Source organism: Lutra lutra, chromosome 4, assembly GCF_902655055.1.
Source record: "Lutra lutra chromosome 4, mLutLut1.2, whole genome shotgun sequence".
In the NCBI taxonomy this organism is placed as follows: Eukaryota; Metazoa; Chordata; class Mammalia; order Carnivora; family Mustelidae; genus Lutra; species Lutra lutra.
In genome coordinates, this window is record NC_062281.1 from 124,270,818 (window position 1) to 124,342,906 (window position 72,089).

General features: G+C 36.0%; 2 protein-coding genes across 2 annotated transcripts in view; both read right to left on the minus strand.

The window, feature by feature from the left end:
* Positions 1 to 18,455: 18,455 nt before the first annotated feature.
* On the minus strand, positions 18,456 to 39,244 carry LOC125099175 (calcium-activated chloride channel regulator 1-like). Its single transcript, XM_047728561.1, has 14 exons — positions 39,086 to 39,244; positions 37,584 to 37,724; positions 37,242 to 37,389; positions 36,759 to 36,867; positions 34,522 to 34,702; positions 30,351 to 30,578; positions 28,499 to 28,723; positions 25,506 to 25,683; positions 24,113 to 24,213; positions 23,529 to 23,753; positions 22,327 to 22,597; positions 21,604 to 21,774; positions 20,416 to 20,655; positions 18,456 to 18,796 (listed from the first exon to the last, which is right to left on the minus strand). The coding sequence occupies exons 1-14, from the start codon at positions 39,242 to 39,244 to the stop codon at positions 18,456 to 18,458; spliced, it is 2,718 nt and encodes a 905-aa protein (XP_047584517.1).
* An 18,943-nt stretch (positions 39,245 to 58,187) lies between these two features.
* CLCA4 (chloride channel accessory 4) overlaps positions 58,188 to 72,089 on the minus strand; it is a 23,541-nt gene continuing 9,639 nt past the window's right edge. The window contains 8 exon segments of the mRNA XM_053447845.1: positions 58,188 to 58,817; positions 59,176 to 59,409; positions 60,381 to 60,551; positions 62,374 to 62,641; positions 63,236 to 63,451; positions 65,967 to 66,073; positions 67,357 to 67,534; positions 70,076 to 70,303. Coding sequence (XP_053303820.1) covers positions 58,402 to 58,817; positions 59,176 to 59,409; positions 60,381 to 60,551; positions 62,374 to 62,641; positions 63,236 to 63,451; positions 65,967 to 66,073; positions 67,357 to 67,534; positions 70,076 to 70,303 — 1,818 coding nt within the window. The 3' untranslated portion in view covers positions 58,188 to 58,401.

Here is a 72,089-nt window from a genome sequence, read left to right on the forward strand (position 1 = left end):
AGATCATTGGTATCTCAGTGTTGTTTTGATTTGGATTTCCCTGATGGCTAATGGTGATGAACATTTTTTCATGTGTCTGTTAGCTATTTGTATGTCTTCTTTTGAGCCGTGTCTGTTCATCAACATGTAAATCTTTAAAAGATAATCACTCTTTTTTTTTTTTTGGTAAAACATAACCATAAAACCATTATTCCATTATTGTACCTAAAACAAAGCTAACTGTAATTCCTTAATATTAACAAATACCCAATGAGCAACTTTCCAAGTATCTTATAAATATCATAAAATTTTCTATTTTTTAAATTTCAGGTTCTAATCAAGCTTTTGTCTTGATTGCAAATCTTTAATGGTTTCTTAATATTCTCAGAATAAAGAAGAAAATCTGTAACCTGTCCTATAGATTCTGCATGATTTTTTTTTCCTGGCTTATCTATTCAGCCAAATCAATAAGGTCAAATCTGGAAATCTAAAATGTTGTTTCATATCCAGTATCTTTTTTTTTTAAAGATTTTATTTATTAGAGTGAGAGAGAACACAAGCAGCAGAGGGAGAGGGAGAAACAGGCTCCCCACTGAGCAGGGAGCCTGATGAGGGACTCCATCCCAAGACCCTGGGATCATGACCTGAGCCAAAAGGCGGACGCTTAACGACTGAGCCACCCAGGCTCCCTTCACATCCAGTATCTTGAGTTGACATACAGCTAATGATATTAAGCCGAAAAGGGAACTGAAACCCTATTGGTGAAATTTGCATCTTTTGAAGTTTGTTTTGACCAAAAGGAGGGAGTTGAGAAATACTGATGGGGGAGGTGATGCAGGTCTAGCTCATCTAAAGCAAGGGGAAGGGCCTTAGCAGACATTGCCCTCTAACAGCCTGCCACTTGTGCTCCACAGCAAACTCCCAGCGTTTGGGGAAAATCTAACACAACTGGAACTCTTTTCTGTGTTATGCTTGGACAATCTTCACAAGCACAGACTGCCTAGACAGATTTCTTGCTGCTAGCTAATTAGTTTACCTCTAAAGATGTGCAGACAAAACTTGGTCTTCCTAAACTGTCTGCGTTTTTCCCCCCTCATAAGTATGGTTCTTTGTGTTTTCCTTGACAACAATAAAATGACTGTTTCCCTCTATGTCAAAAATTTTGTTTGTAGATAAATAAATGTCCCTAAGTTATTCTTTGGTAATAAAGGATTGGTCTTACTCTCAAATCTGTTCTTTCTTTGCTGTTTCTCTCCTCAATAGTTCCAGGTGGAAATATGGAGTATTTTTAAGTGACTTCTTGTCCCTCACCCCTGGCTCCTATCCAATTGCCAATTTGTCACCCAGATCTGAATCTACTTTTATTTATTTTTATTTATTTTTTTTGAATCTACTTTTAAAATACATCTTGATAGCAACCACTGTAGACTGAGCCCAAACCATCTGTCATTTGGACTATTGAAATTCTCTCCCAGTTGGTTCTAATTGTTCTTCCTACATTCATATTCATCTCCTTCCATTTCACTTCCCCATTGGAGCCAGAATGTGTTTTATTTTTAAGATTTTATTTATTTATTTATTTATTTCGAGAGAGAGCAAGAGAGAGAGAGAGAGCACAAGGGAGAGAGGGAGGAGATGGGGGAGAGGGAGAAGCATACTCTGCTGAGGAGGGAGCTCCATGCAGGGCTTGATGCAGGGCTCGATCCCGGGATCCTGCAATCTTGACCTGAACTGAAGGTGGACGCTTAATTGTCAGAGCACCCAGGCATCCCGGCAGTGTTTTTTTAAAACCTCCTTTCTCATCACATATTTCTCCCTTTTTAAATACTTCAGATGGCTTCCATTATATATGATAAAATGATAAATCATGAATCCTTAACTCAGCCTACTCTTTCGCAAGGCCTGCTTGCTTTGGCCCCATAGACCTTTCTAAGTTGATCTGATACTGTGTTTTTCCCTTACAACTAAAGTCACACTGCCCTTCTTTCTCATTTGGCAGCATATCTTCTCCTACCTCAGAACCTTGACACATGATATTCTTTCTGTCTCAAATGCCCATTGCTACCTTAGAAGTTGGCTTACATATCACTTCCTCAAAGAGGACTTTCCTGAAGTTCCTACTAAGTTAAGGATTTTTTTCTGAAGTCTGTCATAGCTCTAAACACAATTTATGATTTTAATGCTTTATATAATGATTTGTTTAATATCTTATTCCTTACTAGCCTATGGATTCCTAAAGGACAAGGATCATATCAATTTTTTAAAAATTCTGTATAATAAATGCCTAGAATGTAGCAGGCACTAAATACTTGTTTTGAACAAATGAATGAGATAAGATATCAGACAGCATTTAGTAATAGTGTCTGGCAATAAGGCAATGCTCAAGTTGATTTTCCTTTTTTATTTGAACTATTTACATCACATATTGGTATATGTACATACATATATATATATATACATACATACATACACACACACCACTTCTTTTTTTTTAATTTTTAAAATTTTTTAAACATATAATGTAATATTAGCCCCAGGGGTACAGGTCTGTGAATCGACAGGTTTACACACTTCACAGCACTCACCATAGCACACACCCTCCCCAGTGTCCATAACCCAACCACCTTCTCCCTATCCCCTTGCCCCAAGCAACCCTCAGTTTGTTTTGTGAAATTAAGAGTCTCTATGGTTTCTCTCCCTCCCGATCTCATCTTGTTTCATTTTTTTCCTTTCCTACCCTCAACCCCCTTGACATTGCTTCTCAACTTCCTCATATCAGGGAGATCATATGATAATTGTCTTTCTCTGATTGACTTATTTCACTAAGCATAATACTCTCTAGTTCCATCCACATCATTGCAAATGGCAGGATTTCATTTTTTTTTTGATGGCTGCACAGTATTCCATTGTATATATATATATATATATATATACCACTTCTTCTTTATCCATTCATCTGTTGATGGACATCTATGTTCTTTCCATAGTTTGGCTATTGTGGACATTGCAGCTATAAACATATAAACATTCGGGTGCATGTGCTCCTTTGGATCACTACATTTGTATCTTTAGGGTAATTACCCAGTAGTGCTATTGCCGGGTTGTAGGGTAGCTCTATTTTCAAATTTTGAGGAACCTCCATACTGTTTTCCAGAGTGGTGCACCAGCTTGCCTTCCCACCAACAGTGTAGGAGGGTTCCCCTTTCTCCACATCCTTGCCAGCATCTGTTGCTTCCTGACTTGCTAATTTTAGCCATTCAGACTAGTGTGAGGTGGTATCTCACTGTGTGTGTGTGTGTGTTTTTTTAAGATTTTATTTATTTATTTGACAGACAGAGATCACAAGTAGGCAGAAAGGCAGGCAGAGAGAGAGAAAGGAAGGGAAGCAGGCTCCCTGCTTAGCAGAGAGCCCAATGTGGGGCTTGATCCCAGGACCCTGGGATCATGACCTGAGCCAAATGCAGAGGCTTTAACCCACTGAGCCACCCCGGTGTCCCTCACTGTGGTTTTGATTTGTATTTCCCTGATGCTGAGTGATGTGGAGCACTTTTCCATATGTCTTTTGGCCATTTGGATGTCTTTGCAGAAATGTCTGTTCATGTCTTCTGCCCGTTTCTTGATTGGATTCTTTGTTCTTTGGGTGTTGAATTTGATAAGTTCTTTATAGATCTTGTATACTACCCCTTTATCTGATATGTCTTATGCAAATATCTTCTCCCATTCTGTCAGTTGTCTTTTGGTTTTGTTGATTCTTTCCTTTGCCGTCCAAAAGCTTTTGATCTTGTTGAAGTCCCAATAGTTCATTTTTGCCCTTGTTTCCCTTGCCTTTGGCGATGTTTCTAGGAAGAAGCAGCTGTGGCTGAGGTCTAAGAGGTTGCTGCCTCTGTTCTCCTCAAAGATTTTGATGGATTCCTATATCACATTGAGGTCTTTCATCCACTATGAGTCTGTTTTTGTGTGTGGTGTAAGGAAATGGTCCAGTTTCATTCCTCTGCATGTGGCTGTCCAATTTTCCCAACACCATTTATTGAAGAGACTGTCTTTTTGCCATTGGACATTCTTTCCTGCTTTGTCAAAGATTAGTTGACCAAAGATTCAAGGTCCATTCCTGGACTCTCTATTCTGTTCCATTGATCTATGTGTCTGGTTTTGTGCAAGTGTCATACTGTCTTGATGATTACAGCTTGAAATTGTGATGCCACCAACTTTGGTTTTCTTTTTCAACATTCCTCTGGCTATTTGGGGTCTTTTCTGGTTCCCTATACATTTTAGATTATTTTTCCATATTTTGAAAGAAGTTAATGGTATTTTGATAGGGATTGCATTAAATGTGTAGATTGCTCTAGGTAGCATAGACATTTTCATGGTATTTGTTCTTCCAATCCATGAGCATGGAACGTTTTTCCATTTCTTTGTGTCTTCCTCAATTTCTTTCATGACTACTGTATAGTTTTCTGAGTATAGATTCTTTGCCTCTTTGGTTAGGTTTATTCCTAGGTATCTTATGGTTTTGGGTGCAATTGTAAGTGGGATTGACTCCTTAATTTCTCTTTCTTCTGTCTTGTTGTTGGTTTATAGAAATGCAACTGATTTCTGTGCATTGATTTTATATCCTGATACTTTACTGAATTCCTATATAAGTCCTAGCAGTTCTGGAGTGAAGTCTTTTGGGTTTTCCACATAAAGTATCATATCATCTACAAAGAGTGAGAGTTTGACTTCTTCTTTGCTGATTCTGATGCCTTTTATTTCTTTTTGTTTTCTGATTACTGAGGTTAGGACTTCAAGTACTATGTTGAATAGCAGTGGTGATAGTGGACAACCCTGCCATGACCCTGGCTATGGGGAAAAGCTGAGAGCTTTTCCCTATTGAGAATGATATTTGCTGTGGGTTTTTCATAGATGGCTTTGATGATATTGAGGTATGTACCCTCTATCCCTACACTGTGAAGAGTTTTGATCAAGAAAGGATGCTGTACTTTGACAAATGCTTTTTCAGCATCTATTGAGAGTATTGTATGGTTCTTGTTCTTTCTTTTATTAATGTATTGTATCCCATTGATTGATTTGCAGAGGTTGAACCAACCATGCAGCCCAGGAATAGATCCCACTTGGTCGTGGTGAATAATCCTTTTAATGTATTGTTGGATCCTATTGGCAAGTATTTTGGTGAGAATTTTTGCATTCGTGTTCATCAAGGATGTTGGGCTGTAATTCTCCTTTTTGATGGGGTCTTTGTCTGGTTTTGGGATCAGTGTAATGATGGCCTTATAAAATGAGTCCTATTTGCTTAGAGGACTCCTTGCAATATTCCCTGTAGGGTTGGTTTGGTATTTGCAAATTCTTTTAGTTTTTGTTTGTCCTGGAAGCTTTTTATTTCTGTTTCTATTTTCAATGACAACCTAGCTGGATATAGTATTCTTGGCTGCATTCTTGGTCTGTGAATCGCCAGGTTTACACACTTCACAGCACTCACCATAGCACATACCCTCCCCAATGTCCATAATCCCACCCCCCCCAACCTCCCTCCCCCCATCAACCCTCAGTTTGTTTTGTGAGATTAAGAGTCACTTATGGTTTGTCTCCCTCCCAATTCCATCTTGTTTCATTTACTCTTCTCCTACCCCCTTAACCCCCCATGTTGCATCTCCTCTCCCTCATATCAGGGAGATCATATGATAGTTGTCTTTCTCCGATTGACTTATTTCGCTAAGCATGATACCCTCTAGTTCCATCCACATTGTCGCAAATGGCAAGATTTCATTTCTTTTGATGGCTGCATAGTATGCCATTGTGTATATATACCACATCTTCTTTATCCATTCATCTGTTGATGGACATCTAGGTTCTTTCCATAGTTTGGCTATTGTAGACATTGCTGCTATAAACATTCGGGTGCACGTGCCCCTTCGGATCACTACGTTTGTATCTTTAGGGTAAATACCCAGCAGTGCAATTGCTGGGTCATAGGGTAGTTCTATTTTCAACATTTTGAGGAACCTCCATGCTGTTTTCCAGAGTGGTTGCACCAGCTTGCATTCCCACCAACAGTGTAGGAGGGTTCCCCTTTCTCCACATCCTCACCAGCATCTGTCATTTCCCGACTTGTTAATTTTAGCCATTCTGACTGGTGTGAGGTGATATCTCATTGTGGTTTTGATTTGTATTTCCCTGATGCCGAGTGATGGGGAGCACTTTTTCATGTGTCTGTTAAAGCCGTGAATTCTATGTGCTGTATTCCTCTAGAACTGGTGTTTTGCAGTCTCATTGATCAGTAAACTTGGTCTTGGCTGGATGCTCTGGCTAATCTTCTGGGGGAGGGGTCTGTTGCAGTGAATCTCAAATATCTTTGCCTGAGGCAGAATTGCACTGCCCTTGCCCAGGGCCAGGCTAAGTAATCTGCTTGGGTTTACTCTTGGTAGCTTTTGTTCCCTGAAAGCTTTCCATATAGCTTTGGAGGATGAGAATGAAGATGGCAGCCTCCCAGTCTCCCTCCTTGGAGGAGCCCAGAGCTCTGGGGCCCCCCTTTTCAGTGAGCCCTCAGTGAAAAGCAGTCAATCATTCTTGTCTCCCTGGTCTCTGGCCACTGTCCGAGCTCACCCAGCCTGTGACCAAGCATTTCTATCTCTGGCACAGGCTCTTTTTGGAGTCTCCACACCCAGCAGATTCCTATAGCATGCTCCCATGTCATTCCTCTCAGTAGAGGAAGTGGGGGGAGGGGTCTTCTGGATCTGCCACTTGTGGGATCAGTGCTGAAAGTGTAGTGGCCTGACTTTGCCTCAGATCACTGTTTATGGCAACCCTGGGCTGAGAGTGCACTCTTCAGTTCCATCTTTTCAGCTGGTTTCCCTGCTCTGATACCTGAGAGCTCTGCCACACTTAGGCACCCGGTCTTTCTGTGACCCCTGAGGGTCCTGAGATTACACTGACCCAGCAATGATTCCACCCCCACTTAGCCTCTGGAGCAGTGTCCCTCAGTGGCGTAGACTTCTAAAAGTTCTGATTTTGTGCTCCGCTGCTCTACCACTTTCCGGGAGCCAGCCCCTCTCCCCACCGTCTATCTTCTTGTATATCGCCTCAGATTCACTTCCCTGCACATCCTACCTTCCAGAAAGTGGTCATTTTTCTGTTCCTAGAATTGCTTCTATTCTTCTGTTCGATCTCCTGTTGAGTTTGTAGGTGTTTGGAATAGTTTGATAACAATCTAGTTGAATTCCTGGGACCAGATGAAATTTATGTCTCCTACTCCTCCACCATCTTGCTCCTCCTCTGACTTTGGGTTCTTTATCAAAGGATTGAACTCTATCAGTAATAAAGTATTTATGAAACATAACAATAAGATAATAGTAGCTGATAGTATTTATTTAGCACTAACTACATGCCAGATACTTTACTAAATACGTGCTTTATCTCATTTAATCTCAATTAACAAATTAGGTCAGTAACTAAAAGTATTTCAGTTAAAAAAACCGATCCTGTGATATAAAAAGTATTATCAATGCCATTTCAAGAACTTGCGTTTGAATAGGTTAAGTAGCTGTTCTTAAAAACTCTAAGAGATAGCATAATAGATCACCATTACTTGTTTATAAAAATAAAGATATGTTAACAATGGGTACCTGCCAACAATCATTGCCACTTGGAACTCAAGATTTAGTTTATGTGACAGATAAATAAATGTTGTTTAGTGGAAGAGATTAGGATTAGGAAGAGATTACATAGTGGACAGAGCATAGATTTGAAATTAGACACACCTTGGTTTGCAACTCAGTATCAAACTTCCCTGGACTTAAAAGGTAAAAGACAAGACCCTAATCTTGGGAAGGTCATTTCATATCTTTGAACCTTACTTCCCCTATCAGTTATTTGGGGATATAATATAATGCCTGCTTTACATTGCTGAAGTAAAGGGTAAATAGGAAAATATATGAAAGTGTCTACTATTTGTCATGTAATAAATTATAGTTCAATAAATTATAATTTTGATTACTTTTGTTATAAATGTTTCAATCTGAGAACTATAGATATTAATTTTGTGGATTTTTAAAAAGATTTTATTTATTTATTTATTTGACAGAGAGAGAGAGAGAGATCACAAGTAGACAGAGAGGCAGACAGAGAGAGAGGGGGAAGCAGGCTCCCTGCTGAGCAGAGAGCCCAATGTGGGGCTCGATTCCAGGACCCTGAGATCATGACCTGAACCAAAGGCAGAGGCTTAACCCACTGAGCCACCCAGGTGCCCCCAATTTTGTGAATATTATGGGTAAAAATAATCCCTCATATTTTGGTAAAAGTAGATGAATATAGCAATGTCTAGTAAAATAGCAATATCAAAGTAATACCTAAATGACTTAAAATTTATTAATAATTTGCATGCAAAGATTATTTAACTTTCAAAATTATTAAGAATAATTTCCATTGAGGAGTAAGAATTAAGATTGTATATCTTGTAGGGCTGGTGGGTGGCTCAGTTGGTTAACCAGCCAATTCTTGATTTCAGCTCAGATCGTGATCTCAGGGTCATGAGATCAAGCCCTGTATTTTGCTCCATGCTTAATGGGGAGTCTTTCTCTCCCTCTCCCTTGTTTCCTATCCCTCTTGTGTGCATGCTCTCTTTCTCAAATATATGAATATTTTTTTTTTTAAATGTGTATCTTGTAGTTAGTCAACATTTTTAAAGTACATTTAGTGGCTAATGTGATAATAAAAGAAGTAGAGGGAGAAATGAGATTCACTATTTTCTTTCCATGTTTATTACTACTTACCATTTATTAATACTAATTTATTACTGCTTGCTTAGGTTTCTCATTAATAGCCTTCTAAATCATCTTTCCATTTCACCTCGTTTACATAAGTTTGAAAGATGAATACTCCTAAAAGTACAGTTCAAACCATATTATAACTTACTCAAGCATCTGCAGTTTCCATTTTCTTTTTTTTTTTAAGATTTTATTTATTTATTTATTTGTCAGAGAGAGAGAGAGAGAGAGAATGAGCGAGCGCATGCGCACTAGCGGGCAGAGTGACCGGCAGAGAGAGAAGCAGGCTCTCTGCCGAGCAAGGAGCCCGATATGGGATTTGATCCCAGGACCCTGGGATCATGACCTGAGCTGAAGGCAGTGGCTTAACCGACTGAGCCACCCAGGCATCCCTGCAGTTTCCATTTTCTACCAAAGAAAGTATATACTTATCTTGGTTAGAGTCATGTTGTAGACTGTTTCCCTCATTTTTACTCAATGGTATGTTCTCATACCCAGAGCTGGATCAAGGTGTGTCATCACACAGACTCCTGTCCTTAATTCAACTTTGTATTTTAAAAATATTCATAAATTTATTTAATGGGGGTGGATTGAAATAGATTTTTCTTTTACACTTTAAAAAAATTTTTAAATTCAGGAAAATACAAAAAAGTATAACAATACTTTTATTCCTCTGATGTAGAATTAAACGTTAATTTTTTTGATCATATCTTAGATTTTTCTTAAAAGGGTTTCTAAAACACGTTACTATTTAAGCTTAAGCCTTAGGGAACTAAACTAACACCCCCAGTTCAATTTACTTTTCTAATTTTGCTGAAGCTTCCTCTATGAAGAGTTCAGTGTATCTTCTGCCTAAACTATTTTTAAAATACTTTTACTTATCTATGCTTACCAACAAATATAGCATACATTGTGTGATTTTAATTTATTTATATAATACCATATTATACCTATCATTTGCAATTTTCCTTACTCATTTTATATCTGGAATCTCTCCAGTATAATTTAGAAATAGATGTAATTTATTTTTTTAGCTGTTATAATAGGCCCATCTCATGAATACACTACATTTTAATTGTCTAGTCCCCTACTGCTGAACACTTAGATTGTTTCCTGGTTTCAGTTAAAAACCATGCTGTAATGAATGTCTTCATGTATCCTGGAACATCAATATAAGAGTTTCTTTAGGATATCTCCTTGTAAGTGTGTACTTTTTTTTTTTAACTTTACCAAATATAGCCAAATTTCTCTCAGCAGAAAATCTCTATTTCCTCTCATTTTCATCAAAAAATATTATTGGGTGGAAATGGTATTATTTTGTTGTTCTTTTAAAATCTGTACTTCTCTAATTACCTTACAGATTCAGAGGTTGGCCTTTTAATTTTACTATTGTATGAATTAATTGTTCATATCCTTTGGCCATTTTTTGTTGTTGAATTGTTGATATTTTTTCCTGCCCCACCCCCTTTTTTTGAGTCTGAAAATATCTGCTTCCTACTATCATAAACTTTGATGTCTTTCAGTTGTTTTTTTAATTAAGCTATCTTAAATTTATGTATAATCAAAATACAAAGAACTAAACTCTTGAGTATTTTCATACGTGGATGTGATGTGTCTCTTCATTTATTCAGATCTTTAAAAATTTTCTTTAGTAAAGTGTTATAGTTTTCTGTGTAACAGTCTTCTGCATTTTTGGTTAGATTTTTTACCTTAGGCATTTTATAGTTCTATTCATACGGTGAATGAGAATTTAAAAATTACTATTTCCAATTTATTTGCTTAAAATAGGAACATTATTGAATTTCATACATTGAATTCTCATATTCATATAGTTTGGGTTGCATCTCTCAGGATTTTCTATGAAGATGATTATGGTTTTCCAACAATGACAATTTTGTCACTTATGGTATGCATAATAATCATTATATTGTCACACTTAATCGTTATATTGTCTTTTTAAATTGGTTAGTTCCTCTAGCATAATATTGACTAGGAACAATGCTAGCAGGTGTGTTGGTGCATTCCTGATGTTAATAGGAATGCTTTTGATATTTCCTAAAAATCATGATGCTTGGTATGGAATTGTCTAGATACTTCTTAAAGTTCCTTTCAGAAGGGGAAATCAGATTGGGAGACAAACCATAAGAGACTATAGACTCTGAGGAACAAACTGAGGGTCTTAGAGGGGAGGGGAATGGGGCAATGGGTGACCCTGGTGGTGGGTATTAAGGAGGGCATGTATTGCATGGAGCACTGGTTGTTATACCTAAACAGTAAATCCTGGAATACTACATCAAAACTAATGATGTACTGTATGGTGACTAACATAACTTAAAAAAAAAAACAACAAAAAAATAGTTCAAGTTTTGTTTTTTTTTTTAATCCCCCTCCCCCACTCCCCTTTGAAGCCCTTAGATTGTTTCCTGGAGTCCACAGTCTCTCATGGTTCATCTCCCCCTCTGATTTCCCTCCCTCAGTTTTCCCTTCCTTCCCTTAATGTCCTCCATGCTATTGCTTATGTTCCACATATGACTGAAACCATATGATAATTGTCTTTCTCTGCTTGACTTATTTCACTTAGCATAATCCCCTCCAGTTCCATCCATGTCAATGCAAATGGTGATGGCTGAAAAATATTACACTGTATATATGAAACACATCTTCTTTATCCATTTGTCTATTGAAGGGCATCTCAGCTCCTTTCCACAGCTCTTGTGGACATTGCTGCTATGAATGTTGGGGTACATGGGCCCCTTCTTTTCACTACATCTGAATCTTTTGGGTAAATATGCAGCAGTGCAATTTCTAGATCATAGGGTAGCCCTATTTTTAATTTTTCAAGGAGCCTCCATACTATTTTCCAAAGTGGCTGTACCATCTTGCATTTCCACCAACAGTGTAAGAAGGTTCCTCTTTCTCCACATCCTTGCCAACATTTGTTGTTAAGCAGGCTTACCACTGAGCGGGGAGCCAGATGCGGGGCTTGATCCCAGGACTCTGGGATCATGACCTAAGCCAAAGGCAGATGCTTAACAACTGAGCCACCCAGGCACCCCTTTGCTTTGTTAATTTTTGCCATTCTAACTGGTGTAAGGTGGTATTTTAATGCTGTTTTGATTTGAATTTCCCCGATGACTAATGATGTTGAACATTTTTTTATGTGTCTGTTAGCCATTTGTATGTCTTCTTTGGAGAAATGTCTGTTCATGTCTTCTGCCCATTTTTTGACTTGATAATTTGGTTTTTGGGTGTTGAATTTGAGAAATTCTTTATAGATCTTGGATACCAGCCCTTTATCTGTAGTGTCATTTGCAAATATCTTCTCCCATTCTGTGGGTTGCCTCTTTGTTTTATTGACTGTTTCCTTTGCTGTGCAGAAGCTTTTTATCTTGATGAAGTCCCAAAAGTTCATTTTTTCTTTTGTTTCCCTTCCCTTCGAGGCATGTCTTGAAGGAAGTTGCTATGGCCGATGTCAAAGAGATTACTGCCTATGTTCCCCTCTAGGATTTTGATGGATTCCTGTCTCACATTGAGGTCTTTCATTCATTTTGAGTTTATCTTTGTTGCGGTGTAAGAGAATGGTCGAGTTTCATTCTTCTGTATATAACTGTCCAATTTTCCCAGCACCATTTATTGAAGTGTCTTTTTTTCATTGGATATTTTTTCCTGATTTGTCTAAGATTAATTGACTGTAGAGTTGAGGGTCCATTTGTAGCAACTCTGTTCTGTTCCATAGATCTATGTGTCTGTTTTTGTGCCGATACCATGCTGTCCTGATGATCACAGCTTTGTAATATAGCATGAAATCAGGCAACGTGATACCTCAGCTTTGGTTTTTTTTTCAACATTTCTTGGCGATTTGGGGTCTTTTCTGGTTCCATACAAATTTTCAGATTGTATGTTCCAGTTCTTTGAAAAATGCCATGGTATTTTAATAGGGATGGCATTGAAAGTATAGATTGCTCTGGGAAGCATAGATATTTTAACAGGGTTTATTCTTCCAATCCGTGAGCATGGAATATTTTTCCATCTTTTTGTGTCTTCCTCAGTTTCTTTCACAAGTGTTCTGTAGTTCCTAGAGTATAGATCATTTACCTCTTTGGTTAAGTTTATTCCTAGGTATCTTATGGTTTTTGGTGCTATTATAAATGTAATCAATTCTGTAACTTCTCCTTCTACAGTTATTTTGTTAGGGTATAGAAAAACAATTAATTTCTGTGCATTAATTTTGTATCCTGCCACATTACTGAATTGCTCTATGAGTTCTAGTAATTTGGGGGTGGGGTCTTTTGATTTTCCACATAAAGTATCATGTCATCTGCGAAGAGAGATAGTTTGACTTCTTCTTTGTCAGTCTGAGTATATTTTCTTTCTTTTTGTTATCTGATTACTGATGCTAGGACTTCTAGTACTATGTTGAACCATAGTGGCAAGAGTAGACAGTGGGCATCCTTGCATGTTCCTGACCTTAAGGGAAAGCTCTTGGCATTTCCCCATTGAGAATGATATTTACTGTGGGCTTTTATGATGGTTTTTATGAAATTGAGGAATGTTCCCTCTATCCCTGGACTCTGAAGAGTTTTAATCAGGAAAGGATGCAGTATTGTGGAAAATGGTTTTTCTGCAGCAGTTGAGAGGATCATATGGTTCTTGTCTTTTCTCTTATTAATGTGTTCTATCACATTGATTGTTTTGTGAGTGTTGAACCACCTTTACATCCCAGGAATGAATCCCACCTGATCATGATGGAAAATCTTTTTAATGTGCTGTTGGATCCTATTGATTAGGATCTGGTTGAGTATTTTGGCATCTATATTCATCAGGGTTATTGTTCTGTAACTCTCCTTTTTGATGGGGTCTTTGCCTGGTTTTGGGATCAAGATAATTCTGGCCTCATAGAACAAATTTGGAAGTTTTCCTTCTGTTTCTATTTTTTGAAATAGCTTCTGAAGAATAGGTATTATTTCTTCTTTAAATGTTTGATAGAACTCCCTGGAAACCATCGGGCCCTGGACTCTTGTTTTTTTGTGAGGTTTTTGATTACTGCTTCAATTTCATTACTGCTTATTGGTATATTCAAATTGTCAGTTTCTTCCTGTTTCAGTCTTGGTAGTTTATAAGATGCCTTCTAGGAAGGCATCCATTTCTTCTGGGTTGCTTAATTTATTGGCATATAATTGCTGATAATAATTTCTAATAATTGTTTCTATTTCCTTGCTGTTAGTTGTGTTCCCCCCCTTTCATTTTTAATTTTATTAATTTGGGTCATTTCTCTTTTCTTTTGTATTAGTCTGGGCAGAGGTTTATTGATCTTACTAATTCTTTCAAAGAACCAACTCCTAGTTTCATTGCTCTGCTCTACTGTTCTTTTGGTTTCTATTTCATTGATCCCTTCTCTGGTCTTTATTATTTCTCTTCTGCTTTATTTAGGTTTTACTTGCCTTCTTTCTCCAGTTCCTTTAGGTGTAAGGTTAGTTTGTACATTCGGGATTTTTCTACATAGCCTTTTTTGAGAGAGGCTATGTATTTACCCCTTAGAACTGCCTTTGCTGTATCCCATAGGTTTTGGACCAATGTGTTTTTGTTCTCATTGGTTTCCATGAATTGTTTAAGTTCTTCTTGAATTTCCTGGTTGACCTAAACATTCTTTAGCAGGATGGTCTTTAACTTCCAGTGTTTGAATTCCTTCCAAAATTTTTCTTGTGATTGAGTTCCAATTTCAAAGCATCGTGGTCTGAAAATATGCAGGGAATAATCTCAGTCTTTTGGTATTGGTTGAGACCTGATTTGTGACCAAGTATGTGGTCTATTCTGGAGAAAGCTCTGTGTGCATTCAAGAAGAATGATATTCTGTTGTTTTAGGGTGGAATGTTCTGTATATATCTGTGAAGCCCATCTGGTCCAATGTGTCATTCAATGTGTCAACAAGCATTGAATGTTTCTTGAATGTTTCTTTGTTGATTTTCTGCTTAGATGATATGTCTTTTGCTGATAGTGGGGTATTGAGGTCTCCTACTATTAAAGTATTATTGTCAATATGATTCTTTATTTTGGTTAACAGTTGGCTTATGTAGTTGGCTGTTCCCATGTTAGGGGCATAGATATTTACAATTGTTAGATCTTCTCGTTGGATAGATTGCTACCCCAGCTTTCTTTTGAGGTTCATTGCCATGAAAAATGGTTTTTCGTCCCCTTACTTTCAGTCTGGATGTATCTTTAGGTTCAAAATGAGTCTCTTGTAGACAGCATGTGGATGGGTCATATCTTTTTATCCAATCTGCAACCTTGTGCCATTTCATGGAGCATTTAGGCTGTGATGTTGAGAGTGACTATTGAATGATATGATTTTAGTGCCATCACGTTGCCTGTGAAGCCTCTATTTCTATAGAGTGTCTCTGTAAATTTCTGGTCTATATTACTCTTGGGTCTTTCTTCTTTTATAGAAGCCCCCTTAATATTTCCTGGAGGGCCAGCTTGGTGGTCACATATTCTTTCAGTTTCTTCCGGTTCTGGAAGCTCCTTGTCTCTCCATTCATTCTGAATGGCAGCCTTGCTGGATAAAGTATCCTTGGCTACATGTTCTTCTTATATTGTACCCTGAATATATTGTGCCAGTCCTTTCTGGCTTGCCAGGTCTTTGTGGACAGGTCTGACATTATTCTGATGTTCCTCCCTCTGTGTGTAAGGAATCTCTTTCCCCTGGCACTTTCAGGATTGCTTCCTTGGTTCTAAGATTTGTAAGTTTTACTATAATATGTCTAATGGTTGGCCTGTTCTCGTTGATCTTGGGAGGGGGGCCTCTCTGCCTCTTGGACACAAATGCTTGTTTCCTCCCCAGATTAAGAAAGTTTTCAGCTACGATTTGCTCAAATAAATCTAACCCCCCCCCACTACTCCCTCAGTGATCCCAGTAATTTTGATAGTGAAATGTTTCATGGCATCATTAATCTTTCTCAGTCAGATCCCTTGGGTTCTAGCTGTTTATCCCAGGCCTCCTCAGCTTCCTTCTTTTCTGTCATCTTCTAGCTCACAAATTTGTCCTTCTGCCTCATTTACCCTGGCTGTCAGGGTATCCAGTTTAGACTGCATCTCATTCATAGCATTTTAAAATTTGGCCTGATAAGATCTCATTTCTGCCCTTAGAGATTCCATATTGTTGCTAATATTTTCCCCAAGCCTAGATACTGACTTCATAATTGCTACTCTGAAGTTTATCTCTGAAATCTTGCTTATATCCATATCCATTAGGTCTGTGGCAGAGGCCATAGTCTCTGATTCTTTTCTTTGTTAGGGGTTCCTCCTCTTAGTCATTCTTTTGAGGGGTGGTTGAGGAATGTACAGAGCCCAAAGTATTAATCAAGCCCAAGATGCACTCATCTTATAAGGACCTTTGGGTCGTTGTCCTCTTGTTCTTCCTGCTTATCTTCTGGGGAAGGGGCCTGCTGCACTGTTAATCATGCAACCCTGCTTAGGTCACCTGTTGGAGGGGAGGTGGGGGCTTAGTGGAAGCTGTTCTTTTGAGTCTCTGTTCTCTGGTGGCTTTCTGCATCACTTCCATCTCTTCTGAGAGAGCAGAAATGACTGCATCCAAACCTCTGACCCAGAGTAGAGAAAACTTAATCTGCTCTTCACTGAGCTCTCCAGGATACACAGTCTCGGTTTCTGTCTGTGCTGCTAAAAACCACAGCCTTCCATGGTGATGTGCGCCCACAGCAACTCTCCTAATGGTCGACCCCAGGGCCAGGGCGTGTCTCTGCCCTTTGTGCTTCTAAAACCTCGAGTGGCCTTGGTTCACATGGCATGCTCCCACAGCTCCTGAATCCTGTCTGGGGGCTGCACTAAAGTCCTTTCTCCATGCTACTGGTCTGTGAGTCTCTAAGTTTTTCTTTTTTAAAACTCATGAATGGGTGGTGGAATATATCAAATGCTTTTTCTGCTTCTATGGAGATATTCAGAATTTTTTCCCTTTAATCCATTAACATGATGAATTTCTTTGACAGGGTTTCTTTTTTGTTATTATTATTATGAGTTTTACTATTTTATTATTATGAGTTTCTTCATTTCATTTGGAGCTTAAATATAGAATTCAATTAATAATTCTCCTTAATTGAGGATACCCTATCATCATTGGTGAATGGCTCCTCCATTGTGTCATTTTACTTATTTTTTTTCACTATCCACAACCCTATTCAATATCTCCTATCCCCAAAGGCTTTTGCTTTAAGGTGTTTATAATATATCCTGATAAATAAAATGTTTTTTGTGTATGTCTTAGTGTTCATTTATAAAAATGGTATTATCTTATAGATTGTACTTTGTTTCAACTCTTTTCACTCAACACTATATGTTTAAGAGCTATTTTATTGCTATATGTGAACTACTATATTATTTTTAAGTATTGTATAATATTTCAGATTCTGTATCCATTACATGTATTTATCTATTCCCTTAAGGATGGACACCTAAAGTAACCTTCAACTTTCCATAACCAAAAAGAGTTTAAAAAAATATTTCTGCCTATACACAAAGTATTTTCTTCTAATATAACACTCTTTCTTAGAAAAAAACCACACTATTACATATTAATAGCTGAATTTCTATTTTATTAGAAAGCTACAAATTTGATTGATGTAATAGAGTTAAGTTTCTGAAAGGCTTTATGTTGATTTAGATCACCATTATTAAGTTGTTAGTTTTCATTATATCAAGTTCTCACAATACCATGTGCACATCATACTTTGTGGATGTTTTTGAAGTCACAGGCCAAATTTGGATTTCTTTGAAGGTCTGAAAATATTTATTGATCTGTCTCTTTTTTTCCCCTCTATGCTGTGCCTTTTATTCCTGTGACTTACTCCATACCTGGAAGCCTGTACCTCCCACTCCACTTTATCCATTTTGCTCATTCCCCTGTACTCCCTATATTTTTAATTTAATAATTTTAATAAATATCTATAGGATATCCACTTGTGTCAAGTACTATTCTAGAAACTGAGGATGCAGCAATTAAAAAAAAAAAGCCATACCCCAAGGGGCATCATGGTGATGATACTCTTAGGACCTTATAATGTCTCATATTACAATTAGGATTTTATTATGATATTCACATTACATACAAAAAAGTATTCTTGCTGTCTAATGATCATTTCATAGCCAGGGTCAAAACTTTGATATACCACTGTTAATCAAAAATAAAAAACACACTTGACCTCCTTACTATTTTAGAGCTTTCTCATTGAAAAATTATCTTTATTGTCCATTCTGGTTATAGTTTATATAAACATGAAGTATTTATAAGCAAGAATTAAACCTAAATAATTTTACCATAAAATGTTTGTTGTGGATATATAAATATTTTTCTAATGGCTTAGATGAATTCTGATTTTTTAATATACCAAATGAATTTGTAGCACACTCTGAAAATGTTTCTTAAGAGACCTTCAAGTACAAATATGCATTATCTTTTTTTATTGAGTTAATAAATGGATTTTTCAAAGATAGGAAATATATTCATTATGATTTACATTTAGCAACTTATTAGCTCATTAATTAAAACTAATGAACTCAAGTAGTTAGGAAATTTACAACTTTGTACATTTACAAAGAGTTTTGTTATAGACAAGTGTAGCAAGTTAAATTCTAAATAAATGTTAATCAAGTATATATAAATTGAATATTCTTTATTTTTTAAATATTATTTCTAATATATTTCCTAGTTTAAAATGTAGATAAAATCATAGCTAATCCCCAGATTGCCAAACTGGTTGCAAAAATCTTGGTACCCAGAGCAGGGGCACTGGATTCCTGCGGAGGAATAACCTTGGTTGCTTGTGCAATGTTAGAAACCTCTGAGGTTAGATTAGCTCCATGGATGGCTTGAATTGCAATATAGAATTTGGTGCCATTTTCTATTTTAAAAGGTTCTGGTTTAAATTCAAAATTTTCTATTGAGCCAGCCTCCTTAGGTATCAGACTAGTAGTGTTTACTAAAGCAGCATTGTCAAAATCTTCTCGGAGATCCAGGAAACACATACTTATTCTTATAATGTAGCTCTTGGCTGAAAGACAATAGATACTTCATGTATATTAAAATCAGTAGGATGCCTTATATTGTCTTATATTGTCTTACACTTAGGGCCCTTCAGAAACGCACAGTAGGATTTAGACATGAAAATCATAGATGTAGGTTTTATCTGGTTATTCCATCTTCTTTCTTTTAAGAACAAATATGTAAGTAGTTTTTAATCTAGTTATCTATCACAAATTAATTCAAAATCATATAGTACTAAAAAAGTGAAATCTAGATTTTTTTTTTAAGAAATAGAAATACAAAAATTTGAATCTACTTTTAGAACAAGGAACATAATAGCATTCAAGTATAGGAAAGACATTCAGTTCCCCACAACTGTATTATTTCTCATTAAGCTGAGAGGGAGTAATAGGAGTGGGGAGTGAGAGATCAGTAGAGTGGGAGACAGGGATAAGGATAGAGGGCAAAAGAAAGCAGAGAGGTTAAGATGTGTACTAATTAAAATGTGCTTAAGAACTTAGGCAGACTTTGATTCATACCTTAATTCTACACTTTCTAGCTGTGTAACAAAGAAAAATATATTTCACCTTTTTACCTTCAATTTTCTTATCTATAAAATGGAGATTCAGTCATTCAATTCATTCAACAAATATTTATTGAATGCCTACTACTTGAGTGGTGATAATTAGATATGATAATGCATGAAAAGTGTATTAGCAGAATGTCTGGGACCTAAATGTTTGGAATATGTTATTATTATAACTGTTACTTTGTCAAGAAAAGAAAGGGAGATGCTGACATAATTTTTTTTTTATTCCAAAGTGCTTTTAGAGGTCTACTAGAGCTATCAATATAAAAATATATTCTTACATTCTGAAATGCCATGAATAAAACATAAAATGTCTTTTTTTGAAGTAAAGACTATTTTTTCATGAAATGTTGCAAGTGTTTTAAGTGTATGGTGAATAACATTGATTTAGTGGTTTAAAAAAAAAATTCAGAGCCTCTGCCTTAACATTCTAGTTTTTTAGTAATAAGCCTTATCAACCTATTTTACTAATCTTCACACACACCCTGCATTCCATTTAGATGGTTCTATATATCTATCTATCACCTAGCTTTTATTTTAATTTAGATATTTTATTCTGAAACTTTGCTTTTTTGACCTTGAACATATTATTTTGTTCCTACTTTTCCTGTCTGACTACCTGTATGTGCCTTTCATTATCTCTTGGAACTTCAATTTCTGCATCTAAAAGTAGGTGAGTAACGGCTCAGAGTAAACACTCCATACGTGTTTTTTATAAGTAGGACATTAGACAGTTCCTAGAAAATGAAAACCAAAGGGATTTCTTTTATATGTGTGTGTGTGTGTGTGTATGTATATATGAATATATTTATTTATTTATTTAAAATTTTAAAAATCACTTTTAAAGATTTTATTCATTTATTTGACAGAGAGATAGATAGATAGCACAAGTAGGCAGAGTGGCAGGCAGAAGGAGAGTACGAAGCAGGCTCTCTGCTGAGCAGGGAGTCCAATGTGGGGTTTGATTCCAAGACCCTGGGATCATGACCCCAGCCAAAGGCAGCCGCTTCCCAGGTGCCCCTCTTTTTATATATTTTAAAACATAATATGAAACTTACCTTTTCCTTTATCAAGGACATTGCCAGGGGCCGTCCATGAAAGTTGAATGTGATCTTCTTTAACCTTAGCTTCAAGGTCTGTGATTTTGCCAGGTGGGAACACATGAGTATGACTACCAGCAGGAGGAGCTCCTGATACAGTAAATGATCCTCCAGAGGTTAGTCTGCTGAAATCTTCTACTTTAGCTTCTGATATGTCATCTTTGACTTCAGGCCTGGGTGGGTTCAGTATAATTTTACCTACAATAAAGGTAATTCTGTGACTTTTCATAATGGTATGTCTATTCTTTATCTTATAATCTCATCTTGCAGCTATAAATGGGTTATTATTGATTGATTGTAGACAGTGAAAAATAGCTTTTAGAGAAAAAAAGCTTGTTTTATTGGTATCATTTTAAAACTGATGAGACATTAGCAATGTTAAAACTATCTCTTAACATACCTGTCTTTATGATTTGACTATAAATTATTTAAGGACAAGGCTGGTGTCTTGTTTATTTTTTTTAGTTATAGCATCTAGCACAATGCTTGCCACATAGAGACGTGCTCAGTAATTTCTTTTTTTAAGATTTTATTTATTCATTTGACAGAGGGAGAGAGAGAGAGAGCACAAGCAGGGGGAGTGACAGGAAGAGGGAGAGGGAGAGGGAGAAGCAGGCTCCCTGATGTGGAGCTTGATCCCAGAACCCAAGACCTGAGCCAAAGACAGATGCTTAACCGACTGAGGCCCCCAGGCGCCCCAGTGATTTTTTTTTCAGTGTAAATGAAATGAACTGAGGGAGATGTAAACAAAACACGTTGGAAGCATCATCCTGTGCTAGGTCTTTTAACATGAATATAGCTTTTAAATACACAGATAATTATATAACTGTATACTTATATTTTCCATAGTACATAATATTTTCAGTGCTTACCACATGTAACTTATGTAAACAGATGACACATTTCTTTCTTTTTTTTTTTTTAAAGATTTTATTTATTTATTTGACAGAGAGAGATCACAAGTAGACAGAGAGGCAGGCAGAGAGAGAGAGAGAGAGGGAAGCAGGCTCCCTGGGGAGCAGAGAGCCCGATGTGGGACTCAATCCCAGGACCCTGAGATCATGACCTGAGCCGAAGGCAGTGGCTTAACCCACTGAGCCACCCAGGTGCCCCCAGATGACACATTTCTATCTTAATGCTACTTACCATTTTCAACATAGCCTGGCATATACAGAGCTTTGTTCTGTTGTTGTTTTAAACTTAGTCTGGCCATATTATTTCTCGCCTGGGCATGTACTCTTAAACTGTATCTACCATTTCCATGGTATTCTGTAAAATATCTTGAATAGACACCATCATTCTTCACAGTATCAGCACCTAGATATTATAACATAATAATTAGCCATTCAGCGGAGTAACAGTGACAGTCCTAAGCACTGTTCATGAGCACTAGTGTTGGTAATCATTTTGGGAGTGAGTATAGCACAGTGGTTTAAGTACATGAACTCCGGTATCAGACTGCTTGGGTTCAGAGCCTGACCTGGCTACTTGCTAAAGTTTGACCTTGGAAAAGCAATTCATGGTAAACATTCAGTTAATATTAGCTATTATTATTTCATATAGAAATCTTAACAAAATAAAGAAAAAGCATATGCAAAACGGAAGAAGCATATGCAAGACACACTAATGAAAATGGGGAAAAATTATATTTCCATGAGGAAAGTAAAATTACTCGTAAAATTTAAAGATAAATGTGCTTATATCTTTGTGTAGTTCAGAGAGCAGAGTAGAAAGTATTAAAAACATAAAAATCAAATTTCATTTACTTAAAAATTGGTTCATTCACATACATAGGAAATATTGATTTCTAAGTTATGTGACTGTAGTAGGATTTTAGCTTCAGTGGAAGTTAATGCAGATTCTTATTACCAGCACCATTGTCCCAGAGCTCCAGTATTACTCGGTGTCCATCTTCAGTTTCTATAGTGGCTGTTACATTGATTCCCAGAACAGGCAAAAACCCTTGACTGACTTGTGCGTAAACAATCACTGGGCTAGGATAATGTGTTGTACTTTGGCTCATGTGAGCAGTTGCAATTACTGGCAGCGTGGTGGGACTTCTTGCTCGAGTAGTCATTGTCACCGTTAGCATTTGAGAGTTGGCATGTTTATTTAGAAGGCTGTAAGTCCAAGTACCTGTCTGAAAATCCAACATATCTATTTGAGGGTTTTTGTAATACTTTCCTATTCTTGTTTGGAATACAAAGTTATTTAGAAATTTAAGCAGAGTAATAGTAATTATTTAAAAAATTTTTTTTAAATTTATTTGACAGACAGAGACCACAGGTAGGCAGAGAGGCAGGCAGAGACAGAGGAGGAAGCAGGCTTCCTGCTGAGGGGAGCCCGATGCTGGGCTCCATCCCAGGACCCCTGGGATCATGACCTGAGCCGAAAGCAGAGGCCTTAACCCACTGAGCCACCCAGGTGCCCCAGTAATGATTTTTTTTTTAAGATTTTTATTTATTTATTTGACAGAGAGAGATCACAAGTAGACGGAGAGGCAGGCAGAGAGAGAGAGAGGGAAGCAGGCTCCCTGCTGAGCAGAGAGCCCGATGCGGGACTCGATCCCAGGACCCTGAGATCATGACCTGAGCCGAAGGCAGCGGCTTAACCCACTGAGCCACCCAGGCGCCCCCCCCAGTAATGATTTTTAATACTCAAATTTTATAAGCTAGTAAATAGTATGGATATAAATCTCTATTCTACTTGGCTTTTTTTTTTAAGATTTATTTATTTTGAGAGAGAATGAGAGTGAGAGAGGGGGTGGAGTAGGGTGGGATGGTAATGCAAGGGGGGATCAGAGGGAAAGGCAGAGGGAGAGAGAGTCTTAAACAGACTCCACACGAGCACAAAGCCTGATACAGAGCTCCATCTCAGGATCCCAAAATCACTTCCTGAGCTGAAACCAAGAGTTGGACATCTAACTGACACCACTCAGACAGCCCTTAGCTTCTTTTTTGTGACAGATGATTGTTGCCGCTTTAATATTGACAGTGTAGTGGATGTTATCTTCATTTTTGCCCCTCAAAGTTGATTAATAAATCATGGAGAAAATAAAAGAATATTCTTACCTCTGCAATACCTGGTATTTGAAGACGGGCAGACCGAACATTTAGTTTATCTACTTTGAAATCTGAAGTTTCATATTTTTTTCCTTTTGGATCTTGGAGAAGAATTTCTGGCTTTTGTATTGTCCATGTGACAACAAAGAAAGTGTCATTTCCAATTGTACTATCCACAGGTACTGTACCATTTATCCATTTCCTTCCTGTAATACTCAAGGCTTTACTTTCTAACTGTAACATAAATAAAAAAAAGAACAGAGAGAACCAATTCGTAATTATAATTAATAAAATTTCAAAGCTTTGTCAGTTTAGAATAATTCTAAAGTTATCTCTAAGATTTCAGTGAAATAAGAATTATTTTGAAGAATTTTGCAAATAAAAGCATTTATAATTATAAATAGTGGACAAATCAGAAGAAAAGAATCAGAAGATGACAAGTGTCAAAGAAAAGGAAATTCAGTAAGAATGTTTTATAGTAGGAAATAATTTTCAGGCAAAATAGTTACTCATTAGAGAAAGAAATGTCTATTTAGGATAATGGACATTTATTACAAATGTGAAAAGGCAAATAATTTTTCTGAGATACCAACCTGAATAGCCTGCTGAGTTATGCTGCCACTTCTAGATGAAATTCTACTGAAAGCATCGATAAGGCCATTTATGTCTTTATTGGCATAAAAACGATGTCCTCCTAAAATGGAATTGTATTTACTTTCATAATACTAATTTTAATTTGGAAACCCATACTTGTTCTTCTGCTTTTATCAATATAAATATGAAGAAATCTTAAAGAACTTGCCAAATATTATTGTTTTTTAAAAATTTTTAATTTTTTTAAAGATTTTATTTATTTGAAAGACAGAGATCACAAGTAAGCAGAGAGGCAGACAGGGAGAGAGGAGTAAGCAGGCTCCCTGCTGAGCAGAGAGCCCGATGTGGGGCTCGATCCCAGGACCCTGGGATCATGACCCGAGCCAAAGGCAGAGGCTTTAACCCACTGAGCCACCCAGGTGCCCCCAAATATTATTGTTTTTATATCAATCATTAGAATAAGGGCCTGCCACATTAGTAAAGCTGATCTAATCACTAAATGGTGTTATAAAAATGAAATTTAAGACAATTTTGAACCAGTTGCTTATTTTTAGTTGTGTCTAAGGTATACCAAAACAATTTAGAGAATTTAGAGAATAGTTTAGAATTAAGTAAAAATTAAGTGAGAAAATAAATAATTTAGGAGTTAACAAAGAAATTACACAGGAGTAAGGAATGGAAAAGGATGGGGACACCTGGGTGGCTCAGTCAGTTAGGCATCCAACTTTTGATTTTGACTCAGGTCATGATCTCAGGGTTGTAAGATCCAGCCCCTCCATGGGCTTTGCCGCTGGGCATGGAACCTGCTTAAGATTCTCTCTCTCCCTCTCTCTCTGCCCCCCTACCTCATGGTCACATGCACACACATGCTGTCTTACTCTTAAAAAAAAAAAAAAGGCAATGGAAAAGGATGGATTGCTGGGGAACTGGTAATCAGGACTTTAACTACAGACTTAGGCAAATAATTTGTACTCTGTAGGTTTCCATTTCTTCTTCTCTGAATTGGGGCTATCTGAATCTCGACTGTAGGATTGAACAGGACAAATATGAGCAAGAGCTTTGGAATTGCAATTGAGGAAATCATTGGTAGCCATGGAGAAAGAAGTTTCAATTTGGTGGTATTGGTAGAAAGTGGTGAGAAATGAATGAAGACAGAGAATATTGACTAATATTAGAAGAAGCTGGTATAGATAGAAGTGCAGAGAGTTGGAGGTGGGGAAGAGGAAAGATTAATTTGAAGGGCAGGGACAAGGAAGGGTCAAAAATTAAATTTTAGGATAGGAAATTTATGAGCAGTGTTTTAGTTTAATGGGGAGGTAGTTAATGGGAAATGTAGTTAATGGGAGAGACTGAAAATATATTTTCTATTCAAACTATATTCCAAAGGTTTACCTGTCATATTTGATAGGGTCTCTAGTTCTTTGGCAGCAGAGGGTCCCAGAGCAATGGTGTGGATGATTGCACCACTTTCCTTTACCTCCTCAAAGCATGAGCTTATTTCATCATCTTCTCCATCTGTTAGTAATATGATTTCAGAACCAGAAGTACTTTGGTTGCTGTGGATAATTGCCTGGTAGTGAAAAATCAGATTATTAGTACAGAATATCATATCTCTATACATTTAAAATAAGAATAAGTATACTCTTTAGTCTTGGAGAAGTCTTTAGGCCTATGCATCAGAGTAAGCAAAAGGAAACTTTGCACTGTCATTCCAGGCTGTGTTGGCATAGAAATGAGTGGAATGTACAATAGTCTTACCGTTTTTCAAACAGTGCTTCAAAACTGTTTTTCAAACAGTGCTTCTAAACTTTTCAAATATATTCAAGCTACCCAAGAGAGGAAAATAAAACTCTTAGAACAATGCCTAGCAAATAGTAAGTGCTAAGTGAATATTAGTTATTATTTTTTAAAAGATTTTATTTATTTATTTGACAGAGAGAGAGAGAGAACACAAACAGAAGGAGCCAGTAGAGGGAGAGGGAGAAACAGACTCCCTGCTGTGCAGGGAGCCGGATGGGGGTCTTGATCCCAGGATTCCAGGATCATGAAGGCAGATGCTTAACTGACTGAGCCACCCAGGTGCCTCAGTGTAAGTTATTATTATTATTCCAGGCGATGCTTGAGGTAGAAGCAAATGACCCAGGCTGTTTTTTTTTTTTTTAAGATTTTATTTATTTATTTGACAGAGATCACAAGTAGGCAAAGAGGCAGACAGAGAGAGAGGGGGAGGAAGGCTCCCTGCTGCTGAGCAGAGAGCCCCATGTGGGACTCCATCCCAGGACCCTCTATGACCTGAGCCGAAGGCAGAGGCTTTAACCCTCTGAGCCACCGAGGTGCCCCTGACCCAGGCTGTTTTGGCAGCATACTAGACAACATTTGCAAAGTCATGACTAAAGGCAGGTAGGCAAAGTTAAATGATGTGCCTTTTTATGTATTCTATTTGATCACTGAAGAATCTGATGATTTCCTGGAAAAAACATTGACCTGCCATAAAGTAGGAATTTCATAAATTTATCAAGTATTATAATTTTTTTGTCTTTTTCTGACTTCTATCAAGAGTATTGGCTAAAAATCTTTAGTCATACAAATTGAGAATAAATTCTCCCTGTACAATTTGTTAAACAGAATATCTAGCATTTAGTTCCCCACCCTCACCATATATAATAGAGTTATATAAATACTGCAGTGTAGTGATTAGCTTTTTGGATTTTGGAATAAGAAAGACCAGGTTTTGAATCCTACCTAGATTTGCTGGTTACTGACTATATGATCTTAAGAATGGTATTTAATTACTCTGAACTTTAGTTTCCCTATGTGCAAAATGGGCATAATAATACCTTATTAAAAAAGTAATGGTAAGGCTAAATAAGATCATACATGTATTTAACATAGGCAATAATGTAGAATATGCTCAATAAATTTTAGCTATTATAATGATTATGTAAGTAAAATGCTACATATTGCTATGGTTTCATTTTAAAAGTAGTGAAGAGGTATTTATAACTTTGAATGTGACTTAACATAATCTGTTCAATAATAGACACTGTGGTCAAAATATCCATAGGTATATATCAAAATATATTAAGAAAAATATACAAACCAATATGTTCAAACAATAAGACACATTCCCAAGGTATAATACCATCACATTTTAGAAGTGAATAGAACTGTATAAGAATTATGTTTATTATAATAATAGCAGTCCTTTTTGAACACTTTCTTATCTTACATAATTGTCATAATTAAATGAGATAGGTACTATTGTTTTCCACATTCCCTTAGTTGAGTAAACTGAGACTTCCTGAGTTGATAACTTACCCAAAGTCATTTAACTAATAAATAATAGAGCCAGAATCCCAGGCTTGCCGGAATCCAGAGCCTGTGTACCTCCTTAAACCAATACGCATTATAAAAAATGACTCAACTAGAAAGCTAAGAGATAATATTAATTAGTGGCCTGGAAAAGGGTAATAATCTCTACTTTTTTAGCCGGAGCATGGGAGGGTCAGTGAAGGAAAGCAGTTTTTTGTTTTTGTAACTTAATGACAATAAATAGGCTTAAACAAAGCCTATCTTAGGTTGGAAGAAATTCAAATGCAAACTGTAAGGCAGACTAATATAGTGCTGTAAAGTTGCTCCCAATATTTTATTTCACAATTCTTATTTCATTAATCTTCCACCTGTGTGTCTTAGGTTTGGTACTAAACTGCTTAGGGAGCTATCTTTGTGATTTTTTTTTTTTTTAAAGATTTTATTTATTTATTTGTCATAGAGAGAGAAGCGAGAGTGAGCACAGGCAGACAGAGTGGCAGGCAGAGGCAGAGGGAGAAGCAGGCTCGCTGCCAAGCAAGGAGCCCGATGTGGGACTCGATCCCAGGACGCTGGGATCATGACCTGAGCTGAAGGCAGCTGCTTAACCAACTGAGCCACCCAGGCGTCCCTATCTTTGTGATTTTTAATTGTCAATTTAACTTGATGAACTAGAGTTGTCTTTATAACATAGAACTAGTGATAATTTCCCTCTTCCACAGTCCCCTCAGCAGCATTGTTGTTTGCTGTTGTTTGCTGCTGTAGTTCAGATGTTGGGAGTGATAAAGAAATGGTAAACTCCTCAATAAAATTGCAGTGATTATGTGCACGTTGGATTTTTCTTCCCTTTCTTAACCATTCTCCAGTGCAACTCAGTATCTCAAGAGTACATTGGTGGAATAACCACACCCAGAGAGACTACCCAGCTGTAAACAACAGACAGTAGGGGAGTCTTTAAAAAATATACTATTTAGATAACGGACCTATGAATTCATGACTCTTGTTCAAAGACAGTGGGGTAAAAATAAAAGCAATGGTAAGTGGCAAATGCTATTTAGAAAGCATTTTTATTTTACCTGGAATCCTGCTCTGAGACCACTGCAAATTGAAGTTCCACCACCAGCTTCTTGAGGCAGGTTTGCAGTGATATTTTCATAAGCATTATCACCAGTTATTTCTGTTAGGTAGTTTTGGGTTGTAGCAGAACTTTCAAATGTGACCATCCCAACCAAAGATCCCTTTTCAATAATTTGAATCAAGTATAGTTCTGCTGCTTGATTCATTCGAAAGAGACGGTCTTCCTGTAAGAAAAAGATGTCTGAACATTTCCTGAGTCTCCTCAAATCTTGACAGATTGGTGAAAGACAAAGTTGTTCATGGGCCAGAGATCTTGATAGTAATTGATTACTATATTTTAAAGTTTGGCCCCCTTGAACCCTCCTGCACTGTTGGTGGGAATGTAAGCTGGTGCAACCACTCTGGAAAACAGCATGGAGTGTCCTCAAGAAGTTGAAAATAGAACTACTCTACAACCCAGCAATCACACTACTGGGTATTTACCCTAAAGATACAAATGTAGTGATCTGAAGGGGCACGTGCACCCGAATGTTTATAGCAGCAATGTCCACAATAGCCAAACTATGGAAAGAACCTAGATGTGAATCAACAGATGAATGGATAAAGAAGATGTGTGATACACACACACACACACACACACACACACACACACACACACACACACACACACTGGAATACTATCCAGCCGTCAAAAGAAATGAAATCTTGCCATTTGCAATGACTTGGATGGAACTAGAGGGTATTATGCTTAGCGAAATAAGTCAGTCAGAGAAAGACAGTTATCATATGATCTCCCTGATACGAGGAAGTTGAGAGGCAACATGGGAGGATTAGGGGGTTGGAATAGAATAAATGAAACCAAGATGGGATCAGGAGGGAGACAAACCATAAGAGACTCTTAATCATACAAAACAAACTGAGGGTTCCCGGTGGGAGGGGGTAGGGAGAGGGTGGTTGGGTTATGAACATTGGAGAAGGTATGTGCTATGGTGAGTGCTGTGAAGTGTGTAAACCTGTCGATTCACAGACCTGTACTCCTGGGGCTAATAATACATTATATGTTAATAAAAAGAAAATTTTTAAAAGAAAAAAGAAAAAAAATAGATATCATTAGGCTAAATGGACAATTTGAAGGAAAAAGTTTGGCCCCCTTATTTCATTAAAGAAAAAATTGAAAAATCATTATACTTTATGTTATACTTAATATACTTAATATACATTATACTATATGTTATACTTAATAAAGCCTTAAAAATCTATGCCTTTTTATTGAACAAATTTATATTCAGGAATTTTGCTAAGAAAATAATTTTAAAATGCATACAAAAATGTTCATTGCAGCATAATTTTTATAAAAAGTTGAAAACTCTAAAATGTTCAATAACAGGAAGATGACTAAATTAGGGTATGTGCATGTGATCATTAAAAATTATATCATGAAATCATTTTTTTCTATAGGGAGTATTTATGGTATGGTAAGTAAAATAATACTATAAAGTATCATACAAAATTTAATCACATTTTTGAGAAGGAAAAACAAATACACAAAAGAGATTGGAATAACATGCTCAATGGTGGAATTATGGATACTTTTTTTGTTCAGTTATAGTATTTTTAATTTGTTAGAATTAAAAGTTAAAGAATAAACATAATCCATAGTCCAATCATCTTCATATAACAATTATTTTTTAGTGTATTTTCTTCTAGTACTTGTCCATATAGAATCATTGTACTACAAGTTATTAGAGTAATAAATTTATGTTTTAGTTAGCTTAATAGAATTAAACCCAAGATTAAATTATATTTCTAGTAATTAACTACTTAATTTAAGGAAGCTAACAAATGTCTTACCGAACTCATGCTTCCAGACTTATCAAGTACCAAACAGACAACTCGCTGTTTGGCCTTTAACAATGAAAATGTAGGATCAGGTGGTTGATCTGTTCCTTCCATGGGAGATGCATTCTGAAAATCATCAGAGTCCATAATTACATCCCATGTACTTCTGCTACTACACATTTTGTTTTGTAGGTTTGGAGCTTCTGTATTGTGAGTTTTTGCTGTACAAAATTCAGTTACCTGGAAAAAATCAATTAGAAGACACTATTTCAATAATTGGTAAGCATTACATTCTTTTCCGAATATGTAGCTGGCTGCCACATACATCCTCCACAGATTTTATCTCCTGACAATTAAAAATTATTTCATAATGTAACAATCTCACATCCATTTTATATACCTCAGCAGAGAGGAAGCAAGGTGAAACCATCGCTGGAAAGTTTTTTTGATGATTCTCTTAGGTATAGTGAGATCATGGCAGTTGTGGGGAGTATGTAGCTGGTACAACTGCTTAACTTAATTTCTTATTTTCCCTTCTGGACTCTTGGGTGACTCAAGCCTGAATTAAGTTTAGTGGAAGAGGGACTGGATTTCTAGCTGTCCTTTAAAAGTGGGATAAAGAAAATGACCTTCTTTAATTGCCTAAGTGTTTTTTTATATCTTTACAGTTGACCAAAAAATTGAGGAAAGATATTTTATCTATCTATCTATCTATCTATCTATCTATCTATCTATCTATTTGAGAGAGAGAGCGCGCACACAAATAGGGTGGAGAGGCAGAGGGCAGTGGGCTCAGTCCCACAGCAAGCTTGATTCCAGGACGGTGACATCATGACCTGAGCTGAAGACAGATGCTTAACCTACTGAGCCACCCAGGCTCCCCAGAACACAGATATTTTAGCAAGCTGGATTATTTTTGGCTCTAGTGAACTCTGACATAAAATAATACTCCTGAGACAGTAATGAAAATGTAGGGAGAAAATGAAAAAATGTGATTGGTGCTCTTTCAGTTGCAAATGGTGAGCTGTACCTAGCAATTCTGCCAAATGTTTCCTTATTACAGAACCTATGAAAATTCTCCAAGTTTTGAAAACTTAGTAACTTGGGAAAATGCTCCCATAAACTCATACAGCATTCAAGAAGAAATCCATCTTGGAGTAAGCTTCTGTTTATTAGAAAAATCTTTTTTAAAGATTTATTTATTTATTAGAGAGAGAGCATGTGCATGCTCCCATCTGCACGGGGGGTGGGGGCGGGTGACAGAGGGAGAGAGAGAATCCTCAAGCAGACTCCCTGCTGAGCACAGCTCCTGGGACTCTGAGATCATGACCTAAACTGAAATCAAGAGTTGGATGCTTAATTGACTGAGCCACCCAGGCACCCTGAGAAATATTGTTATAAATGGCACTGCATGTTTAAAAATGCCCTCCCAGTACAATCTCCAGATGTAAGCTCAGATTTAGAACTAAATTATTAAATTTGAATACCTTTCATTTAAGTTTTAAGATTTTGGTTTCCTTCTAACATGGATGATTTACATTAACTTCAGAACGATTGACATATCCCAGAAGGGGTTCATTGCATGGGAGAAAAAGACAGTTTCAGTCAAAGTGGTGATTGATAATCAAGTCTTGCTGATATGAAATACGCATCAAATCTGATCCCTTGTCCCCTGCCACTGCCTTTATTCAGAGACTTCAGGTCTCTGATCTGCCTATTGCTGTAGCCTTCTAACTAGATTCTCTGCTTTCTGTCATCTCATTCCTTCATGCTTCTCACTGTTAGTATAGTTATCTTCCTGAAAGAATTAAACTGATCATGTCACCAGTCTGAAGCTGTTAAGATAAAATCCAAACACCTTAGCTTTGTAGGTAAGTTTGTTCTTTCAGTCTTGTTTCCTGCTCCTTGCTCTGACCATCCTCTGCTTGTATCACACTGATTTTTTTCTTGTTCTTAGAGTATGCTAGAAATCTTCACAAGGGTCTTTGCTAACTCAAATGGAAAATGAGATAGGAAATCTTGCACAAATTAGAAAAAGGTGACCTGTTCTCAAGTTGGTGTTTTGTTTTTGTTTTTGTTTTACTGCTATTTACCTGAAAATTGTTCTAATAAATATTAAAATTTTTAGTGACCATGATGCAGATAATTTGGGCAGTGCTCAACTTGTACAATCATGTGTGGCATCCCTGCACCTTTCCCCACTCTTTGTTTTTATAAACTATTTTTTTTAACTTAAAATTGCCCTTCCTATTCCTGCTTTGGCAAGTTCATACTCATTCCTTTTCAGATGTAATTTTTTTCATCTCTTTAGAAACAATTTTCCGACCTCCAGGTGGAGATATTTGCTGTACTCCCATAGCACTTGGTTTCAACCTCTTTGTACTTTGAATTCATATATATGTTTTCTTATTTCTGCACTTTCTCACTGAGTCTGTCAAGAATAGTTATCTTTAATTATTTCTGTATTTCCAGCTGAGCATGAAGTGGAAATAATGAAATTGAAGGGAAGGAAATTATGGAATTGAACATTTGGTATTTTAGGTCATATCTGCCTTGGATGAGCTGATGCCCTGGGTAGTACAAATACTATGCAATTTATTTAATCTGTGTTTTGATAATTAGAAGTTAGTGTTATTCTGGACAAGATGTTCAGTATTTATCTCTGAGACATGGCTTATGTAATTAGTTCTATCCATATCTCAGTTATGTGATCTTCTTCATTATTATTTATCTCAGGTAGGCAGCATGAGGTATTTCCTGACAGTGAGATGCTTTTGGGACTTATAGCTTGGTATAGGCAGTACATATTCCAATTATCCTCTTGTCACATGATCTGATACCTACTTGGATGCTGAATTCTGATTCAGATTTAGCAGGTTAAAGTGAACTTTCTTGACTCATGTTTCAACTATTTCTAGAAGGGACCTTTTTCAGACTGGTAAACAACTTCTACTTAAATATCTAATTAGGTTATTTTAAGAGTTTCAGCAAATATTAACTCTATATTTTGATTCAAGTTCTTCATCATTAATGCCTTAGGTTCTAAAGCAGGTTTAAATTTTATTGGAAATAATAGGCATTTACAAACCTCTACCCAAAGAAATAATTGTTGCTAAGTGATTTGGTATATAGAATATTGCTTCTTTTAAATAAGTTAGTCTTACTATCTAGAGGTAGTATACTTTATTTTGATTTGTTTCTGATGACTTTCATATTTAAAATTTTTTTGCATGCTTAGAAACCCTCATTAGTTAATTACAATATGTTTACATTAATTAAGATTGGACTTATCCAGGGAAAGAATAATTAACTATTATCCAGATATTTTATAAATTTTAAAAACTAAAGCTTTAAAGGTTATTTTGTGCTCACCTTGTGCTACGCACTGTGATCATGCTTTACTCGTACTACCGCTTGTGAACCTAACAATAATAACCTGTGATGTATTATAATTCCCATTTATGGGATGAGAGAACTAAATTTCAAGAGAACTTTACAAGTTTGCTTGTAAAGACACAGTTGAAAATGACAGACTGGGTTTTGATATCAAGTCTTCTGACTCCAAGACACCTGTTCTTATCCACTCAACTTTATACATTGAAACCAGATATTTCAGGCCAAACATTAGCTTTAAAATTTGAATTATTGTGTTATTATTTTGTAATTGATGAGACTAGTAATTGTGAACTTTTCCCTTAAGTTTGTTATGTAGAAACAGAGCCATGCACATTTTCACAGTATCACTTTGCAATAGCTTGATATACTTTAGTGTGAAGGTACTACAAAGTCTAGAATGTCAGTACTTTTCCAAAGCTATAGAATGAATTACTTTGGAAAAGTAGTATGATTAACACTTAGAAGAGAGAACTAAAAGTAAGGTTGTAGTTTTAGAACTACACAAATCCACAGAAGTCAAACGAGGGAAGAGATGTTGTTTTAAGAAATTAGGTGACATCAGTGAAAAGGGTACAGTTCTACGTCTGAAGAAAAGAAACTGGTTTATAAAAAAAGGTGGAAACTTTTCCAGGCACACCCTGACACAGGCTGGAACAGCTTTTAGTTAATCGTTTGAGTAATCTCCTTCATCCTTTGGTATACATAGTTTCATAGTAGAAAATACAGCTTCCCTAATTAATTTTTCCTGAAGTGTTCCTTTGTGAAACTAGAAAAAGAAGGTACTTACAGAATTGAGACTTTGCATAAACATTATGGAGTCCTTTGCAGCCTGGGATTTTTCTGGGATAAATGTACATTTTGCTTCATACAGTCCTGTCTGTGAGTCACGCCTGCATGGCCTTGTTATACAGCTGCCTCCCTGACATTCCTTGAAAACCACATTAATGCCAGTAATATGAGTTGAACATCTGTGATGAAAGAATTAAATTATATTTATTTATGAAGACCAGAAATCGTGAGAAAAGACTAACATTCTACAGTCTTTCCCTTAATGATCTACAGATCATGGGCAAATACTTCATTTTGACAGAATTAGTCACAGTCCTGCCTCTATTTATAGTTGATGTCAATAAGAACAATCATGCCAGTATATATTTATTAACATTCATTGCTCACTAATGTAATCAATTAATCTATTATCCTTGTGACTTTGAATTAAAGATAATTCCTAAGGTATAGGGATGTTGTAAAGATAAAATGAGTTAAGAGATATGGAGGATTGCTTCCTAGGGGGGATGAGAGAGTCAGCATAATGTTTAAAACCCTCTTAAATTTATGTGTATGTGATACAAACACATACATACTGGTATGTAGATATAAATGTATATACACATATGTGTGTATACCATCCATACAAAACCATGTGTGGTTTGTGTTGATAGCATTTTACAATTTACATTTTGAAAACCACTGAGCTAGATTGAAGGACAAAGTAAAAATAAACATTGCATGGAAATGCTTGTGCATTCAAACAAACTCTTTATTCTGTATGATAAGTAAGATAGTGGTCAAGTCCCAGGCAAGGAATGGGGGCTGGAGTTATGGGTAAAAGATTTTAAAGAGTTCTGATTTATTGGATTTATTTTTATTATGCATTAATATTAAGTGTCATGATATTAATCCACTTAAATTTTTTTAGTATTGAAAGGATTAGAGGAAATGGTGAGTCATATATTCCAAGAGGGTTAGCTCTAGGGAAAGCCTGAAAATTAAACTTACACTGCCTCAAACAAAGTGCCTGTCACACAGTAGGAGTTCATTAAATGTTATTTTAGATAATTGTTTTTACCAATATATCTCTTTTTATGATTAATAAGAAAACATATTCATATTCATTTATCAAAAATTTGTTACTTGATACATTCTTTGTTTAGCTGTTACTTCACTCTGTGCCAGGTTGAAGTCTAGGGGATTAAAAAACAAAAAAAAGTCTTCAAGGATCTTAAAGTCTAGTGTGGAAAATAAAATTACACAGACAACTACTGCTCTGTGTGAGAGAAGGCCATGTGTATTGCTTTGGGGACAGTCTCAGATCTTACACCAAATAGAGGGAGAAGAAAAAGACACTTGGGGAACAAACATTTAAACTGAGTCTGGAAGAATGAACAAGCATTGTTTGGATAAGGGAGGTGGTGGGGGAGGAGTTGCATAGGGTGAGAGCCCTGTCTGCATGATACTCCAGCAGCTCGGTAGGGATAAAGCAAACAACATGGAGAACATGGGGAGACGCGTGTTTCTCTCACGCCTCTTTAACATGTTTTTTTATCCCAAAGACCTGTTTCCAATTACACTGATTTCTATTTTTCTTTAATACTCTTTAAATACTCCATACTTAAATATCTCATCCATTTATTAATAGGACGTGTCTAAATCTACCCAGAATTATATTCATATTTAAGGAATATAATAATAAAATATTTCTATATTATATGTAATATATAATATAAAATATATGTATTTCAAAAATCATTTACTCACTTATCCTTATGAAAAATACATTTTTTAAGCTTAAGCTTAAATGAAGAATAAATATATTTATTTATAATGGAGCTCTAGTACTTTCATTGATTTCGCTGGAACAGATTCACCTTAAAGAGTGGACTCAAATGGAATAAAACATTGGGGAAGCTAAATAAATAAAATGAAATAAAGGATATGATAGGAATGAATTCCAGTTCTCAGATAACTTATGGTTTAGGCTACAGCTTTTTCCTTTCTCCTCTGACAATAACATATTTTAGTACAATCCCCATGAATACTGAAATGAATCCCAGGTCCAGGTTGATCTTGATTCCAAGGTAGCATCCCCAGAAATATTTGGACATATACATAGTGGGTCTGGTTAGATGTTGCAATTAGCTGTGAGCATTCAACCACTAAGACAGCTTTTGTTTGCCTAGTATAGAAAATTTAAAAATAATAAGTGAAAACTTTTGAAAATAAATTTGTTCAATATAATGTTACCTTGTTGCTTCAATAGTGTTCCGTCTGGAAATATAGAATGGCTGGTCCACATTATACTCATCAAATATTCCCCATCGGAGGTGGGCCCACTCATGGACAAACACTCTGCCTATGAGAGAATATTGCCACTTACAAATTTATATTTACTATATTTTAATACAGTGTCCATGTATTTTATGTCTCCCTGTCCCAGATCCTTAGCTTAATTGAGTCAAAAAACTTTAGAAATTGATATCTTTTATTAGGTCAAAAATGTTGAAATGGGTTAGTATTTATTACTTATTTTTAATGTATTATTTTTTATTAAATTTATTATTAAACACACAAAGAAATATAATTATATTGAACATAACTACTATATTTCTAGATAAAGATATTAATCAGTACTTCTCTTTAAAAAAAATCTTTAAAAATACTATTAATCACCGTGTCATATTTGTTTCCATGGAAATAAAAATAGAAGTATAAAATAGATATCCCTACCTCGGGACCCATAGATGGGCAAATTATTAGTCAATAAGAAGTTTGGAGTAAAATGTATATATTGTCCCTTTTCCCCACATTGTCCATATTGAAGTGTATAGGGATCATCTCCAAATTTTAGGTAAGGATTGGCAACTATGACATCTGCCTAAAAAGCGGAAGAATAAACCAAAACATCACAAGTGATAGAAACAAGGATTTCTTTTATCTAAATTAAGATAAGTAATATTACTAATTTAATTACTGATGTAGTGGCTAGGAATTTTAAAAAAATTATGAATATTAATTTTTAGGAAGCATAGGAAGAAAAAAGCAGTGTAGGAGCTAGATAAAATACCCTACCTGGTCATATGATTCTTGTTTTGGCATTAAGTACTCAGATTTTGACTTCCAGGTCCTTGGAATTAAAATGCTTACATTCCTGAAATAAACTCTTCGTTGGGTGGCATGAAACAGGTAAGTCGAAGCTTCAGTTACCATTTCCTGACAAAATATGGTAACAATTTCACAATGAAATGAGCATGAAATTGTATACATGAACAAGAAGAAGCAAATCTAAGCTCCCTTTCCCCAAATATTTTAGCAAAGCCTAACTGAAAAATAAGTTGAATTTTACTCTATCTCTTTAGTCTGTAAACTGTTCATTTTCATATGCCCAGAAATCAACCGTATTTTTTTCTTAACCTATCCAGACCTGTATTCAGTATTATGGGTTGGAGAGGGGAATGAGTTCTGGATGATATATAAAGGTAATTAAGAATGGGAGCTTGTTGGCAAGTTGTTTAATTAAACAGAGGTGTTTATAAATGGGCTGAGCGTTTAAAGTTTTATAGATTTTATATTTTTAATTGAAAAAAAAACCACTTTGCTAGGTTTGAGTTACTTTTTCATATGGAGTATGTTCAGAAAAGGCAAAATTTTACCAAGCAGTAATGAAAATAAAAATACATATGTCTTATTGGCTTCACATTCCAGTTTTACCACTTATTTTAAGACTATGAATTATTAGCTTCTCTCACTTATGCAACAAGGGTAATAATTTACCTCATAGAGATATTGAGAAGAAGATCAGAGAAGATAGTATATATTAAAATGCTATATATATAAAGTGTTTCTGTTATACTGACTAACCCAAATAAAATTAAGAAGTAAATCAACTTCAAAAATATGCAATATTTTCTTTAAAATCAAATACATCAGAGCTTGTTGTTAATTTTTCAGAGTTGAACAAATATGAACAACTAAAAAAATGTACAGTGAAGATCTAAGGCTTAAGTGTGGGTTAACTATATAAACATTACAAAAATAACTTTACAAAGGTAAATTTGAAAAGAATTCTCCAGTAGGGGGTGCCTGGGTGGCTACGTGTGTTAAGTTCTGTCTTTAGCTCAGGTCAGGATCCCAGTGTCCTGGGATAAAGCCCTGCATTGGGCTCCCTGCTCAGCGGAGAGCTTGCTTCTCCTCTCCCTCTGCCTGCTGCTCTCCTGCTTGTGCTCTTTCCACTCATTCTCTGTCTCAAATAAATAAATAAAATCTTAAAAAAAAGAATTCTTCAGTAGGTCTAAGGTCTTGCTGTTAGCTTAGTAAGTCAAAGAAACATTGTAGTTTTGCCTTTTAATAATTTATTAGGGGAATGACTACTACTATAAATATATGAGAAATCATACTTAAACTAAGCAGATATTAATCTTGACAGTTTAGATACATAGTACATAAATGATGAATACTGTCAAAACAGTTCTGGAAAGTTGTTACTGTGTGAGCATGTGTATGTGCCTTGGCAACAGGGATGGAAAATACTTATTGGAATAAAAATAAGTGCGTAATAAAATTTTCTCCCTTACCTTTATGTTTTGAATGAGTTTTTCATCTTCTGGTACCCTAGGGTTAATTGCAATGACAATGCCATCATATCCATTGTTATTCAAATGTACCATTGAGTTTTTCACTCCAGGCAAGAGATGTAAAGCTAGAAACAGAATAGGATACAGAGTGAGTACCATTATTGCATATTACAATAAACCTTTTAGAAATGCAAGGAGAGTATTTATGTATCTCCTTAACTCAGGAATTTGAATCTAGACTAAAATATTTGCATAAATATAACATTATGAATTACTAAAGTATTTTGATGAACTTCCTTATCTCACTTCCTTATCCTAAAGATTTAAGTTGTTAAATAGCAATGGGGATTATGCTGAACACATTTATCATACTTTCTAAGACAGTTGAGGTCTTAAGTTCTCATTGAGCTGAGTAATTCTTTACATTGTGTAGTTGTCATCCTCATCATGGTGGTTAGTAATGGTCATCGTCATCACCATCAAGAGATTGTCCAGTCCTGGGATCTTTTCATAGAAAAGCACTTTATGGAAGGATGAGGCACTAAAATAAAAAGCACCAGGAAAGAGCAGATGAAACAAGTGTGTTTAAAAAAAAACAAAACAAAACAAAAAGCAAATGAAGGAACTGGATTGGGAGTGGCAATGAATTAGGGTCAAAGACTTTCTTTAGGTGGGAGTAATACAAGCATAGTCGTCAGGGACAACTATGGATCAAGAAGAAAATGTTTTTTTTTATTACCTTTTGTGATAACTACTTGTGTATTTCAGTTTTCAAATAGCATTAAATACCATAAGTCTTATATTACTTGAAAAAAACTTAATATGCTTTAAAATTTTTAAAAAGATTTTTATATTTTTATTTAAGAGAGAGAGTGAACATGAATGGGTGGGGGACAGATAGGCAGAGGGAGAAGCAGACTCCCCCTGAGCAGGGAGCCCGACATAGGGTTCAATCCCAGGACCCTGACATCATGACCTAAGCTGTGGGAAGACACTTAACCATCTGAGCCACCCAGGTGAAACTTAAAATGCTTTGATTAAGATTTCTTTTTTGGACTGAACACAAATCTGCCAATGTCCCTTAGCTTAAAATAGTTCTACACATAGCCTTGTGAGCTGGCTTTAGAGTCAGTTGAATCTAAAGCTAACCCTTGCCTTGGTCACTAACAGTCACATGATTCTTAATAACAGGTGTATGGCTCTTTAGAAAGGACTTCATAGGGGCGCCTGGGTGGCTCAGTGGGTTAAAGCCTCTGCCTTCAGCTCAGGTCATGGTCCCAGGGTCCTGGGATCGAGCCCTGCATTGGGGACCCTGCTCAGTGGGGAGCCTGCTTCCTCCTCTCTCTCTGCCTGCCTCTCTGCCTACTTGTGATCTCTGTCAAATAAATAAATAAAATCTTAAAACAAACAAACAAACAAAGATTAAAAAAAAAAAAGAAAGGACTTCATACAAGACTTCTGGCACTCAATGAGCACTCACTAAATATTACCCATTATTATTAAACATTATATATTATATTATGAATACAAAGCTTGTTATAATTTTTTCCAATTCTATATTTTCATTGGCTTCTTTTTGACTAATTTTATTTATTTTTTTTTTTTTTTAAAGATTTTATTTATTTATTTGACAGAGAGAAATCACAAGTAGGCAGAGAGGCAGGCAGAGAGAGAGGAGGAAGCAGGCTCCCTGCTGAGCAGAAAGCCCGATGTGGGGCTCGAACCCAGGACCTGGGATCATGACCTGAGCCGAAGGCAGCGGCTTAACCCACTGAGCCACCCAGGCGCCCCTTTTTGACTAATTTTAAATATAGTCTTCCAGTGTTTAACTGGGGAATAGTCTCTGTACCTACTGCAAAAAGACTAGATCAGGAATTGTCAGAAGCGAAACTGTGAGCTCATTGTAATGTTCTTTGGCCATCTCCAACTATTGATGATTTTTTTTGCTTTTAGTCCCACTTAGGTATGGTCTCACCCATTAAATATTAAGTTATCCACATTAAGCTCCTTCCTTTTGTCCTCATTTGAATCACTTATATAAACTGTATTGCTTTTGTTTTTATTAGTATACATAGAATACCTCCCCTACCTTCCAATATACATTTCCTCATTGGAGGAAAGAGAAAGATTTATTATTTAGTTAGTTTAACCCCTCTCATTCTAAATTCTCTAAATTATAAAATGCAGACAGTAATATCTCTCTGGAAGGAATGTTTTGAGGGTAAATGAAATAACATGTGTGAAAGCTCTTACGTGTACAGGTGCTAGTATAAAATAGGCCCTCAATTAATATTCCTTTATTTTCATTGTCCCTATAAATTAATATAAAAAATACCTACATGAGTGCTTCCTTGTGCCAGGCTTAGTGCTCTGCTCTTTAAAGGCTACAAAATGAGTAAAACACAAGCAGTATGTCCAGAAAACTTGCAGACTCATTGTCATGAATTGGATTCGAATAAAAAAGACTGAAATACAAGGTAGTAAAGTTCTATAAGAGGGATACAGATACAGTGCTAGGGAGCCAGAAGTTGGGGAATAGATTTTATACAATGAAGGGAAATCAGAAAAGTCTTTAGGGAGTATCATTCTTCAGGAAACTAAGGCATGGAGAAGTTTATTAGTTTTCTCTAGATCACACTTCCAGGAAGGAACAAATTTGGAATTTGAACTCAGATCATCCAGTTTCAGAATCTATGTTTTTAAAGTATATATATGACTTTTACTCCTTCTTAAAAAGGTAAGTCAGTGAATGTTAACCTTGTAAGTTATTGTGAAAGTAGTTTTTTTTTCTGTTATACTCTAGAGATTGACAGTAGAAGATTCAAGAGAATGTGAATTGCTATGATTAATTTGTATGAATCAATAGAATTTTTATCTTGTTTTAATTTTAGATTAAATAATAGAATTTTCTTTTGGCTGTTTGTCATGAAAACTTAGAGTTACTAATTCAGAGATTTTTGAACTATCTTAACCCATATAACCACTCATGCTCCAGTACAGTCATTCTTAGATGTCACAGTTAATCCCTATAGAGATTATTCTGGAATTAATGAACTGTTACACAAATTTGAAATAGAAGAATACAGTCAATTTGCAGCTTAATTTCTGTGTAGGTATTCCCTTAGAATTTTATTTTTTAGTTCCTCTTTTTCTTTCCTCCTTCTTCCATGTCATCACTTTTGGATCATCATTCTATTTGCTACTGATATTAATGCTCAGCATTTATGAATATTCTCTTCATTCTTTTAACTTAATAATCTGTTTGTTCATTTACTCATTCATTCATTTATTCAACAAACTCAATCGACATTTGCTATGTGTCATGTGCTCTGCTAGGCAGAGGTATATAAGATTGAGTTATGATCCATATTATCTTCAAGATGTTTCTGATCTAGTGGACCTTCTGGGCACTGTAATTATTTTTATTAATTTTTTTCATTGCTCTTTCTACAACATTGAACATTATTTTAATTCAGAGAATACTCTGATTATTATGCAATTTATTATTGTGATTTTTGTATTTAACATTATCATAAATCAACTTTGTTAACTCCTATATTGCTATAGCATACCCTGAAGGGTGATTTGATATCCATTTACCCTTTTCTCTTTGCTAATAGAACTTTAGTTTTGTTCAGATATCTTCACCTCTCATGTGACTGACATAAAGGTAACTCCTATCTCAGTCTCAAGGGTAAATTCAGGGTGATCTAAATCCATGGTTCTCAAATGTGGTTTACAGACCCCTAAATGTCTCCAAGACCCTGTCAGAGGATCTGAATGGTCAAACTTTTGATAATGATAGTAAGAAGTTATTGCTACTTTACAATGTGTTCGCATTTAATGGTGATGCAAAACATACAGAGGATAAAACTGTTGGGACCTTAGCACAAATATAAACAGTGAGATTAAACTATACTTATACTCATTTGAGTTCTTCACTGCCAAACACTTGCAGCATAAAACAATGACCTGGTGGCTCAGTTGATTAGACATCTGACTCCTGATTTCAGTTTGGGTCATGATCTTGGGGTCATGGGGCTACATGTTCAGTGGGAAGTCTGCTTGGGATTCTCTCTCTCCCTCTTCTTCTTCTTCCCCTCCCTCCACAAAATTAAAATAAATAAAAATAAAACAATGTCTGTTTTCCTTAAGAACAGAATTGATGAAGCAGTAAAAATTAACTTTATTAAAATATCTAATCCTGAATACACATCTTTTTTATATTCTTTGTGATGAAATAACACTTTTGCTGCATAGCAAAGTATGATATTTGTACTTGAGAAAAAACACCTGGGTAAAAGGTACGTGCTGAACTAGTCATTTTCGCAAGAACCATTTTTACTTGGAAAAAACAAAACTGATGAACTATGGTTTTTCAGACTTAGATATTTTGCAGACTGTTTTAAAAAATGTCATCATGGAGGAAGATAACCAACCAATAGCATTTGTTGCCAATGATAAAGTTTAAGCTTTTAAAAATTAGAATTTTAGAAACCTTGTGTTATAGCAAATTTGACCACTTTTGTATACTTAAGGACTTATCTGATGAATTTGGTGGTGGTATTAATTAATGTGAGTTTTTGGTGCTGAATAACAAAATATATTGACGTTTGGAAGATTTGTATGTCTCACTGAACCAATATTTTTCAAATTACCAATGTGTGGTATTAAAAAATTATTCAGAGCTAATGCCATTGAAAATATAAGATATACCAGTTGATATTTATTTAGCAGAGAATCAATTTCTTGCTTTGTGATATGATTTCTAAATCAGTGGATGTTTAAAAAATACTTATTTCTAAAATTTCAGTAAAACCAGTATCACTTAAAATTTAATTACCAGTTAACAAATATTTTGTTTTAGTGCTATCTTTTCATTAAATACTCAAAAAGATTAATAAATAGTAAATAGTTTCTAAGAAGCCACACTTGGCTTGCATTTTAATCATTCATTCCTTAAAAGCCAGGAAAAAATTTTTTGTTGTTGTTGTTATATTTGTGGATATACTTATGGATGACATGAGGATAAGTTTTAAAAAGTTTAAAAGAAGTTTAAAAAATTTGAAAGAAGATGATAACCAAGGGAAGGACACAGTATTGAACCACTGAATCATTTCTTCATAGTCATTTGTCAGGAATTGATATTTGCTACTTCCTTGAAATGAAATTATTTGGGTAGTTTGAAGTGTATACATAAACACATATTAAATACATACAGTAAAATATAGGCATGATGGGTTAGGAAGACAATTTATGGTATAGAAAATAAGCATCTTCAAAGTTAAATATTTTGTAAAGCATTGTGATTAAACTACTTTTGGAGAAATTTAGTTAAGTTTGCCACTTGACTTGGGAATATTTTAGAGTTTTATAGACAGCCAGGAGACTAGTGTTTGAAATCTATATATACAACTAGTTTACTCCGTACATATTGTTTCAACTTCTATAGCCTGTATTTCCTCATTTATAGCATAAATTAACATCTACCTCTAAGAGTTTCCATGGAAATTGAATGAGATCATATACTACATGCAATTCAAATAGGAAGCATTATTTTTTAGGATATTCAGTGGGGTTCCCAATAACATCAGTCTATTCCATACAGTGGGTGTAAGAAGTCAGGGATAGCTCTTGATTAATGAAGAGACCTCACTGTTGAGAGGCCATGTGGTCTGAGTAGTTTTTGACATAGTAGTGATATATTTGTGCTGGAACACAGTTATTTTCTGATATCTACTCAATAATTTAATTATCCATGCATAACAGATATTTTACTTGAGTTTAAGGCCCAAAGTGTCAATGATAGAGCAAATTTTCCCTGTAAAGTCAATTGTTCTGTATACAAATAAATCGTACAGAAGCAGTCTTCCTTGTGGTGAACCTTACTGGGCTCAAGACTGTCAGACAGTTCCCTTGCCATTTTTTTCTCCTCTAATAGTTTAGAAGTTATATGCTCTATTTCTATTTTTTTTTCTAGAAATTTTAACATGAATGTTTGTCTTAAACTCTAAGGTTACTAAAATTATCTTTTGTTCCAATTAAACAAGGACCTTAGAAAACTTGAATTTCAATCCGCACTCCCAATTTATATTATCATTTTCATATATCTTAATTCTATATATTTAAAACCACAAGACTTTATTTTTATTTATAAATAATCAGTAATTGTTTATGTTTACTCACATTTTGGCTAACTTTGCTCTTCATTTCTTTTTGTCTCTCAGATCTTCTAACTAGGGTTATTTCCTTACCCCAAGACATGTTCTTAGTAATGATCTTTCTCTCAATTCTTATTTCCCTGAAATATCCTTACTTTTTATTCATTCTTAAAAGTATGCTTCCTATGTATAGAATTCCAGCTTGACAATTCTGTCTGCTTAATGAAAACAAATGTTCAACTTACATTGGCTTCCATTGTTGCTGTTGAGAAGTCATCTGTCAGTCTAATTGTTGTTTTTGAGAGCCTTCTATTATCTCTCTCTTCAGTGTTCTGCCACTGTCACTGTGATATGATTAGGATTAGACTTTTTAAAATTATCTTGCCTAGGATTTTTGGAGTTGAGGTCTTCAGTATTTCAATTAGCTCTTTAATCAGTTCTGTACTTTTAGCATTCATTATTTTTTTCCTCTTATTTCTACTTCATCTCCCTCTGCTCCCCTTCTGGAGGGACCTAAATGTGTTTTAGCATTACTCACTCTATCTTCTATGTCTTTTAACTTCTCAAAATCCCCATTCTTTTGTCTTCCTGAGCTGCTCACCTGGATATTTTTCTTCTAATTTAACTTCCAGGCCAAAAATTTTGGTTGTTTGAAACTGTTTAGATCTGTTCATTGAAGTTTTATAAAATTTTATTTCAATTAAAAAATTATTTATAGGCTTACTCTTTGGTACTTAAAAAAAATGTGCTTGTGGGGCACCTGGGTGGCTCAGTTGGTTAAGCATTTGCCTTTGGCTCAGGTCATGATCCTGGGGTCCTGGAATTGAGCTCTGCATTGGGCTCCCTGCTCAGAGGGGAGTCTGCTTCTTTCTCTCTCTCTCCCCCTCCTCATGCGCTCTCTCAAATAAATAAATAAAATCTTTGAAAAAAAATCTGATTGCTTTTGATCATGTGTTTTAAGTCTCCCTTTTATTTCTTTAAACTTAAAAAAAATTTTAAACATTCTTAGTCTATATTCTGTGTCTACTACTTCTAATAGTTATGTATAAATGTACTTATATTTATATATCTACAAATGTGTGTGCTAAAGTTTTTCTTAAAATATAGTTGACATGCAATATTGCATTAGTTTCAGGAGTAAAACATGATAATTTAACATTTATATGCATTATAAGCATTACTAGATTCTTACTAGTTACTATAAATGTAGTTACTATCACCATAAAAAGTTATTACAATATTATTAACTATATTCTCTATGTTGTAATTTTCATCTCTGTGAATTATTTATTTTAAAACTGGAAGTTTGTACTTCTTAATCACCTTTACCTATTTTGCTCATTCTTCTACCTGTCCTCCCTCTGGGAACCACCAGTCTGTTCCCTGTATTTCTGAATCTTTTTGGGTTCTTGTTTGCTCATTTATTTTGGTTTTGATTCCACAATTACTGAAATCATATGGTATTTGTCTTATTCTGACTTATTTCATTTAGTATAATACCTTGTAGGTCTATCCCATGTTGTTGTAAATGGAAAAATTTCATTATTTTTAATGACTGAATAACATTTCATTGTATGTATGTGTATATGTGTGTGCACGTGTGTGTGTGTATCACATCTTCTTTATCCATTCATCTATCAATGGCCATTTAGGTTGCTTCCATATTTTAGCTACTGTAAATGATGCTACAACAAATATAGGAGTGCATGTATCTTTTTAAATTAGAGTTTTTGTTTTCTTTGCATAGATACATAGAAGTGGAATTACTGGATCATATGGTATTTCTATTTTTATTTTTCTAGGAATCTACAATTTTCCACAGTGATTGCACTAATTTACATTCCCACCAACAGTGCACTAAAGTGCCCTACTCTAAACATCCTCCCCATCCATTTGTTACTTATTGTCTTTTGATTCTAGTCATTCTGACAAGTGTAAGATCACATCTCATTGTGGTTTTGATTTGCATTTCCCTGATTAATGCTGTTGAGCATTTTTGTGTGTCTGTTGGTCATTTGCATGTTTTCTTTGGAAAAATGTCTATTGGGTCCTCTACTCATTTTTTAAGTAAGATTGTTTATCTTTTTGGTGTTGAGTTGTATATATTCTTTGTATATTTTGGATGTGAACCTCTTATTGGATATATCATTTGCATTTATCTTCTCCCATTCAGTCAGTTTCCTTTTTGTGTTGTTGATAATCTCCTCGCTGTGCAAAAAACTTTTTATTCTGATGTCATCCCAATAGTATATTTTTGTTTTTGATTCCCTTGCCTGAGGAAATATGGCTAGAAAAGTGTTGCTAAGGTCAATATCAAAGAAATTACTGCCTGTGTGTTTTTTTAGAAGTTTTATGACTTTACCTCTCACAGTTAAGTCTTTAATCTATTTTGAGTTTACTTTTAATGTGTGGTGTAAGAGAGTGGTTTAGCCTCATTCTTTTGCATGTAGCTTTCTGTCCAGTTTCCTCAACACTATTATTGAAGAGACGGTCTTTTTCCCACTGTATATTCTTACCTCTTTTGTCAGAGATTGATTGACCATATAAACATGGGTTTATTTCTGGACTCTTTATTCTCTTCTATTGATCCATGTCTCTATTTTTGTGCCATAGTATTTTGATTACTATAGCCTTGTAGTTTAGTTTGAAATCTGGGATTGTGATACCTCCAGCTTCATTCTTCTTTCTCAAGATTGCTTTAGCTAATCAGGGTCTTTTGTGGTTTCATGCAAATTTGGGGATTATTTGTTCTAGTTCTATGAAAAATATTATTGGAATTTTAATAGGGATGACATTGAATCTGTACACCAGTCTGGTTATTATGGACATTTTGACACTATTGATCCTTCTAATCCATGAGCAGGGTATATCTTTCCATGTATTGGCATTGTCTTCAATTTCTATTATTAATGTTTTATAGTTTACAAAGTACAGGTGTTTTACTTTTTGGCTAAATTTATTCTTATTTTTTGATGCAGTTGGAAATGGAATTGTTTTCTTACCTTTCTGTTACTTTTTTAAAAAAAGATTTTATTTATTTATTTGACAGAGAGAGTGAGAGGGCACAAGCAGGGGGAGGGGCAGGAGGAGAGAGAGAAGCAGACTCCCCACTGAGTGGGGAGATGGATGTGGGGCTCCATTCCAGGACTCTGAGATCATGACTGGAGCTGAAAGCAGATGCTAAACCAACTGAGCCATCCAGGTAGCCCTCTACTAGTTTATTATTAACATTTAGAAACACAAAAGATTTCTGTATATTAATTTTGTATCCTGTAAGTTTACTGTATTTGTTTATTAGTACTAATAGTACCACTTTTTGGTGGAGTCTTTTTTTTTTTTTTTGGTGGAGTCTTTAGGGTTTTCTACATATAAAATCATATTTTCTGCAAATAATGACAGTTTTACTTCTTCCTTGCCAATCTGAATGCCTTTTATTTCTTTTTCTTCCCTGCTGTGGCTAGGACTTCCAGTATTATGTTGAATAAAATTGGAGAGTGGTCGTCTTTGTTTTGTTCCTGATCTTGGAGGAAAATCTTTCAGCTTTTCACCATTGAGCATGTTGTTAGTTGTGGGTTTATTTATGAAGCCTTTGTTATGTTGAGGTATGTTTCCTCTATACACACTTTGTCAAGCGTTTTTATAATGTATAGAGGTTGAATTTTGTCAAGGGCTTTCTCTGTATCTATTGAGATGCTCATATTATTTTTCTCCTTCAAATGACAGAAGCTGAAGTTTGCCTCTTGGGAATGGGAAGGAATGGGAAAAGATATAGGTAGGATATTATAGAAAATAAATATTTACAATAATCCTCCTTGACCTGATTTTATGTCCTCATACAGGAGAAGATACATAGAATAACCAGTTCATTCTTCCCTTGTCTCATTCAATAGTTAATTTCTGAGGATTTATTATGAGCCAGGCCCAGTTGTAGTTCATGATGTGAGCAAAACCAGCACGTCATTGTTCTTATGGAACTTATATTCCATTGGGGATGATTAACAATAAATATTCTAATGTTTCACTGAACATTAAAATATATCAGCTAGTGTTAAAAGCTATACAGAGAAATTTGTAATGAAAGATGATGGTTAAATTAAGATTAGGTTGACAGAGAAGGCCTAGGTATAGAGATATTTAAACAGAGATGTGAAAAAGAAGGAGTCAGCAATGAAAAATCAATTTTTTCAAAGAACGAAAGTCACTTCTAAATTTGAATTCAGGCAGCGGGGTGGAGCAGTGTTGCAATTTTTGTAGAAGTACAGGAAGAGTGACAGGCTGACTGCAGAGTAAGGAGGGACTGCATTTCTCAAGTGTGAAATCAGTTTTTAGTTGCTTTTGAATGAGCCTGGCCTTGATATCTTTAAAATAGATTTAAAGGACTAAAGTAAAGCCCTGAACAAGTGGAAACATGGTTACAGAAGGGATTAGTTTTGGAGGACTAGGCAGAAGTAAATTCACATAAAATTTGAATCAAACTAAATAGAGGCTGAAGGCTAGATGGAAGATTACTTAGGAGGAAATGTTAAACTAAAATTTGTTATTGCAGTAACAATAAGGATATAGTTCAAGATAGTTTTTCCTCATTAGTTGGGTGACTCAATATTCCTATCTAAGCATATAATGTTGTCTTCCTATGGTTTAAGCCCATACAATAAGGTAGCAACTGGTTTCTTTTAATGGTATTTTTGTTAGCTCTGGGATGGATTTATTACAACTGGTAGTCTGGAGAAGACAAATTCTATGCTTTCATTCTTTTTTTTTTTTCTTTTTTTTTTTTTTTGAAAGAGAGAAAGAGAGAGTGAGCATGCATGGGGGTTGTAGGGAGGGGCAAAGGGAGAGGGAGAGAGAGAATCCTAAGCAGGCTGCATGCTCAGCACAGAGCTCAATGCAGGGCTCAATCTCAGGACCCTGAGATCATGACCTGAGATGATATCAAGAGTTCAATGTTTAACTAACTGGGCTGCACAGATGCCCCTATGCTTTTATTTATTGAGCATGGTGATAGTCATTGGGGATATAATGGTGATAAGAGACTGTCTTCTGCCCTCAAGAAGCTCACCTTCTGGAGGGGAAATAAGGACAAGTAAATTGTCAATTAACACACAGAGGGTTAAATGTTATGCCAAGGGTGAGGATAAGGTGATGTAAGGGAACTGAACCCAATCAGAAAGGGGATTAGAGAAGTTGGGGACTGCTTCTAGGGGAGTGACACCAGGTCTAAGACCCGAAGTATGGCCATGAGTTATCCTTGTGACTGTAGGATGTGGAATTGGAGAGGTGGTAGAGAGGGGACTTTCCAGGAGAATGAAAAGCACTTCACAGCCTGGGGTTGATAGATACTGCAATATATAGAGAAAGGGTGGATGGAGGCCAGTATATACAATGTAAGAAAGTGTGAGACCTGAGATGGGAGTGGTGAGCTGAAGGTGGAACATGGAAGGCATTCAGTCATATCATTGGGCTTGAAATTCACACCAAGAACAAAGGAGAGTGACAGGATCATATTTATACTTTAGAAAGACTCTGATAGTAGGGCGAAGAATGGTTGGAAACAGGGCCACGTTGCTAGCACAAATGTCTTGTGTTAATTAGAAAAAAAACTTGTATGAATTATAAAAATGTGCTCTCTCTTGGCAGACAAATGATCAAATAGTGTTCCCTCAACTTGATCTTGGGAGCTGAGTTTGGACTGTATTTTGTCCTTTTCTTCCTTACTACCAACATGACTCAATGCTTTCGGGATGTACAAAACAGAAAAGGGTTATATAGGAATCCAGGTGACAGCTGCTAGGGGAATGAACTAAGGGATAAAGACAGATGGACAGCTTTTTGAGATATTCAGAATTGACAGGAATTGGTGACAGATTGGATATGAAAGGTAATAAAAGGGAATGGGAAAGTTTCTGTATTTGTATGTGCATTTGTATATTCAGCACTTTACCCTTCCCTCTCTCCTCTTTTATTCCTTCTCCTGAGGACATAGTTCTGTTCTCCAGAGAGCTCACAATATAGTTAAGGGGGCTAAAGGAGGGCTTCTGTCAGTTAAGTAACCAAGTAAATATATTTGGGAGTTAGAATACTGTATGAAGAGTGGAGAGTGGGACACAAAAGAAGTGGTCCATTCTCTTTGAGTGATTATAAATAGACATAGTCTCTGCCTTCATGGTTTTTAGGCTTTATTGTGAAAGCAGTTCAGGAGCTAGTATAGTCTTTCTCTGATTACTTTGGGGGCAGTGTGGTAGATGTGTTGTGGGTAGACTGAAGACAGAGAGATCAGGTAGGGACCATCTTTATCCAGGAGATGATGATGGGTGCTGAACTGAGGCCACCTCACTGAAGGTGATGCAGAGAGAGATAAAGTTAAGGAGAGGTCACTGATAAGACTCATTGACTAATTGGATATAAAGTGTGAGGAAACTGGAGGATCAGGGGATGGTTTCCCGGTCTCTGATATGAATGACTGGGCATTAAGATATTTTTCTCTCTTGAGAAAAGAAATTTAGAAGGAGGTGTGAGTGAAGAAAATAAACTCTGTTTTATAGAATTATTTTGTTTCCTGACCAAAAGTGATAAATTTATATCCAAATAATTCCCTAAACTACCCACATTCTTCAGGTTGGCTCAAAATTGTGTGTGTGTGTGTGTGTGTTTATGTGTGTTTGTTTGTGATGTTCATGGTGATGGGACAGAGAGTGGAGGAGGAACAGGAAACTCAAAGGGGTTTTTGCAATAGTACTCTGCCCTGACATTAGGCTCTCTGGAATCTGGAAAACAATGATTTCCTCTGTGAAGTAAGCTGGCTGATTAAGTTTCTAAATCCATTTGAGACAGCATGCCTATTTAGAGAAAAGCAAAAGATTTTCATAGTTGTTAGTTTCAAGCTTAGCCAGAGCTTCAAATTATGAAATAAGTGATGGCTCTAGGTTCATGTCATCATTTGAAAAGGTATTTTATTAGAATGTTATTATAGGTGCTTAGGCTTTAAGATAACTTCCTGGTTCATGGAACAATATAAAGTTATTTACAAAGAATACTTATTTTTTCATATGACAGCTTTAAAGGTAGGATTACCACATAAGGATATAGAGACCGTGCTTTGTGAAACTCCAGAAGTACCATTCATGTAAGGTATGATTTGAATGGATCCCTTTAGTGTTGTGTATGTGGTGGTCCTAGATAAGGTTTAGGATTCTATGGAAACAGAAACAGAAATTAAGGGAAATGAGACCAATCCAAAAGAAGGACCCATGCTGGGCACCAGAAGTAAAGGGGTGACTAGAGATGAAGACAAAGACTTGCCAAGAAGTCCAGCATGGAAAATGACTGGACCTTTACCTACAGAAGGAAGAATAGATGGGGAGGTAAACACAAGTGTTTGTTTTTTTTGTTTGTTTGTTTGCTTTTTTACAAGAGGGAATAAAGTGGAAAGGTAGTAGGAGTTTAGTGTCCAGGGAATTGTTCTATGTATCAGTTGGTTTGTCACCATAAATTTGTTTAGCAATATTGTTGAATGTGGTCAATTATTGTGAAATCCATTTATTGAGCAGTATTAACTCATTGGGATATAAACATGAAAAAAATGATGTATTCCAGTAGCTATACTGAGCTGTGCTCTACTGAGGTGTCCCCTATCTTTTTGGGTAGCAAATTCTCTTACTGACATCATAACCCAATTCTATTAGTATTGTCAGTTTTGGTTTTCAGACAGTCCTAGTTTTATGGTTAAGACCCAAATCCTGTTGATATTAAAACTTGTGTCTTTTATTTGAGCTGTAGCTCTTTTCTTTCTCTTCCTCTAACTCGGACTTGTCTTTAGTGACTTGAAATAGTGGGAGAAAGGGGTTTATGGCCTCAGGCTCAATTAGCTGTGTCTCCCTTTTCCTAGGTACATTCTACTTGAGTCTTGGGGAGGAGGAATAGGAGAGACTAGTGTCTTGAGCCTGTCCTGCTGTTGTGTGGTTTCAGTTGTGTGTCCTGCTGTTGTGTGGTTTCACTCAGGGTAGTGGGTGCTCAAAAGCTAGTCTCTAGCAGGTTCTTAGGTGGGTTGTGTAAGGCTCTTCTCACTACGCAATTTTTTGGCATGGGAGATCCCAAGTAAATTAAACCCAGTCATCTTCTACAATTCCCCTCAGTCAGTAAGAAACTACATTCTTGGGCGCCTGGGTGGCTCAGTTGGTTGGGCAACTGCCTTCGGCTCAAGTCATGAACCTGGAGTCCCGGGATCAAGTCCCACATCAGACTCCCTGCTTGGCGGGAGTCTGCTTCTCCCTCTGACTCCCCCATCTTGTGCTTTCCCTCTCTCTCTCTCAAGTAAAGAAATAAAATCTTAAAAAAAAAAAGAAACTACATTCTTTAATGTACCAAACATGCATGAAATCCTTAGTGCATGAAGATAATTCCATTGGAAGACCTCTCTTTTCTACCTTCTCTTTCTTGCCCATTTCTTTAGTCTTAGCAACATCTAGAGCTCTGCTCATCCAGTGGTTCAGCAGTATTGGTATGAGAGGATTACCATCTCTTAATTTATGTGGCTTCCTGAGATTTACCACTAACAAACCAACCCCCTTTTCTCTCTCCTAGTTCTATTCTTATACTATGGAATGGTTAGGATAGTGGATTTGGTGAGTGGTGATAGCATAGCTTGGCTGACCCAGTCTTTCTCCCTTATTGTAAGGAGATGTGGCTGGCTATATTCTAAGCTTGAAATCTGTGATACATAGATTACCTCATTCTTGGAATCTGGGGATACTTTTTGTTCTCATATTGGGGCTTCATAATTTCAGGAAAATGGAATCAGGGTGAATACTAAATTTTATCCTGTTTTAATAGCAAAGGTCCCAGACTGAGCACAGAAACAAGAGTGCTCTTGGGAAATCTGAATATGAATGGAGGATCAGATATGTGAATGGGTGAGGATTTTATTTGTGACGGACTTGATGAGTCTCATTCGGTAACTTAATGATGCTTCAGATCACTTTGAAAACACGTAATTATTTGTATCTTGTGATTTGCCTAATATTGGGCTTTTCTGCTAGACTGTAACCTCTGTGAGGACTGAAAGTATCTTTTTCATTCACCACTTTACCATAGCACCTACTGCAGAATAATGGCAAATAGTAGGAGCCTAATTGACTGACTAACTGACTGACTTGACTGTTGGACAGGTGGCTCTCAGTGCTAGGATCCCTGACTTTGGGATACAGCAATACAAACCTTCTTAACATAAAGCTCCCATAAATTGGGCACTAACTATGTGCAGGAATGGGGCCGATCACCTCCCATTTTCTAATGGGATTCATGCAGCTCTTGGAGGTGGGTACTAGTATCTCATTTTTCATAAAAGAGAAAACTAAGGCTTAACCATAGTCCAATTCTATACAAAAGTCTGTCTCCAAAGACTTAAACTTTCTTTGTATCAGTTTACATATATGAAACTTAAAATATCAAATATTTCTATAGTACTTATAATAAAATATAGCAGTTCCTTGTTCCACAAATCAAAACTCTCTTAACCACATACTGCCTCTTTCAATTTCTATTCCTTCTCTAGGCTGTATTTCACAGTCAAGATTCTTGAAAGGATTATGTATACATTCCTTCCCTATTTACTTGTTCTGTATTCACTCCACATGTGGAGTGAGTAATTAACCAGGTCACAGGAGCTCAGAGCATCCTGCTTGCTGTCTCTTAAGTTATTTATTTTAATATTTAATTCATTTAATTTAGTCATATATTTATAATTATTTTGTAGTTATGTATATATTTGTTATTTGTAAATAATTTATTATTAGTCTAGGGGAGGTTCCACACATCTCCATATAAGGAAATTCCTTGCTGTTCCACAATTGTCACTGTTATATTCTTCATATTTGATGTGGTCTTTCTGAGGCAATTTGGAGAAACTACATTACATTTCCTAGAAACTGCGTGATTTGGGGTGAAAGTTGGTCAAAAGGGACATTCACTTGAAATTTGGAAGGCAGAAGTAAAGCAGCAGCCATCCATACTTGTCTGAAGGTGAGGTAGTAAGAGGCAGTAAGAAGGAAATGGGCTGGCATCCTCCAAGTCTTCTTCCTGAATCCTGGCCTTGTAGACTGTAGTGATGCCAGGACCACCACAAGACGCTCAGCAGCAAATCCCCAGAGGTGGTGGCTATGCAGAGACAACAGTTTTCTTATATGAGACTCATTCACAGTCCTACTCCAGTTCTTGGTCTGCTGAGCTTCCAGCTTCTAATACCAAAAACCAACTCCAGTGCTTCAGGGAAGCTTGGCAGTAACTTTTTTTTTCTGGATCCTCCAACTTCTTTCTTCAGTTCTTTACTTCCTCAGCTTGAGTCCTTTAATAAATTTCCTACTTTGTAATATTCATAGTGGATCTGTTTCCCTGATGGAACTCTAATACCATTATTGTTTCCGTTTTCTATTACTGTGGACCAACTATCTCAAAGCTTAGTGGCTTAAAACAACCATTTTACTATTTTCATGTTTCTCTGGGTTGACTGGACTAAGCTAGGTGGCTCTTCTGCTGGTCTTAACTTGGAGTTTGGTGACTATGGATGGAATTGTGTAGAGGTTTGACTCATAGCACTGAACCATTTGAAAACTCAGTGGCTTAAAACAACATCCATTTTATTTTCTCCATGTCTTTTTGTTGACTGGGTTTAAAAGGGAGTTTCCTTTGTTGGTCATGCTTCTAGTCTGGTGATTACAGATTGAACCATCTTGCGGTTAGACCAGGAAGTAGGGATTTTGTCCTCTTCTTTCTCCATATAGTCTCAGAACCTCTTCAGTGGTCTCTTCATCACCATAGCTGAAGTTTGTATATGGAAGCTCAGGGTTCCCAGGAACACACAAGCGGAAGCTTTTATCATTTCTGCTATATTCTGTTAGTTAAAGCAAGTCACTGGGACAACCAAGATTCAAAGTAGGAGGTAACTACCTAAGCCCATGTTGTGGTATGATAAGAATAAGAATAAGAATAAGAATAAGAATAAGAATAAGAATAGGAGATAATAACAATGGTGATAATAGGAATTGTGGATCTTTAGAAACCATTTTTATGATTAGGTACAAACTTTTCTGTTTGGCCTACAGTAGGCCTGGCTCACTTCACTGTTCCTTTGAGCTGTGCTCTTCCTAGACCCATTTTATGCTGGTGTCACAGTACATGTTCATCAGGCACTGTGTTTGGGTCCCACCATTTATACATGCTTTATTAGATCATTCTGGCCTGAAACACCGGCCACCACAAATAGTATGAATAAGTGCATCAGAAGGTATTTCTCTCAGTCCCAGTTGAGCAGCTATGATTGTGAATGTATACCACCCCTCAGTATTTAGCTTGTGACACTGCCGAAGGCCTGCCTCTAGGGGCAGCAGCCAGTTGGGTGGCTCCCGGTGTGAATCTTTTTTTCCATTCAGGAATCCTACAGTTACTTGATTCTCTGAGGTTGGTATAGAGGTTTTCCTTCTCCATGTAGGGCTGTCTCTTTTCATTTACTAGGAAAATTTAGATTTATTTTCTGTAGTTAGATTCCTCATGAAAGGCAATAGCCCTGAGGTTCCTTTTCCAAACCTATACTTTCTTTGGTGATTAACTAGATCGACTATTAGACTATGAATGATGCCATGGGGCCATTAAAAAAAGCCCATGCAGAGATCCCATGTTATATATACTATCACCAGTTGATTCTAAACTACAGCCAGGATTGGCTTCATGGGCATGAGACCTGTGCATTTGCACAGAGAATAGGTCTCATTCAATGCTTTGCCATTGCCATCTTGAAATTCTTTTTGATTTTGAACAGGGATCCCTTATTTTCTCTTTTGCACTAGGCCCTTTGAATTATATAGCCTATACTAACTCTAACAATGTAACCATTCAGTTATTTGTCTGATTCTTACTAATTCAACAATTAGCGACTGATAAAGATCTGAAAATAAAACTAAACTAGGATTTAACCTGGAAGTCTGACCTGAGAGCGCCCTACTGAGACCTTCCTAAGCATAGCTTTTATGCTGGAACATCAGGGAGGATAATAACCTGGTTGGTGGGCTTTGGTTTTAGAGCAGGAGGGTGGGTAGAGAGGACACAGGGAATGTCTGGTTGTCACATATTATTTCTATTGCCAACATAGAATTTTAGGCTTTTATTCCCTGCTTGGTAAAAGGCCAGATGTCTTATACTTATCCCTTTCCTATATTTTCTCCATAAAGCTTGTAACTATGGCTTTCCACTGTGCTGAAAGAATTCCTATGTAAGAGACTAGGTGCTTTATGTCCCATGTTGTTTGTATCATTATGGTCTCTGGCAGATCTGGCCATGGATTATAATGTGAACTTTAATGCTCTTCCCAATCTACAGTCTCTCTTTAATTGATTTAATTTAATTAATCTCATTTATTACTTTAGTGTAACTTTTAGGCCATAATTGGAGTAATAATTAAAATGTTATATTTTAAATTTTTTAGTTTTCTTTCTTCATCTGAAAGCAAGGGCAAAAGATAGTACCTTCAGTAATTCTTTCCTATAATAAAAGAAAAAGTACACAGGGAGGAATGGCTTTTTAAATGAAAAGATATATATATATACATATATATATCTTTATGAATGATTGTATTGAGCTGAAATCAGGAAAAACTGTGGTTTGACAGATGGTTATTGATTTTTATTTACTAGTATTTTCCATGTCAATCAATTATAGTAAACATGAACTTATTCATGTTGTATATTTATTAAAATATAAGTGGAGACTTTAGGTGAAAGCAATAATATCAATTTAAACTTAAAAGTACCAAGACCAAATTTATTTTTTCTCACGTATTATTTACCTGCTCTCCTACACTTGAATTTTGACTACTGAAATAGATAATTTTAACTTCTTGACAGAATTTGAATTATTGTTCTAGATAACTTTTGTATCAGATAATCAACATGAATATCAGGTATCAATATAAAAAAATCTTTATTCATCATTCTTTATGACAAATAAATAAATAAAACATTTGAACTTTAATATTAACTTATCAACTTTCCAAGTACCCCTGGACATTTATATTTAATCAAAGTATCCCTTCTAGAACTCTTAAAATTATTTTTATGAATTCATGGTCACAAGAATGAACTTAGAAATTCAGTTTTTTGTTGATGTTTTTTAAAATCCTGTTCTAGGTCTTCTTGAAATTTTTTTCTTGTGTATGATACAAATGGTGGCACTTACAATAATACTAACAATTGCCACAGATCCAACCACTAACAACACCAAAGAAGAAATGCTAATTCTGGAATTAGGATGACTTTCATCAGGACCAGGTTCTGCCTGAGGAATAAATAAAGCTACTTGTGCAATGTTGGATAGTTTAGATCTCTAATTGCTTTAATCCACACTTTGAATGGCAATAAATATGTGAGTTGTATTTTCTTCTGAGATATTTCCTGATTTAAATGCAAAGGTTTCTTTGGAGTTGGCCTCGTTTGGTAACAGATCAGTAGTGTTTACTTCGAGAGCATTATCAAAATTGTCTCTTAGGTCTAGGATATGTCCACTTATTCTTATGATATACTGTTCAGCTAAGAAAAAAAAATTACATATAGCTTAGAAACTGGAGAATATCATGTTAAATTCTTTTTTATCCATTCTTCTCAAAAATGTTTAGTTGTGCAAAGCTTATACTCATAGCCAAAGTCTTACTAATTTTTCAGTGAAAGCTTAATTGATTTTTAAACTCCTAAATGCTATCTTCTTTGTTTGAAAAGTGGTACCACTTTATAACGTGTCATGTTTGATTGATTTGAAAATATCAGATTATAAAATTAATACTTCACTGAGCAGTTAATTAAAAATTCTTCTCCTCCCATCTACCCTTATACCCTTGCTTTTGCCATGAGCACCTTTCACTTAATCAACAGTACATGTCTTCATCCTTACCTTTTCCAACATCAAAATTATCTCCTGGTGCTGTCCATGTTAGACTGATCTCATCCCCCTCAAAGGTGGCCTCAAGGTCTGTGATTTGACTTGGTGGGTACAGGTCAGGCAAGGGAAGTTTTGAAACATTTGCAATCACAAATGCACCTCCAGATGCTGTTCTAGTGAAACTCTCCAAGGCTGTTTGAGTATCCTCATCAATTTCAACTCTTGTTGGATTCCCTTCAATTTTTCCTGTATTAAAAATTTGCAGTATTTAATGAGCAAGTCTATACTAGTATTTTTAGAACTAAATGAATTGAATTCCTCATTCTACATTTCCCTGCTCCTCCCCTTTTTTCATATGTAGTGAAATATGAAATATACACAGTCACATTTTACTAAGTTTCGTGACAAAGTCATAAACATCCAATTGGTGGCAGAATTTTTTCTTTAGCATCCTGACCAGTATATTGTGGGATAGAATCGGATAACAAATCACTTTAGAATTAAGGCTGCACTAAATGGGAATAATGTTATATAATTCAATATATGTCCTTTAAAAAACAATTGCTTTATTTCTCAAATTATTTCCAAGTTAGGGGTAAACCTGGGGAAATTTTTACTGTTTCCCTTTAAACCATTTGTGCCAGGCTTCTCTCTTCCTCCCTGCTACAAGTCTAAGGAATAATACTTCAAGTTCTATTCCGATTGCCAACAGAGAACCCCTAAAGGTCATAAGATAAGGGACAAGCTGAAGGAAAGCTAACAAAGAATGCATTCTTAATCCAAATAGTCGTCATCTTACTCTACACATTTTTGCTTTTGACTTACTAAAAACATTCAAAGTAAATATTTACTTATTTAGTATCTTTATAAACTGAATCAGGTATCTATGTAACCTGAAAAATAAATTCTGCCACAAGTGTGTATTTAGGTACATAACACATTAACCGGTTTTCTTCATCTTAAGTTAGAAATTTGATATATTGTTGTTGATGTTGTTTTGGTGCTCCAAACTAATATATAATGGCTGACATTTATTGAGTGCTTCCTAGATGCCAGACCCTATATCAAAGCTTAGGTTATTTCCGAGGCAAACACAGTATGACTGAGAACTTCATTTCAGAAATGAGAAAAGCTGTACTTTGAGTTGTAAAATTTTAGAAGCTTTAATCATGTTAACTCACAATTATTCAAGCCAGATATCAGATATCATTACTTACCATCCACTACCCATCCTGGTATATGTGCAGCTCTAGTCAGTGGATGCCTTAAGTATTGTGTAGCCACATTTGTCCCTCTGTGAGCCCGTACTTTTAAGCTATATCTGCCGTTTTCTGAATAAGCTATAAAACATCTGGAGTACACCCCATCATTCTTGAAAGAATTGGCACCTTCTTATAGAAATGAAGGAATAAAGTACTATTGTAAAGAAAAAGAAAAAATTATGCATTTTCTAAGCCAAGCATATGGACTTTATAAGCATATCCCCTCAATCAGGCTATTTTGTGGTTGACTCATTAGGGAATATTTCCATTATGCTTTACCAACCAGTGTCTTGTTAAATTGATATACATTTGTGTTGTTATATATATGCATATATATATAAATCATGTACTTATATATGTGTAGTAAATACCTTCACTTTATCAGCTTCTATGCAGACTATTATAGTACTCTTCTTACCATATTTTAGCCAAATGGTTTTCTTGCAGCTCTTATCTAAGCACATAATTATCTCATCTCCTGTTCAAATCAAAAGGATCCCCACTAAAGAAAAAGCATCTGCGTAGGATTTAATTCTTATGACTTACTTTGACTTTAGCTACTTTTTGTTTTGTTTTGTTTTTTTTATATCCTTACCTCTTGCTCTATGATCCATTAACTCCCTCGTCTGGTGGTGGAAAACCCCCATTTATTATTAGAATAAACATTTAGGTGAGCTAAGGAATATTGTATCATAAGTATATTTCTTGGTATCACCAATACTAGAGTTATTCATCAAATTGCAAACACATTTCTCCGGGGTTCAGCCCTCTAAGACAGCAGTTCTTGAAATGGTATCCTTAGACAAGCACCACCTGCATGTCTCTTGATCATATTAGGAATGCAAATTACTTAGATCTTTGAGGGAAGGGCGTAGCATTCTGTGTTATAACAAGCCCTTCAGGTGATTCCTTTGCATGCTAAACTTTGAGAACTCCTGCTCCAAGACATTGTTTATCACCAACACTTTCTTAGGTAAAGGCATACCAGTAGCCATCTGGTGAAACCTTGAGAAATGAAACAAGATGCAGCTTAAGTTTTAATGTAGCATGTCAGGGGTTGGGAAAAGAGGAAAACTCAGGAAATAGTTGAGGGAAATATTATTATACCAGATGATGGCACTGAGATTCACCAAAGAACATTTTTACCTTCTAAATTTTTCACAGGGCATATGCTAGTTGATGATAGGATTATAAATTGACTGAATTAATTACATTGCAAAAGATACTGATAGAAAATTCTGACAACTCAAAAGGTTATCAGTATGGTAATTTCCTTGCTCACTGCCCTCTCAAAAGAAGGATCAGTTCCCAGAACAATCCAGAGTCTGGGAAAAAGGTACTATTCACCCATACAGACCAGGGAGACAGAGCATGGCCAACTCTGTGTCTTGTTTTCTGCCTTTCAGACCTGGTATCTGATGCTCTAGAGATGTCTGCATCTGTTTTGGTGGTTCTACCTGTCCTTGGGCCTCAGTTCCCAAGACTACATGTTGTATTTTTTCCAGCTGCTGGGAATTACTCTTACCTGTTCCCCCCTTCTCTGCCAGGGGCTCAAGTTCTATCACTTAACCCCATCTGCTTGCTTGTGTTTCACTCACTCCGCCTGGGCTTTCTTAGTGATTTATGCCTAAGAAATACTTGTTCGGAATTCTTGCTGCTCTCAACTTCCTGAATCAGACCTTCCTGACTGATAACAGACATTGGTTGTACAGATGACAAAATAATACTGACAGTAAATAACATTTATTGAGTGCTTACTATATGTAGGACACTTGCTATGTACTTCATAGGTTTTATGTGGACAGAATTTCCTGCTGGTCCTCCTGTTCATCCATAATTTACATCAATTCTTCTGGTGTCTGTCCTACTGCCCTATACTGCTGCAGGGACCCATAACATATCCTGAGTTATGAAATTACAGACTTATTCATAAAAAACTGCGAGTTACCCACACCATTATCCAAAAGGTCCAAAACTTCCGTTTTTCCATTATTTGATTCAATGGAAGCAGTCACTTTGGCTCTAAGAACTAGAACATTCCCTTGTAGAACTTCTGCATAGGCAATCATTGGGCTGGGAAAACTGTTTGTGTCTTTGTTCATTTTAGCATTCACTGTGATTGGAGGCACAGAAGAATTGGCTGCCTGAGAATTTACTGTAATAGTTCATGTTTCTGGGTATGCTTTGGCTTGAAGACTGTAAGTCCAAACACCCACCTAAAAATTCAGCAGAAATATAGTAAGTAGTCAAAATCAGGCTTTTCTGTGTTTTCACTATCCAACTCTGAAATAAATTTTATAAGCATGTTATTGAATATACAGGTTTTCGAGAATTTTGAGTGTAAAGGAGGAGAACTGAGGCAGTTTAGACAGGGTATCCTGGCTATTGTCATGCATGATGTCCAAACATTGGGAATTCTCAGCTGGGAAAAATAAGTTTGGGAAAGTTTGCCTTGATCTTGGCCTTATTCTTTGACCTCAGTGTCCATAGATCCTATGATCTGGTGGTGGTAATAAGGAATGACTCTATAGCTATCTAAATACCAACTTGCACAGATTCTCCTTTCATTGCCTCTTTAAAGTTCTTAGCCTACCTAATTTGTTTTCCTTCTGTTTCCCCTAATGTATACATTCTTTCTTCCTTTTTCCTGCTATCATAATTTTGGAGACCACATAGGCATAGGAATTACATTCTATTTTATTATAATTTTGAAGATGATACAAATATCGACACTTATAGTTGTTATAGTAAACAATGTATTTTCAGCTATAAAACAAATGTGGGAGGAAGCCTAAAAGCTAACTGCTTACCTCTGCAATTCCTGGAATACTGAGATAGGCCATTTTGGAAACTGCATCCACTGTGAAATTTCTCATTGGTGTTCCATTTGGATCCCAGAGAGAAGTAATAGGAGCCTGTCTGGTCCATGTGATGAGAAAGAATGTGTCCTTTCCCACAGTGCCATCAATTATTACAGTGCCATTCATCTAAAGATTATTGTTGAGTGTTAATCCCATACTTTCAAGCTGTTTAAATATATTTTAAAAATTAATGACTGGAGAAGAGAGCAATTTTATTCTGTTTTCATTTTTCACGAAGTTTTTAATTTCTGGCCTGAGAACAAGCTTATATAGTGCATCCTACCTTAGGTTTGTGATCTCTCTGAAAGCTGACTGGGATGTGACAGATAGTGTGAAATACAGAGTCTCAGGAAAGGATAGGGTATAATAAAAGCTTTAAAGCAGGAGAATGGGTTTTATAGTTGGAGATAAGACCCTATTATTTTTTTGCATTGTCTTGGCAAACACCCACTCAAGTCTTTAGCAGTGAAGGGTGCTACAGCCTCAGAGAAGAATTAGCTGTGGGTATAGGTGTGTGCGCATGCGTGTGTGTGTGTGTGTGTGTTATCCTCAGTTTTATCCATCTAAATGATGAACTATAAAAAAATACTTATTGTGGTGGCTAGAGTATTTGAGTAGAGACACAGTAAAAAGGGACCTCAAGAGAGACTATCAGGACCAGCAAATGATGAGACAAGGAAACATGGATTTTTCTCCTGATGTGAAATCTTGAAATAATTTTCACAAATGAATGGAATGAGTAGCATCAGACAGTAAACATGTCCAACAAGAGTGGAAAGGGGACAAACTGTGAGGATTGGAATCCTGAAAAGAGATGCGAAAGATAGGATGTTCTCTGAGAGGAGCTTTGAAGAAAGTTTTTCAAGTCTTTGTGGGTGGCTCTTCATCAAGGAAAGCCAAGTCTATCCAGTGACCAAGAAGGTGCTTTCCCTAAGTGTGTCATTTTAGGAATGATGGGAAGTGTCTTTTCTATTCTAAACCAGTCTTAAAACAAAAATATTTTCACACCAGTGCTGATAGAAGAGAGTGAATTCTACCACTGAGACATCATTGTAATGACAAAAATCTCAGTCTTATGTGAAGTGAGCATGTGTTTGAGTGGACCAAGTATTATCAAGTTACATCTGAATTGAGTAACTTTTTCAGGTACCCCATGAGGAAAGTCTAAGAAAGTTGGAAGGCTTTGGCTACATGGTAGTACTAGGGGAAAATGACTGAGTAAAGAGTGAGATGCAGCCTTTTCTCTGTATTCTAGCTGCCACCATCCAAATTCAGGTTCCCATCTACTCAGATTATTGCAACATACCTCTAACTATTCTCACTATTCTCTCCCAAGAGAATAACTTTTTGTTATTTCTCTACTTAAGGACCTATAGGCAGTTCAGGTGAGGGGAACAGAAATTTCTGCCCTTTCCACATCATTTAGAAAGCCATTCTTGAAACTTTGAGCATATTCTGCATGCACGTGCTTCCTTTCTGGATAATATCCCATATTTCGTTCTTACTTTTAAAACCCCTTTGGAATATTCCATTTTAATGTCCCACCATCCGCTCAAAATCCAAGGTTAAAATAGAGCCGAAAATAATAGCCTCAAAATCACTTCTCCCTGTTTACATGTCAATTTTATCAGTGTTTTCTCAGTCATCATTTCTCAGTCATCTCAGTCATTTCTTCGGTCATCTGAAGATTGAAACCTTCAGAAATGAACTTTATTCTCTTTCAGTTTATTCTCCATACACTGCCAAGCTAGATCTCAGATCAATTTTTAAACTATTTCCAGGGTGAGGCTGCAAACCTAACTTCCAAACCAATCTGCACATATTGTCTTAACTCTGAATCTTATACCTTCTTACTCTTTATTGTTGGAGAATAGAGGAAAATAAATTTGTTTTGGTGATCATGGCAAGTTGTAATGTGGAAAGTGACTTAGTGAACTGGAAGGTGAAATTACATGATACACACTTGGTGGGAATGGATATTGATAGAAATAATTTTGTAAAAACATTTTGAAGGAAACAGGCTGTGTTGACATTTTACATGAGATGTGAATGAAGAATGAAGAAGGAAGTTGTCAAAATTTTTTAATCTAAATAGAAAATGGTGGTATTGTTGGAACACAAATGAGAAAAGAAGTAGAGTTCAGAAGAGAGATGAATAAAATAAAAAGTCAGTGAAAAAAGTGGTTGAAGAAGTAAGATAAGCCCTAAATTTGTAGATATGCAATGATTATTCACTGTCTTTTTTCTGATAAATTATTTCCAAGATATTTTGTTTCCATTTCCAAACTGGGTTCTTAAACACATTCATCTAATTTAAATCTATTTCACAGCAGTGACAAGTGGAGGAAATCTTGGAAGTGTGAGATACTTTTATGCATTCATAGACAAATGAAAGCTATATTACGAGACAAAGTCTATTTTTGGCAGAAAATTTAACATTGTTGAGTTTTGATGTTATCCCTTACCAAACTCTGTGGGAAAAGAAAAAATATATATACATATATATTTCACTACTTAATTTAGTCATATTTAAAAAATAATTTCTATTTCATACTGAAATTTCAATTTTAATTAAAAGTGTACTTTTAGAAAAATATAGGACTCAAAACTTATAACAACTGAATTATTTGTTTGGTTATGGCTAAATGTAAACACAAAGACCTGAGAAGTGGTGACTGACCTGAAGAGGCTGTTGGGAAAGATCAGTATTTCCTGATGCAAGAGCCCCGAAAGCATCAATGAGGCTGTTGTTCTGGGCTTCATCGGAAGCATAAAAATGGTTTCCTCCTAAAATGCAAATACATTAAGTAGGCTGCTTTCTAGAAAATACATACCTATCACATTTTAGTGATTAATAAGGTAACAGGGTAAACAAAATCATAGTTTCAGTATATATTATTAATATAGAACAAAGTCAAGTATGTGTAAAGATTAACAATAAAATGTTAATTTAAAAAACTGTCATAACTAGGAAAAGTAAGCAGTCTTTATATCCCACTTACAGAAATATTCCTGGCTGAAATGTGTGAAATAATCACAGAATATGAAAGAAGATGTTATAATTCCATGTATTAGAGCTCACAAACTATGCAGCCCTTTGGGGTAATTATTGACTCTTAAGATACAGTTATGGTAGGTCTGGCCTTCAGATTTTTCAGCCAAAGTGGGTCAGAATCAGTTCAGAAAGGTTGAAGAGCTGTCATACTGAGGTATCCTGACAATAACTGGCAGTGGGGAGATAGAAAAGTGGTATGTAATAGAGACAAACTGAGATGGACCCTTGGGACAGAAATAAATTTTATAACAGCCATGAAAGTACTTTGAAATGATGGAAGTTTGTGCAACTAAGCATTAAAAAACAAGTATATATTTGGTAGTGTTAGAAGTCAACCCAATACAATAATTAATATTCACAATGTTATAAATTTTGTTTATTCTACTACTGTTTAAGAAGGCACTGAAAACATGTGATCCATTTTCATTCAGTCTCTGTACCCAAGATAACATCTACCCTGTAGTTCATCAGGAAATTTTGTTGTTATTTAGATTTTTTCAGCCTGAGCCTCTGTTAATCCCATCTGGCCCCTACCCCAACCCCAAAGCCTATGCCCTGGTTTCATGGATTTCCCACTATCTCTCCACTATCACCCAACATGATTTTTTTTTGCTCATGACATGATCATCTTCTCTCACTCCTCCTGTTTCCAGAAAAAGTAAACACCTTGTTCAAGGCCCAGCTCAGAAGTCACCTCACTTTCATTCCTTCTTTCTCTGACTCTGTACAACCCTGGGAAAATTTATGGTTCCTCTGCTCACATAGTGCCTTATTTCTATATATTTCTCCTGTCATGAAGGTATGTTATCTGATTATGCTATTTGATTAGTAGTTTTATATGTCTCTCCAGCCAGCTGGACTGTGAGCACCTTGTGAACAGAGATCAGGTCTGGTTTGACCCTGGTTCCAAGGTCTTGCAGAGCACCTACAGGGCAAGAGCTTGAGAGAAAGCATTGTGAGCCTTTACACTTATGCATTGCTATCAAAGGACTTATATATATGGGTCATATTACACCTGTTATAGCACTCATCTCTATGACGACTTGATCAGCAGATGGTCCCAAAGCAATCAAATGAATGATAGCCCCACTTTGTTTCACTTCATCAAAACAGTTCTTTGCAGTGTTATCCTCTCCATCAGTCAGCAAGACAATTTCAGATCCATCTATTTGAGGGTATATTTCTCTAATTACCTGCAGATACAATCAGAGCATAACTATTGGTGTTCCTAGACCAAAAGACTTACAGGATACTAGAAAAAATGTGCGGAGAAAATAAAAGTGTGCAGAAAAGAAGAGATAGTGTCTGTTTTAAATAATAGAATCTACAATCAACAACTTTTAGGGGAACTTAAACATGATTTTATTTTCTGTCTGTCTGCTGCAGGGAATGTTTGCTTAAATGAAGTTATGTGGGTGCAGGTTAAATGACAATGACATTTCAGTCTGAGGACTCAGGTCAATCAGATACCAAAAATATAACTGCAGAATGTAGCATTAAATAGTTCTCTGCTTTCTCTGACCAGACTACACTCTAACAAGACTTCAGTGTATAAAGTTTATTGCATATATAGCTAGGTGCCTTAAAACTCCACCTCTACTTTTTTTTTTTAAATTTCTTTTCAGCGTAACGGTATTCATTGTTTTTGCACCACACCCAGTGCTCCATGCAATACGTGCCCTCTCCAATACCCACCACCTTAATACCCTCCACCTCTACTTTTAAAAAAGGTTAATGATTTCAAATTAGGGAATCTTTAGTATGTTTATAAAGAAAAGATATGGAAAGTTCTAAACAGGTCAAGATTAGGAATCTTGTTATATAACTTTTATTTTACCTCTAGTAGTAATGAGCACAAAACTAAGAATATTAGTGGTGCTCAGAGAATACATGAATTTTATTTATTGAAATTGAGTTCTATTTGTGGCTTGAACCCATTTCTTATAAAGCCAAATAGTTTGAAACTCAGAGTGCTGAATCTGGGTGCCTATAAGAGAGGATAAAAAGAATTTATTCTTGGTTATAAACAAATGACAGATTATCAGTGGCTTTCATGAACTTGGAGTGGAGGTGTGTATAGATTTGCAGAAGAGGGTTTGGATAATGAGCACTGGGTATTATATAAAACTGATGAATCATAGACCTGTACCTCTGAAACAAATAATATATTATATGCTAATAAATTGAATTTAAATAAATAAAAAAAGAAGAGAGTTTAGAATTTAGATATTCCTAATAAAGCTGGTGTCAGGGAACAAAGTGACCAGACTCATTGTAATTTTTGCATGTTTTTAGGTGAACAATGGCTTTTATATATTGTAATATATGTGAAATATGCTCTGACATACATTAAAATCAGACTAAAAGAAAATGCTTTATACATTTATTGCATTTTACAGCATTCCCATCACACTCCCCTACATGTCTGAGTGAAATATATATTTATGAATACATAATGAACATATATATGAATATATATGAATATAATTATGAACCTTATTTTTATCCAAATATGCATGACCATTGTCATTATTATGACATTTGTGAAATATATATTTACTATATAATATTTTTCTGTATACGTAAATATAGCATTTTATTTAATCTTCATAATAGTACTGTGAGATAGGTATTCTTGTTTTCTTATATTTTACATATAAGTCACTGGGAGTCCAAAGAGATTGCAAACGTTGCCTAAGATCACATAATAGTAGGTGGTAGAGCCTGTACTTTGATGTTAAAATTCATGTTCTGACCAGTATTCTTGACCCTCATCATGACTAACAGCCCCTGCTACATCTGCTTTGATAAACTTCAGTTTTATCTGGATAAACCCAGCTGAGTGTCATAGAAACTGAAATGAAGATTGGCCCAAAGTGGAATCCTATGATATAACTTACTTCATTGTCTTAGGAGTTGTCAAGTTTTGCTGCCCAAACATACATATTTATTTAATATTTATTGAATACCGACTACTTCGTGGTAACAAGACAAAGCCCCTGACTTGGTTTGGTTTATACTCTAGTGGCATTTTAATAGTCATTTATTTACCCATCAGTTTATTCATTGATTTACTGATCCATTAAAAAATCATTCAAATAATTTTTTTCTATAAGCTTAGTCCTGTGCTTCTTTGTTAAAATTAGGCAGTATGTATGTGTGGCAGCGTTTAACATAAAAATGTCCTAATCATAAAAAAGAAGAAACTACGGTTTGGCTATGATGGACATTGCTGCTATGAGCTTTGGGGTGCAAAAGGGAACAGAGAGGGAAACAAACTGTGAGAACCTTGAGTCCAGGAAACAAACTGAAGGTTGTGGAAGGGGAGGTGAGTGGGGGATGGGGTAACTGGGTGATGGACATTAAGGAGGGTTCTTGATATGATGAGCACTGGGTGTTACATACAACTGATGTATCATTGAACATTATATCAAAAATTAATGACATATTATACATTGGCTAATAGAATTTAAATAAAAAAAGAAACTAGGTGAATGGATTATGAGGTATAAACTTTAAGTCATAAAATTAAGTGATGGAGATATAATGTACAGCATGGGGAATATGGCTACTAATACTGTAATAAATTTGTATAGTAACAGGTAGTTAACTAGACTTTTCATTTTGTAATGCATAAAAATATCAAATCACTAAGAAACTAGTAAGGTGTTGTATGCAAATTAAACCTTAATTTTTTAAAAAAGAACAAACTACATTTGCAATATGGTTTGCACCTGAAATGCTGATCTAATTCCAGCACAGATGGAAGTTCCTCCATTAGCTTCTGTAGGTAAGCTCTCCAAGAAGTTGTTTCTTTCCTTGCTGCTTATCATTTGGATTAGATTTCTTTTAATGTTGGCAGTACTATCAAAGTGCACCATTCCCACCCAGGATCCATTTTCAATGGTCTGCAGCAGGAAATGTTTTGTTGCTTGATTCATTTGATTTAGGCGATTAAAACCCTGAATAAAAAAGATCAAGAAAAACAACCAAAGCGTTTTCATTTGGGAAATAATAGCAGATTACATAAAATGAGTGAATAACATTTGTTATTAATTTTTTTACCAGTAGTAATTAGTGTTATTAAAGAACACAGTTTTTTTTCAATTGATAAAACTGAAAAATATAGTTATGCATATTATGGAACACTTATGGCCTAGTAAGGAACATAGGCTTTAACTAAGCTATTCTTGGCTGCTAAACACCCAAATTAGAGGTGGAGGATAGGGTGGGGGTTGGGTTGGAATTGGGGGGTGGTGACTCACACCTTAGAGACTGCCTAATAACTCCTGGGATCCTCTGTTCCAGTTGTGTCAAGATGAAAACGCTCGGGACACCTGGGTGGCTCAGTTGGTTAAGCAGCTGCCTTAGGCTCAGGTCATGATCCCAGAGTCCTGGGATCGAGTCCCACATCGGGCTCCTTGCTCGGCGGGGAGCCTGCTTCTCCCTCTGCCTCTGCCTGCTATTCTGTCTGCCTGTGATCGCTCTCTCTCCCTCTCTCTCTGACAAATAAATAAAACCTTTATTAAAAAAAAAAAAAGATGAAAACGCTCCCCAGATCCCACAGTATCAAACCAGACTATCAAGGACTCCATCTAGAGACTGAAATCCCCCTTCCACTTGGGGACTTCCCAAAAGATGAAACTTACTCCATCTGAAATCTGAGAGGCCCAGTACCACTCTCCCCCCATTTCCTCTTCTGCTCCTAACCTCTCCTCACCACTTCTCTACCAATGGATTAAATGGAATTAATTGGAATTAATTATCAAATAACTCTTTAAAACTCACATTCCTCTTTCCTAGGTAAGCCCTTTCATGCGTTTGTCTTTTCCAGTCCCTCATCACCAACTGATCTGTGGTACCCTCCACCCCCAACACAATCCAAATCCCTCTGAACTACCTAGAACAAAGTCATCATGAAAAACTGCTCTTACATTTCCATCTTTGAGGGCTTTCTCTCTACCACTTTGTTTTACCCTTAAACTTATCTCTACCCGTATCTTGTCCAAAGGAGGTTGCTCATCTTTTCCCAATAAGGAGCTTCCTCTCTCCCCAGCAACACTTCCTAGAACAAATCTATGGATAGGTTTCTAGCATTCTGATGCTCTTTCTGAAACTCTGCTATTGTGGATTATTTCATTCAGCTGTGTTATCTTCTCTGCTTTTCAGTAACCACCCAGGCCCCTTTTGTTGAAGACATTTCTCTTGATCTTTAGCACCCTCTCTTCTGCCTTAAATGTGCCATCCTTCTGGGTGCCTTATCACATATGTCCACTCATTTGTAGTCCATTTCAGAAATTATTTAGTGAGTGCTTATACATGATAAACCCTGTTTCAGGCAAAAGGGATGCAAAGATAAGAGAACACTGCTTCAAGTCCTAGAGGAGTTCCTAATCTAGTGGGAGAGAAATGTGTAATTTCAATATAATATATGGTAATAAGGGTTTGCACAGGTCATTGTGGGTGACTGGCAGAAGGACCATTAGTCCAGCCTAGAGCCCAGTCCATCTCCTCTGGGAGGAAGTTTGAAGAATATGTATGAGTTAACCAGCTAATGGGGAAGAGAGAGAAAATTTTCAACTGTGAACTCTTTAAGGATATGAGTTCTATTCCTAGAGCCCTGCACAGTGCCTTCCATTCACTGAATGACAGAAGAAGGAATGAATGGCTGAATCTGACTGTCTCTTCATTATAGTGATGCTTTTTGTCTGTGTCTTTGAGTATAAAGAGGTCATTTATATAGGTTAT

Excerpts from the sequence above, each read along its gene's own strand:
- LOC125099175 (XM_047728561.1), bottom strand. The coding sequence starts at position 39,244 with ATGGTACTCACTCTGTATCCTATTCTGTTTCTAGCTTTACATCTCTTG. Across the intron at positions 36,868-37,241 it reads GCCCATCTATGGGTCCCGAG|GCAGAGTGTTTGTCCATGAG; the intron begins GTAGGGATATCT and ends ATTCTCTCATAG. Across the intron at positions 25,684-28,498 it reads GTCTCAGAGCAGGATTCCAG|GCAATTATCCACAGCAACCA; the intron begins GTAAAATAAAAA and ends TTTCACTACCAG.